The sequence below is a fragment of the Triticum aestivum genome, chromosome 4A, assembly GCF_018294505.1.
Source record: "Triticum aestivum cultivar Chinese Spring chromosome 4A, IWGSC CS RefSeq v2.1, whole genome shotgun sequence".
Classification (NCBI taxonomy): Eukaryota; Viridiplantae; Streptophyta; class Magnoliopsida; order Poales; family Poaceae; genus Triticum; species Triticum aestivum.
The window spans coordinates 220,330,421-220,395,980 of NC_057803.1; the positions used below are offsets into that span (position 1 = coordinate 220,330,421).

General features: G+C 44.1%; 1 long non-coding RNA gene across 1 annotated transcript; it reads left to right on the plus strand.

Annotated features, from left to right (window-relative positions):
- Positions 1-35,575: 35,575 nt before the first annotated feature.
- LOC123081946 (uncharacterized) lies at positions 35,576-37,103 on the plus strand. Its single transcript, XR_006438864.1, has 2 exons — positions 35,576-36,555; positions 36,716-37,103. It is a non-coding gene; the product is annotated as an uncharacterized lncRNA (long non-coding RNA).
- The last annotated feature ends 28,457 nt before the right edge of the window (positions 37,104-65,560 follow it).

Below are 65,560 nucleotides of genomic sequence, written 5' to 3' on the forward strand. Positions count from 1 at the left end.
ATGACCCTCGGGCTCCGGAAACCCAAGGGAAAAAGAGGCTAGGTGGCAAATGGTAAAACCAAGGTTGGGCATTGCTGGAGGAGTTTTATTCAAGGCGAACTGTCAAGGGGTTCCCATTATAACCCAACCGTGTAAGGAACGCAAAAAACCGGGAACATAACACCAATATGACGGAAACTAGGGCGGCAAGAGTGGAACAAAACACTAGGCAAAAGGCCGATCCTTCCACCCTTTACCAAGTATATAGATGCATTAAGATAAACAAGATAATATGGTGATATACTAACAATAAGCAATGTTCCAACAAGGAACGATCTCCAAACTTCACCTGCAACTAGCAACGCTATAAGAGGGGCTGAGCAAAGAGGTAACATAGCCAAACAACGGTTTGCTAGGACATGGTGGGTTAGAGGTTTGACATGGAAATATGGGAGGCATGATAAGCAAGTGGTAGGTATCATAGCATAGGCATAGCAAAAGAGCAACCATCTAGCAAGCAAAGATAGAAGTGATTTCGAGGGTATGGTCATCTTGAATGCAAAGTTGTCAAAGTTGACTTGATCCTCGTAAGCGAACTCAACGGGCTCCTCATTCATGAACTCATATCCTGGCTCTACCCACACAAGAACAACAAGCAAACGGAACACAATCAACCATGTGCAAAGCTCAAGCAATATGATGCAAACATGGTATGATATGCGGGATGCGATATGGGATGCATATGCAAGATTTTACAAGGAATGATTGAACCTTGCCTCAACTTGGAAATCCAAGAGTTCCACTGGAAAGGTGAGGTGATTTCGGTTGAAATCGATATAAAGATCACCGGAATCGGATGCACGGTTTGGAAATGGCAAGCAAAACAAATATGGCACCGGTCTGCGATAATCAGCAAGTGAGCAACTAATGCATCAAGATAAATATGATACAGCACCCAAATATGACAACAAAATACATGGCAGGGATCCACTCATGATGCTTGACAAAAGATGAACACTGAGCTACGGCAAATTCATCCATTAACAGGTTCAAACAAGCATGGCAAAAGAGCAAATGATAACATGTTTCAGACTTGGTGAAATTAACACAAGTCTGGAATTTATCATCAGGAAGCACACTTTAGAGCATGAAAACTACATGCTACATGAACTTAACATGGTAGAGAAAGGCATGGCATGAAGCTACTCAAAGCACTTAACAAAAGTCCCTTAGTGACCTTGAGCCAAAAGGGATCATAAAATACAATTGCAAGCATGTGAACATGGCAAAAACATAAACAGATACAGACTTGGTGAAAAACTGGAGCATGCAAAATAGTTAACGAGTAGGCATGTTTACGAGCTCGATGCACTCAGTACAGAGCATGGCATGACAAACCAAGCATAAACCCATCAAGAATACATAGCATGGAAGCTAGACATGGCAAGAATAACATCATAGCATGGGCGGATCAATAGCAACATCCTCGGGAAAATCGCTAAACATGTCAACAATCTGCCAGGATCATTTTATAGCAAAAGTAGAGCTCGATTGACTCAAGCTAGGGTGCTCCATAAATGCAAACAAAGACATGGATGGATAGAGCACCACAATGTTAACAAAACATCCTTACTGATCATCCTCAAAAGAGGCACATATCACTAGGAAACAACATGAACATGTGGCATAACAACAAAATCAGGACAAGGACTTTGTGAAATTCTAAGTCCCTGAAATCAGCATCAACGATTACGCTACTTTGCAAGCTTGTGCTAGTCACCACAATTATCACAAAAATACATGGCAAACACCCCTGTAAAGATGACATGGCATATAACAAAACACATGTAGAACACAGGATCATAGCATGCACACATTAATCATGGGAAAATGACAAAAGGCTATTTGCCGAAACAGATCTGACAAATTCATCACATAGCCCTCTTCCAATAGCATTTAGGGCATCAAGATGAGCTCAAATGGAAATGATGCAATGATATGAAATGATTTACTCGTCGAGACGAACATTTTGATATGCTACATGCACGAATCGGAGCTACGGATGCAGAGTTATGGCATGTCAAAGTATGCATAAAATTACTGGGAGAGAGGGAGAAAGTCAACCGAGATCTAGGGTTTCACTGTAGTCCGGATCGAGATCTGGGGTACTGTAGTTGCCGGAGAGTCGCCAGAATCTTCAAGCTCGCCGGAGAGGGAGGTTGGATCCAGCCAGCCGAGGCGCTCTGGTGGCCGGAGACGGAGGTGGGCGGCACGCGCGACGAGGGGCGACGAGGGACGCAGCTATCGGCGTCGGGCGGCGAGGGTGCCGCGGTGGAGCGGCGAGGTTGGTGGCGGCGGACAGCGAGGTCGGTGGCGGCGAATGGTGATGAGGGTTGCAGGCGGCGGCGTGCGGGCGAGTCGTCGTCGGGCGCGGGGAGGATGAAGGCGGGCGGTGGCGGAGTGCGGATGGGCCTCGGGGGTCGGCGATGGGCTTCCCGGGCCCTGGCGGCGCGGCGAACTGGGGACCGGGCGGTGGCCAATCGCGATGCGACACGTGGCGGTGGCGGTGGATTTGGACGTGTCCGGCCGAACGAAAAATTGTTCGGCGGCGCGTAGAAAGGGAGGGGACTAGGGTTTCGTCCGGATTTCGGGGAAGGGATCTATATATAGAGGTAGAGGGAGCTAGGAAGCTCCAAATGGAGTGCGGTTTTCGGCCACGCGATTGTGATCGAACGCTCTAGACGATGGAGGTGGTTTAGGTGGGTTTTGGGCCAAATTGGAAGGGTGTTGGGCTGCAACACACGCGAGGCCTTTTCGGTCCCTCGTTTAACCGTTGGAGTATCAAATGAAGTCCAAATGGCAGGAAACTTGACATGCGGTCTACCGGTAGTAAACCAAGGCCCCATGACAAGTCTCGGCCCAATCTGGAAATGTTTAACCCCCACACACGAAAAGAGGTAGAAAGGACCACCGGAGGACATAGGAGCGCCGGAATGCAAAACGGACAACGGGGAAAATGCTCGGATGCATGAGACGAACATGTATGCAAATGCAATGCACATGATGACATGATGTGAGATGCATGACAAAGACAACAACACACGGAGACAGAAACCCGACAATGATGAAAATAAAATAACTTAGCGCCGGAAACAGCAAGAGTTGGGATACATATAAGGTAAATTACATCCAGGGTGTTACATGAAGATTGCGAGGCAAGTTTCCAGGAGCTGAAGAAACGTTTGACTACAGCCCCAGTGCTGACCCTGCCAGATATACGTAAGGATTTCCAAGTGTATTGCGACGCCTCTCGCCTAGGACTTGGAAGTGTTCTTATGCAGGACGGAAGAGTTATTTCGTATGCCTCATGACAACTAAAACCACACGAGTTGAATTATGCCACACATGATTTGGAGCTAGCAGCCGTAGTGCATGCGTTGAAGACTTAGAGACATTACCTTATTGGAAACCATTGTGATGTGTACACAGATCATAAGAGTTTGAAGTACATTTTCACACAGAAGGAACTGAACCTTAGGCAGAGGAGATGGTTGGAGCTCATAAAGGATTATGACATGAAGCTTCACTATCATCCAGGAAAGGCCAATGTCGTAGCAGACGCTTTGAGCCGGAAGAGTTATGCTAATACCCTAGAGAGCACGGGATTGCCGAAGGAGTTAGCAGAGGATCTCCGGGAACTTCAATTGGAGATTGTTCCTAGAGGTTTTGTTGCAACAATGGAGGTTCAGTCTACATTGTTGGGAAAGATTCGAGAAGCTCAAAAGGATGACAAAAAGATTGCGGAGATAAAAGAGAGAATGAGCGAAGGAAAGGCCAAAGGTTTTCGTGAGGATGAGCACGACACCTTATGGTTTGAGGACCGTGTTTATGTGCCCAATAACACAGAGATCAGGAAATTAATACTTCAGGAGGCTCATGACTCACCATACTCGATACACCCCGGAAACACCAAGATGTATTTGGATTTGAAGGAACGTTTCTGGTGGACAAGGATGAAGAAGGATATCGCCGAGTATGTAGCCATATGTGATGTATGTCAGAGAGTGAAGGCAGAGCATCAAAAGCCAGTAGGATTGCTATAGCCTATGCCGATACCCGAATGGAAGTGGGATAAACTTGGCATGGATTTTATCACCGGATTACCAAGGACCAAATCAGGTTATGATTCTATATGGGTAGTAGTTGACCACTTGACAAAGTGGAACACTTTATCCTAGTGAAAACAACTTATACCAGTGCAAAGTTGGCCAAGATATATATGACCAGGATGTCTGCATGGAGTTCTAAGGACCATCCTATCAGATAGAGGAACACAGTTTACCTCAAAGTTTTGGCATCAGCTGCACCAGACTTTGGGAACGAGATTGGAGTTCAGTACAACATTTCACCCGCAAACAGATGGACATACCGAGAGAGTCAACCAGATTCTGGAGGACATGTTGAGGGCCTGTGCGCTAGATTATGGATCTAGTTGGGATGAAAATCTGCCTTATACAGATTTCTCATACAACAATAGTTACCAAGCCATTCTGAAGATGGCACCGTTCGAAGCCCAGTATGGATGAAGGTGCAGAACACCGTTGATGTGGGATGAAGTTGGAGACCGACAGTTGTTTGGACCAGACTTGATCAAAGAGTCTGAGGACAAGGTTAAACTGATTCAAGATCGATTGAAGATAGCTCAGTCTAGACAAAAGAGTTATGCAGATTCGAAACTCAAGGAGGTAACCTATGAAATTGGAGACAGAGCATATCTGCGAGTATCACCTTTGCAAGGAGTGAAACGTTTTGGAGTTAAGGGAAAGTTAGCCCCGAGATTTGTAGGACCGTATCGTGTTTTGGAACGGATGGGAGAAGTTGCCTACAAGTTGGAGTTACCTGAAGGACTGTCAGGAGTTCACTATGTGTTTCATGTTTCCCAGTTGAAGAAGTGCCATGCTGAGATGGCCGATATACCACTAAGAGATATCGTACCCTTGGAGGCAATTCAGTTGGACAATGATTTGACTTATGAGGAGAAGCCAGTCAAGATTTTGGTGTTTGCCAGTCAAGTCACCCGCAGCAAGGTTATCAAGTTTTGCAAAGTTCAGTGGAGCCACCATACCGAGGATGAAGCCACCTGGGAACGAGAGGATGATCTTCGCAAAGACCACCCACACCTATTTTCTAGCCAACCCGAATCTCGAGGGCTAGATTCATCTTAAGGGGGGTAGGCTTGTAACATCCCAAATTTTCAATTTGGAATGTTATACATAGATCATTCTTGCATATCATATTTCATTGCATTTCATCTTGCGATCCTCGAAATCCTAAGCAACTCAAGGACCCTCGGAGAGAGTTGGGGATTTCCCCGGTTTTCAAATTTGATTTTTATCAAATATTGAAACGAGGTTTTTGGTTTTAATTATTTTTCCCTCAAAAAATATTTCATATTAAAGTATATGAGAGGAGATAATATGACTTCTCCAAAATAACTGAAATATTGTAGGAAAAATAATAAAATCAAATATTTGTTTTTATTGGATTTTACTGCAATTTTTGCATTAGAAAAATTGCACATTTTCAAAATTGCATTTTAGGGCCAAGAAAATGTTCATCTCGTTCTAAATATTTTATTTAGACGGTGAAAATTTGTTCTGGCATTTTTATATTTTTATTTTATTTTCTAGGATTTTCTTTCTGTTTGGCGGAATTGTTTTAAAAAAATGTTCGGGTGCCGACTGGGCCGAAACCCAGCCGGGCCGGCCCATCTTCCCCGCCGCCTCGTCCCGCGCCAGGATAGCGCTGCAGCCGCCGCCGACTCGGACGGAGTCCGAGCAGGACTCCACCTCCCCGCTGCCTTGCCCCTCCCCCAAGCCACCTCCCCTCCCCTCTTTAAATACCCAAGCCCCCCGCCACCACCACCCACCCCGCCGCCCGTAGCCGCGCCGCCGCCTCTACCGCGCCTCGCCGCCGCCGCTGCAAGCCGCCGCCGCCGCTCCCGCGCCGCGCCGCCTCACCCCGCCGCCGCTCCGGCGTCTTGCCGGACTCGACGAGGTAGCCGTTCGCCGTCGGGTTTTTTTAAAAAGAAATAGTTTCGTTTTTTTTTTGAAAAACCAAGCTCATTTTTTTAGATCGGTTCACCGGTTTTTCCCGGTTCTTCTCTTTAGTGGACGTTCGTCCGTACATTCGTTTTAACGAACGGTTTTCGCTCGTTTGTTACAGCCAACGAACGCTCGTTCCTTCGCCTATTTGTCAGCTTTCTTTTATCGGATTTTTCCGCGATTATTTCTGATTGCGATTTCTGATCCGATTTCCGTTTCAGTTTATCTTTTCGCTCATTTATCGGAATCGGGCGATTCAAGCGCCTAGATCTTCGTCTCGAGACCCTCTTTCTATTTGATCAACTTAAACAAGATTTTGCTACTTTAAAATTTGACCTTAGTCCAGATTAGTAAACGAATCTTGTTTCTTTCGTTGTTTGAGTTTCGTTGCTTCATTTGATTGGATTCTTTTTGCAACCGGAGTTCTTAAGTTGAACTTTCTGGTAGATCTTCTTATTTGAGATTTACCAGTGCTTCTTTGTTTGATTGCTTATGTATGCTATTCTTTGTTTGCGATAGAATTCCCGGAGTGTGAAGCGTGTTATTTGGAGTCCCTAGGTTTCGCGGATCATCAGCAAGGCAAGTAACACTTTGATCAAACCCCTTTATCACCCAGTTTTTATACATAAGTTCCAATCCTCAAACATTGCATGATTAGGATGCCATTAACATGTGGGTTGGGAAGTAGTTGATGAGGTAGAACCTATTGCCCTGCTATATTCAAACCTTGGGAGTTACTTATACGAATTGCTTATATTGCTATGCTATGCTCGTAGACATGGTTTGGGTGAGTGAAATCCATGACAGATGTGAGATTGTTAATTAATGCTTTAACTTAAGGTGGCAACTTGAATGCACATCTAGGTGGATTGAGGCACCTGCAGAACCCAGTGTTGCCTGTATTTTTGGAAATCCCGGGGTTCCGTGTGATTTTCCTATGGACCGCCACCCAGGCTCAAAGGGAACTGAGATGATTCATGCTAGAAACTTCCGTGTGCAGCCACCAGCTATTATGGGCTCTAGCATAGTTGAGTAAGTTACGTGAAGCTCTTGAAGAGGTGGATCAGTAGGTAGTGGTTTGTAGGTTTTGAATGGTCTACCCGGAGTAGAGAGTTAATGTTCCTGAAAGACTGTGTCTCGGTCATCTGTTTCTCAAACACCATGTAGTGCGAGAAATCCAACGGAGACGATCGAGTCTTGTGGGGAAAAGTGCACAAACCTCTACAAAGTGTACAAACTAATCATGGTTAGCCGTGTCCCCGGTTATGGACATCTTGAGTATCTAGTACTTCGAATATCTTAAGTATCTCATCACTTTTTAACTTAATATTGTTGGGTTGATAATTACTTTAATTGGGATTGAGTTGGAGGAACCTTCTCAATGATGTTTCAACTACCATGATAGTTAAATTAAAATCTATACCTTTGTTGTAGGTAAAATTTGGCTTTTCGCAAAAACTATAACCATAGACCTTTCCACCAGCCCAATATGCATGTAGTGATAGCATTATTTTGTTCTTGCTCTACTGTGTTACTTTGCCAGCATATTCCATGTGCTGACCCATTTTCGGGCTGCAATGTATTATGTTGCAGACTTTTCACACAAGGAGTAAGGTTCGTTAGGTCGTTGTTGTGCAGCTTAGCTATGTCGTTGGAGTTGATGGACTCACTTTATCTTCCAAGCCTTCTGTTGTTATCGTATTAGATGGCCTTAAGCCATATTTATTGTAATAAGTTCTCTTTGGAGACATTCGATGTAATAAGTGTGTGATTGCTACTCTGTTATAAATCCTCGAGTACTGTCGGGGATATACCCTGCGGTTTTACCCGGCCGGAAGTATGACCCAGCCGGACTTGGCGCTTCATCGTAACCTGCCGGATGATTGGCGACTCAAAGGTCTGGCGGTTCACTGGTGTGACGACTCACGAGCCTGGTGACTAATGATGGCCCCGACGGCCGGTCAGACGGATGACAAGGGCCCAAGGCCCAGTAGGCCGACTCATGTTATTGTGGGCCGGCTTAAGACGAAAGGCATGAGGAATATTTCCTTTACAAGGAAGCAAAACCCCTACTTGTATCTGACTTGTAATAGAGAATAAGTTAGTTATAATCTGACTAGGACTCTACATGTAAGCTGCCTCTCCAAACTTATATAAGGAGGGGCAGGGCTCCCCAAAGGGAGGGAAGCAACAAGAAACAATCTCTAGGGCTAGACACGAAGGGGGAGGCGGTTTATGCGGCGACTCTCTTGTGATGATAATGAGACCTAGCCACAAACAACATGTAGGGCTATTACCGGATGATGTTTCCCGGGGCCCGAAGCTGTCTAAATCCTTGTCTTGTGCGTTGATCCTCCTTGCATCTCTCATCCCGATCAACCCCTCTCAAGCTACCACAAAGATGCGCTGGCCTCACGACTAAGTCCTCACACTAGGACATCTATCGTGACAATTCCACGAAAGTTGGCGCCCACCGTGGGGTGCGCGCACTGTGGTGTTGAGTTCTTGGAGGGATATTTTCTAGGGTTCGAGAAGTTCGCAATTTTTCCGGTTTAAACCGGCGTAGAAAATTCACATCAGCTACAAGTTCATCAGTCAAGATTGATGAAGTGTTCTGAAGTGGCGGGTGTGAGATGAAGACTATTTTAGGGTTACACCTGTGTGCTACGGCGCTACATAAGCTGTCGCGATCTACAGAGGCTACGTCAGTTGCAGTGTCTCATCGAAACCGACTACAACCCGGACGAAGTGTCAAAACCGCCTGGGTTGACCTGCCACGTCTTTGTTTTGAGCTGCTTGCCGCATGATGAGCCGCTTCTGCTTCGGCCTAGAGCTGCTGTCCCCGCGGCCAGTCGGAAGTCAGGCCGCCACTACTGTCCTTGAGCCTGGCTGTCGCTGCCTGTCAAGCGCTGTTGCTGTTCCTTGTTTCTGAGTCATCGTGGCTGCTATTATATTACCATCAAAATCAAAGTCCTGGGCGTACGCCGTATCTCTCCAGCCTAAAAAGACATCGCATGGGGAGTTGTCGCAGAAGTTGTCTCACATGGAATATTCAAAAAGAGATCAAGGAATTACTTGTAAGAAGAATCCAGTGCTAAAGCATCCAAATCAGTTTTTTTGACTCTTTTTCAATGGACATCTCCACTGACGGCAGCTACTAATACATGAAGCACCGTAGTGCTACTACATGACCAACACGGAGAACAAGAATTGATTTCTACTCCACGTGATACCCAGACTTTTTTGGGACAACTTGAGATGTGGATGTACGTAGAGTAAACCGACAAGAGGAGGATTCGGTCAACTTCGTCATGGCCGCCTGCAGCTTGGACTCGGACAGGTGCCGTGTGTTGACAGCACACGACCCGGAGTCAGATCTGACACGAGCTCAGTTTTTACGATCGAGCCGCCCTTGCGGTCTGCTTCGGCCATCTGCTTATGTGAGGAAAGAAAGAAAGGAAAAGGGCCTGGTTGGAGTGTGAGCCAGTTGAAAAAGTTATCTACAGGTGCTACTTACGGATAATCAGTCGTCCGAACAAAATCAGATGAGGCGTTATACTGCGGGTATGGAGCGCACTGGCAATGTTCTTGTACCGGCATTTCGTCCATGCCATACTGCCTGGTGAACGAACGTGTGCAAGTCGCCATCCCTATGACCCGGTTTTCATCAACTAACCGGGACCGTGCCCGTGATTGACTCGTCGTCCGCACGGCTTACTGCGCTTGTGATTGATTTTTCCGTCTACACCGTCTGCAATGCCGCGGCTGACTGTACCTACCGGCTGATTTTTATGGTCACCTTGTTATGACAACTGGATCGACCTCCGACAAAAGCCATGTGCCATTTACCTTATTTTTAAGCACATATTAATTCATCTGAGCAAAGCTACTTTGCCCCGTTGTCTTTTATATGCAGGAAAATTATCCATCACAAAGTGGTATTATACCGCGGAGATGGAGACACGCCAAACATTATTTGGCACATGTGGTTGTCCTTACTCAACAGATTCCCGCACCGGCTTACAAATACCGCGGCCAACTCTCTCATCTGCACTGGCTTACAACACGGCTGTCGACTCATCTGTTGTTCGGGCGAATCCGGTGACATCCCTCTAAGACAATTTTTTATGCCGTTATATCACGGATGCACGTTCGGCTGTGCGCACAGTTTCACGGACATGTGTGTTGCGGTCTGTTTTGCATCAACACGTCGGCCGACTTGCCCGTCCGCACCGCCTTACAATGCCACCGACGACTCGCCCGTCCGCTCTCCCGGACGGTTCACGCGTCCGCTCCGACTTACAACGAGGAGGACAACTTGCTTGTCCACACCGGCTTACAACACTGCGGCCGACTCATCTGTTTGCTCCCACGGCCGACTCGGACGTGATTGATTTCAGCTTCACCATGGTGATCGTCAAACTCTGCGGTGAAAATTACTGACCTGATGCATCAGGTGAAATCCATCCAGTATATTTTATATTATATATTGCTTTCTTTAAAAGAACAATTACTATGGCTTGCAAGTTCTCTAGTGTAGGACAAGTTATATCACTGAGATGTTGAATGACTCATACCAGTTTATATCACGGTCAAATATGGAGAGTCTCAAGCCAACTCCTCGAGTAGTCTTAAGACTCGAGGGCTACAATGACATGACTCGGGAACTCCGGGTCATTGGAGGGAATGATAACATGGTTCCGGAGGACACAACCATATTGATGAAAATTTAAAGGCCGTCAGAAAATTGTTGGTTCAAAATAAAGACTGCAGTTTAAAACCCGATTCAAGAGACATCTCTCTCCCGCAAAGATTTGAAGCTCTCAAATCTGGTTCAAACATCCGGCTCAAGGTAAATTTGTCTCTTACAAAACTTTTAAGCTCTCAAATCTGGTTCAAACATCCGGCTCAAGGACAATCTGCCTCCCACAAATTTTGAAGTTTTTCAAATCCAGTTTAAAGTTCTGGTTCAAAAAGAATTTATCTCTCGCAAGATTCAAGTTCTCAGAAAAATTAAAGGTTACCAAAGAGAACTTGCTGCCATGATGCGCGGTTCAAACATGGGTATCCTGCCTTACGGCGTACCTTATTATGGTCACAAGGGGGCTTCCTGTTCAAACATAGGTCGTATTCAAACCAAAGACAACATAGCTGTCGGTACCCTCTTGATCGGCACACTGCCAAACTCACTAGGGGGCTTCTTGATCGTATTCGAATCATAGCTTAACCCCTTTTGGGTCCGACTTGGATCATATTAAAATTAGGGTCGTTAAAAACCTCTCACGGTCATTTGGGGGCTTCCTGTTCAAACATAGGTCGTATTCGAACCAAAGAGAACATAGCTGTCGGTACCCTCTTCATCGGCGCAACGGCAAAGCCCCTGGGGGCTACATGATCGTATTTGAATCCTAGCTTAACCCCTTTGGAACGGTTTACTGATCGTATTCGAATTAGAAAACCTCGATTTTTATTTGGTTCAAGTTTTTGCAAACAATCTTTGGTTTTGTCTTGAGACTTTTTTGTTCAGATCTAAGTATAAGTATGGTTTCGTTTAAACCGGGCTTGGCTTTGGATGATAAGTCGCCAGCATGTGACAATCATCATATATTTGGAAGTATTAGCTTCTAAGGATTGGGTTATCACCCTTACTGCATAGGTCATGTAAACTGGCAGTACAAATTCAATATCACAATGGTTATATGTGGGATATTATGACCCGCCCTGCGGTAAACCGCCAAGGGATCTTGTGTTCTACTTGTGTGCAGGATAAGACTACATTTGGGTGGTTACCCGTCCTCGCTTTTGACGTTAAGTCGCCAGCGCATATGTTGTTTAAACTCTATGCAGGATTTACACAGCTATGACTTACATAATTGATTAAGTTCCAACCCATCATCAAAGATTGAAATTGATGTCTCAAAAGGGTTATCAATTCTTGATTTTCTCAAAGGCTATAAGCCGCCAGGTTATAAAAATTATGGCTTACAATGGAGGCGTATTAAATCGTCATCGGCCAAGAGCCACCGGGTATTTAAACTCCGGGTTTACTTATCAACAGATGAGGTTTTCAAAGTCGCTTTAGCGCAATGGCTACTATATTATCAATGGATATGATTTATTCTACAATTGAAGGAATAGTCCCGAGTTGCTGCATGCTTATGACCCGACACTTGGTGGCTACATTATTCAAATTGAGATTACATCAAATATGCAAGTCTCATGTCGCTGCAAGCATGCACCATGACACTTGGGGGCTAATGCAAAGTCATTTTTACTAGCCTTATTGAAGACTCGATTCATCACATCGTAATGAGTCGGACCTTGGGGGCTACCAATTGCTCCTGTTAAAATTCAAGGTACACAAGGCTTATTCCATTATATTGAAGGATCCACTGCTCAGTTGGTAAAGCACAAAGCTCTTAACCTTGTGGACGTGGGTTCAAGCCCCATGATGGGGGTTACATCATATGATATTATTTTCAATATAAAGTCCCAGCTCAATATTATCTTACTGACCGGCGCTTGGGGGCTACACGTTGTTGTTCAAGTCTATATGATCATATTTATAAAGTCCCTGCTCATTATTGCATAATGACCCGGCCCTTGGGGGCTACACTGGTTGAAGTTTTTATGAGTATAAGGCAATTACAAGTCCCAGGTTGCTGCAAGCATGATAACCCGACACTTGGGGGCTACATATAGGGAATATTCAGTCTTTACTAGTTACAAAGATGAACAACATGGATTTCTTCAAAGTGGCAGTATTTATATTGAAGCAAGTCTTAAGTCATCACTTTGTTTTCTGCTCAAGACTTGGGGGCTACAGGTATATGTATATAAGGGAGAAAAATCTTCAAATTCTCAGTTTTGAGTAAACCAGATTGACCCAGCGTCACCAATAACTATGACCCGATGTTGATAACAATTATGACCCGGTGCTATCAATATTTACAAACCGGATATTTTGGCAATGATAAACCAGCAAGTTCTACAAGCCGGCTGAAAGTTAGATGAGTATTTCAAGACCAATATTTTTTAAGTCGGTGCTTTGGAAGCCGATTCAAGTGGATTATTTGTTACAATATTTCTCTATATGAGACCAATGTCTGCAAATTGATTCTGAAGCTGGCCTATTGACCCGGATTTCTCAAAGAAAGAAGTATCTGGATTTTTTACATTGACAAAATTGAAACATATCTGGTAAGGGAGATTTGCTATGAGATGATGGACATGTATATATCAACAAGGAAATGACAAGGACTTAAGGATGATCAGGTGCCGGCTTACAAAATATTTAACCCGGAGCACAACCTGTCAAATTTGTTCTTGTGTTTATATTGCAGATCAGTTTAACATGGATAAATCCAAATTAAACTGGGGCTAATGTCGGGGATTTACCCCGCGGTTTTGCCCGGCCGGAAGTATGACCCGGCCGGACTTGGCGCTTCATCGTAACCCGCCGGATGATTGGCGACTTACATGTCTGGCGGTTCACTGGTGTGACGACTCACGAGCCTGGCAACTTAATGATGGCCCCGACGGCGGGTCAGACTGATGACAAGGGCCCAAGGCCCAGTAGGCCGGCTCATGTTATTGTGGGCCGACTTAAGACGGAAGGCATGAGGAATATTTCCTTTACAAGGAAGAAAGACCCGTACTTGTATCTGACTTGTAAAAGAGAATAAGTTAGTTATAATCTGACTAGGACTCTACATGTAAGCTGCCTCTCCAAACTTATATAAGGAGGGGCAGGGCTCCCCAAAGGGAGGGAAGCAACAAGAAACAATCTCTAGGGCTACACACAAAGGGGGAGCCGGTTTATGCGGCGACTCTCTCATGATGATAATGAGACCTAGCCACAAACAGCATGTAGGGCTATTACCGGATGATGTTTCCCGGGGCCCGAAGCTGTCTAAATCCTTGTCTTGTGTGTTGATCTGCCCTGCATCTCTCATCTCTATCAACCCCTCTCAAGCTACCACAAAGATGCGCTTGCCTCATGACTAAGTCCTCACACTAGGACATCTGCTGTGACAATTCCACAACAAGTACTGTGTGTGTCAGCATTACTGATTCAGGGATGACACTGAAGCAGAGAGACTTGGCCGTTTGAGGTCGGGTCGCTACAGCGGTAACATAGCCAAACAACGGTTTGCTAGGAAGGTGGGTTAGAGGCTTGACATGGCAATATGGGAGGCATGATATAACAAGTGGTAGGTAGGGCCACATAGCGATAGAACGAATAACTAGCAAGCAAACATAGAAGTGATATCGAGGGTATGGTTATCTTGCCTGCAATGTTCTCTGAGTTGTCGAAAGCTTGATCCTCGTTAGCATACTCAACAGGTTCCTTGTTCACGTACTCGTCTCGCGGCTCTACCCAAAGCAAGAACACAAGCAATGGAACAACAATCAACCACGGTGCAATGCACAAGCAACATGATGCAATACATGGCATGATATGCAAGATATGATATGCAATGCATATGCGTGCTTCGGAAGGGAAAGAATGATCAAGGCATAAACTTGGTAAACCAAGTATGCCGCTGAAAAGATGAGGTGATTACGGTCAAAATCGACATAAGGATCACCAGAAACGGATGCACGGTTTGCAACTGACAAGCAATACAAGGATGATGCAAATATGTGATTAACAACATGATAACACTTAGAATGCAATAAGAAACTAAGCTACTGCACTCCAACATAGCAACAAAGCATACGGCAGTGATGCACAAGAGATGCTTGACAAAATATGAACAATGAGCTACGGCTATATCACATTAGAATAGGTTCAAACAAGCATGGTAAAAGTGCAAAAGATATCACCTTCATAGACTTCGTGAAAATACTAATATGGCATAAATAGCATCAGGAAGCAAAAGTTTAGATAAAGAAAAAAACATGCTACAGGATCATAACATATCAAACAAAGGAATGACAAGCTAGTACTAAACACATAGAACAAAAATCCCTTACTGAACATGAGCCAAAAAGGCATGGAAAATGTAGCACCCATGCAAACATGGCAAGTTATGTTAACAGTTTCAGACTTAGAAGAAGAACGGAGCATGGCAGAAACAAATTCATGATAGCAAATTTGCAAGCTCATTCCACTCACCACACAGCATGACATGGCATAGCAAGGTAACCAACAGCAAATAGACATGATCAAGATTCTAAGCATGGCAAGAGCAAGTTCAGAGGGTACAAGCATCACTAACAAAACACATGGCAACATTGATTAACATGTTAACAATCTGCCAGGAATAATATTCAGCAAAAGTAGAGCATGTTAATGACATGATAGGTTACGCCATAATTGCAACCAGAGGCACGAATGAACAAAACATAACCATATTTCCAAAACATCATTACTGAAGTATCTTAAAATAATCATGGATCTCATGGTAGCGACAAGTTCACATGGCATCAAAATGACATCAGGAAAAGGACTTAGCAAAATCCTAAGTGCCTGAAAACAGCAACATCACGTAGCCTACTTTGCATGCTTGTGCTAGTCACTACATAGATCAAAAAAATACAAGACTTGCACCCCTTTATATATGGCATGTTGGAGCTAAAACCACATGTAGACATCATTCTTATAGGATGCACACACAAAATGCAAGGAAAAAGACAAATCATCAAGTTATGTTAATAGACAGCAGTTAACATTTTATAGCACTCTTGCAACGAGGATAATGGTATCAATATGGACCATAATATGGCTGCAAATGCCATTAACATGAAGAGCTTAATGAGACAAACATTTCGACATATCATATGCATGAATCATAGTCACGATCACCAAGATGTAGCTTGTCAAAGAGGGCATGAAAATTACACAGAGGAAAAGGGCTTAGTAGAATTTTGGGGTCAGCCTGCTAGATCTAGGGTTCGTGGCACGGAACCCGAGGATTATCGGGATCTCGCCGGAGATGGCAAAACAAGGCGGCCGAAGGTGATGGAAGGACGACGCCGGCGAGGGAGGACCGGCCGGAGCTTGCGCCGGCGAAGGTCGGAGGCAGCGGCGATGAGGCGAGGCGTGGCGCTGCGGGCGGCGCGAGCGGCGCAGCCGGTGGGAGGCGTCGTGAGGCGACCAGGCCGCACGGGCCGGAGGCAGCGGGGCGCGGCGACAAGACACGTGGCGGGCTACGACTGGTTGCGGGCGGCAGCGGGGCGCGATGACAGGACACATGGCGGGCTACGACTGGTTGCGGGTGGCAGCGGGATTTGTCCGGTGGGCGGCGGACATGTCCGGTGGTGTGTAGGGGAATTTTTAGGGTTTGTACCATCGGATTTCGGGGGAGATGGACATATTTATAGGTAGGGGAAGCTAGGAGAGTCCAAATGAGGTGCGGTTTTTGCTCACACGATTGTGATCCAATGACGGAGAACATGGATGTGGTTTAGATAGGTTATTGGCCTGTTTTAGAGGGGTGTTGGGCTGGAACTCCAAAGAGGCTTTTGCGGTTACCCGGTTAACCGTTGGTGCATCAAACGACCTCCAAATGGAACGGAATTTGATAGGCGGTCTACCGGTGATGCACCAAGGCCACTTGTCAAATCTCGGCCCATTCCGAGAACATTTTCCCTCCCGCTCATGAAAAGAGACAAGAGGGGTGCACCGGCTGCAGGTGGGAGTGTCGGATTGCGCAACGGACAACGGGGAAAATCCTCGGATGCATGAGACGGACACGAATGCAAATGAGATGCACATGATGACATGCGATAAAATGCATGACATGAACAAAATGCAAAACAAAGACAAAAACCCAACCACGTAGGGAATATCATATCACATACCTGAAAATGGGAAGAGTCGGAGTTACAAATATGGAAAGTTACATCCGAGGTGTTACAAACGGCCCGTGGTGAAACTGGCCCACATTGAACAGTATATCGCTTTATACCATTAATGGCCCATTATTCCATTGGGCCGTTTCCAGCCCCTGTTATCGTTCGGCCTTCTGTGGGCCTATTTATTCTTGGGCTGATTTGCAGCATTCAATTACTTACGGCCCATTACTTCCTGTTGTGGGCCAAATTCAGCCCATGGTTAAAATCAACCTGTTTGTGGCCCGTTAATCCATTGGTCCATTTTCATAGGGTCGTCAAATAAGGCCCATTGATGACTCGTTATGCCTATCGATAGAATTAAGCCCATTATATTCATCGTCCTATTAACGGCCCATTATGGTCGGCCCATGAACGAACATTTCCACTAAAAGTGATAGTTATCGACTAGAGGGGGTGAATAGGGAATTTTTATGTAAGTCTTCAAAACACGAGGTCTTTGAAGACAATAAATCAAGTTGAACATATATGATATGTAGTGGAAGATAAACTACTATAGACAGACCATAGTCAAGTAAGCAATATACAGAAAGCACGAAGACTAATGGCAGCTAGGTAGAACAGATTGGGAAGGAAGATAATATGAAGCCAAGAAGATAATAGTCTTCACACAGTTAAGTCAAACAGATCAGGCAAGCAAGCAATGACTTCACGAAGACAAACTGAAATGTAAAGAAGGTATGGGACAGGACCAGTAGCTTGGTGAAGACAAGTATTTGGTAGACCAGTTCCAGTTGATGTGACAACTGTTCGTCTAGTTAGAGATGCTAAGATTGAACTCACAAGACTGTGTCTTCACCTTATTCCCCTTGATCTAAGGACACCTAGTCCTCGCCCAATCACTCTGGTAAGTCTTCAAGGTAGACTTCCAAACCTTCACTGACTCCATTCACCGGCGATCTAGAATGACTCATGGATCCTCAGAACATGACGCCTAACCGGCTGGAGGATACATAGTCCTCAAGTGCAACAAGTCTTCAGGTCACGTAGACAGAAAGACTTCAGTGATGCCTAACAATCTTCTAGACTTGGGTGTCTTGGGTTTTGTCCTCGCAAGGATCTCTCTCTCAAAGGCTTTGGAGGTGGGTTGCTCTCAAATGACAAAACCCTGCACTAACTCTGAGCTGCCACCAAATTATGGTGTAGGGGGTGGGCTATTTATAGCCAGGAGGCAACCCGACATGATGTGTCCGAAATGACCCTTGGTCACTAAGGAACCGACATGTGTCGAACAGTCGGATTTCAAACACATGCGACAGCTTGGCTTGGGCTACAATCAAAGCCGACTCATCCAACTCTGGATAAGATTTTCTCTCATTGTCTTCACTCGAAGACATACGATTTGAGTGAGCATCACGTCAGTCTTCTGACTTTGTTCACTTGGACCCCACTTAATAGTTCGGTGGTTCCTATGTGTCAAGAAAGAAGAAATGAAACTACGAAAGAAACTATGTCTTCGCACTCCATAGACTTCAAGTGAATGTCTTCACACGTCATTATCTTCAATGTGAATGTCTTCACGAACCACCATTGTCTTCAATGTCTTCATACATTTTTAGGGGTCATCTCTAGTAGGTAAACCGAATCGATGAGGGTCTACTACCTGTATTATCCTACAATTCTCACAAACACATTAGTCCCTCAACCACGTTTGTCGTCAATACTCCAAAACCATCTAGGGGTGGCACTAGATGCACTTACAATCTCCCCCTTTTTGGTGATTGATGACAAACTGGTTGAAGTTTTCAACTAGAATAAAATTATGTGACAGTTAAAGTACGTGGTCATTGCTTCATAAGTTGAAAGAGGCTCCCCCGGAAGATGTGCATATAATTGTTTTGCCTTTGAATAAAAATGCACATGGCAAGTTTTGCTTTGTGGAGATTTTCTTCATCTCATGAAGACAATCATCATGCATACACAAATGTAATGAAGATAATGAAATGCATAATGAGAAATGGGCGTCTTTAGAATGACTTCATGAAGGATTTATCATCACATCAAACGGTAGCAGCAAAGGTGGCAGACGACCATCAAGTTTTAAGTGTTACAACTCAAAAGCCAATAGTTCAAGAACAAGAGTTGTAAAAACTTAGCAAATATAAGCAGCCAACCCACATGGACCTGCTTGAAGCACTACAAAAAAAAAGACACATCCGTGACATTTTGGGCCGAACAAAATTTTTGTCATACATATGACACTTCTATGATGATAATTGTGACAAAACTCGGTATCATCATAGATGTGGTGGGCTCCTACTTCTATGACAAAAAATGGGCTTTTCGTCCTGGGCGGGACGGAGACGCAGCTGCATGACATTCTTTGGGCCGTCCATGACGGAAAAAACCATGGTAGAAGCGAGGGGGAGGAAAATTTCGGGGAGTTCCCGGTTACGGTGGGAGGTCGGGGGCCGAGCAATGCGCGTTTCTCTCATACACGTATGCGCATGTGTGCGAGACGTTGGCTCTAACTGAACCCGAGCGAGGCGTTGGGCTCTAACTAAACCCGAGCGATTGCACTGCAGGCTACGCGTTACTGAAACCGAGCGGTCGATCGATGGCTGTTAACTGTACCTGATCGAGCGATTCCTTCGCTACTACTGCTAACTGAAGTCGATCGATGCTGCCTCTGGAATGAACAGTGAGCGTTGCGGGGGGTTTGGATGAACAGTGAGCGGTGGCGTTGCCTCTGGATGAACAGGACCCCGTGGTGTGGTGGAGGGCTGGATGGACAGTAGACGGTGGAGGGGTGCCCGTGGAGGGGTGGTTGAATAGGACCCCGTGGTGTGGAGAGCTGGATGAACAGTGGACGGTGGAGGGGTGCCCGTGGAGGGGTGGTTGAATAGTAGCCGGTGGAGTAGCGCGCGGTGGAGGTTGGATGAACAGGAGCCCGTGGAGGCTGGAGGAGGTCAACGGTAGCCCGTGGAGGCTGGAGGAGGTCGACGGTGGAGATGAACAGTATCCCGTGGAGTCCGGTTTTGTGGTACGCCACACCCCTCCTGATGAACAGGATCCCCATTTTGACCGTAGGAGGTCCGTTTCGTCCGTTTTGCGGTAGGCCACACCCCTCCCGATCAACAAGACCCCCGTTTCCACCGTAGGAGGTCAGTTTCCTCTAGTTTGCGGTACACCAGACCCCTCTCGATCAACAGGACCCCGTTCCGAACGTAGGAGGTCTGTTTGCTCTGTTGTGCGGTATGCCAGGCCTCGTTTCCATTGCCTGTTCCGTCCAAGCCCTCCCGATGAACACGACCACACATTCTATTCCGACCCAGCCGGTTGGCTCCCACGCGTTTTGTTGCCTCCTGATGAACACGACGCATTCCGTTGCCTCCCCATGAACACGGCGCATTCGGTTGCCTCCCCATGAACACGACGACGATGTTGTTTTTCCGTTCTGACCCAACCTTGTACACGAGCCCTGGATGTACGTATGCGTGAGTAAGCATTCGAGACCCCGTCTGTATGTACACATACGTGGCCGTATTTTCTTTCTTGCACCCTGGCGGCTGTACGTACGTGTACATGCTACGTGCGCGCCTCTACTACGACACGTACGCGCCTCTACTACGACACGTGCGCGCCTCTACATCCACCAGTATATATGTACGTACACGTTCGCGACCAGATTGACAATGCTACGTACGCTTCGACCAGGTGGGTCCCAACTGTCAGGCACTTCCTTGCCTGCGAAGATATAGCTGGTGGATCCCAGCTGTCAGGGGGGTGAATCATTTTTTTGCCCGAACGCACTTCCTTGCATGCGAAGTTGTAGCTGGTGGGTCCTAGAAGTCAGGGGAAACGTTTTTTCGTGAAATACAGTGGCCCATAAAGTGGGTCCCAGCTGTCAGGTGGAGGAATAATTATTTTCCACCTAATAAGGAGGCACTTCCTTACTGCGGCCGTGGACCCAACTGTCAGCCTCTTCACGTACAGTCCACGTTCGATGGAAGTCGTTCCTTGACCACGTTGACCACACCGTGCCGAGCGCACCAGGGCGGTGGACAACGGCGAGGCCTAGGAAGGGGATGACGGGGAGCCAGGGAAGACGTGGCAGTGGAAGCCCGCGCGGAGAGGAGTACGAGGGTTCACTGGTTCGGCTGCGGTGTGAGGCTGCCGTTGCCGCAAGGCCTGTCCAACAGTGGGAATAGTAGGGGGCGGTGAGGCCTCCGCGGCAGCACAGCCGGCCATGGGAGGCAGGAGCATGCGGCACGACCGGCGCTGCTTTGGGCGGCTGGAGCAAGATGACCAGAGGTTGAAGAAGCACTACGGCCGTTGGATGGACATCATACGGTCACTGGAGCTAGAATTGTTCATATTGACTAAAGTTGACAAAGGCCCCCGTCCTAGTCAACTTAGTAGGCCCACAAGTCAGCCTCCCACCATGGTGGGTCCCAGCTAGCAGGGGGTATTCATTTTTTGTGCGTAATAAGGAGGCACTTCCATTGGGTCCGAGCTGACAGCAGGGGGAACGTTTTTTTTTGCGAAATACGCTGGCCCATCCGATGGGTCCCATCAGCCAGGGGGGAAACATTTTTTCCGCGAAATAAGGTGGCCCGTCCGGTGGGTCCCTACTGTCAGGTGGAGGAATAATTATTTTGCGTGTAATAAGGAGGCACTTCCTTGCGGCCGCCTGGACCCAGCTGTCAGCCTCTCCACGTACAGTACTCTTCCGATGGAAGTCGGTCATTGACCATGTTGACCACGCCGCGCCGAGAGCACCAGGGCGGTGGTCTGGACGACGGCGAGGCCTAGGAAGGGGACGATGCAGAGTCGGGGAAGACGCAGCAATGGAAGCCCGCGCGGAGAGGAGTGTATCTAGACATATTTAAGTTTTAGATACATCTCTTTTTATCCATTTTGATGACAAGTATTTTCAAACGAAGGGAGTAGAAAATAGAGTTGGTGATGATGGTGTGCGTGCCATCCTGCAATATAGGCCGTCAGATTTATATCTAGCGAATAGGAAAGAAACTATGGCAATTTTGCAAAAATATACACACACGTCTCTCCATGTTCGCAAATAAGGCCTTCCCTCCTTCAACCTTTTCTCTCACAAGATAAACTACTCATACAAATGCATCTTGAGGTGTCCATGGAATCGAAGAGAGGGATGATGTGTGTGTGTGTGCGCGCGCGATCGATAAAGAGTGCCATCGAATTTGTGTGTGCCCACGTCAAAGATATAGAGTGGCTAGCCTACTGGAACGTGAGATGGGACATGTGTAGTTTGTCTCTGTGGCATGGATACCTACCTGCAGCGCTCATTTATCGGTGTGTGGTGGGGGAAGAGGGAGGCTCAATTAACTATAGAGGTACAATGGCTGGTATATGTGTGGAGGAGGAGAGAGGCCTACCTCATGTATTAAGGAGATCGATCTGCCTCATGTATTAAGGGAGATTGATCGACATCCATGCATATGTGTAGGAGAGGAATAAGGTTGGGAGAGAGATAGAGCTAGAGTGTTGGAGGGGGTGGTAGTGGAGTTGCTTCTAACAAATGGTGGGATAGGCTTGCTAGACAAACAGAGGTCACACCCGCAATATCAATAAGAGAGGAGATGGCTGCTTGTTGTCTATGCACGTGAGTGTGAGAGACGGGTCAGGAGGCATGCACGAATGATGAGGGGGGATGATATGGCTGTGGTAAGCAGATGTAACTACATAGGAAGATCAATCGCCCTTTGTTAGAGAAAGGAGAGACATAACTTGTGAGGTATGTCGATCGATGGGGGGGGGTAGTTAAAGTCGATCTAGGTATATGTTGGGAGATCGATGGGTATACATGCATGTGTGTCTTAGAAGCAAATGAGGCACGAGGAGAAGGATAGAGAGAGAGGGATGCATGTAGGAGGTGGTACGAGAGGCATACTATATCGAGGCGGAGGAGTGTGCGAGTACGAGAACGATGAAAAGAGTGGTGGGAGTGAGGCATGGACGGTGACAAGATAAGAGGGCAAGCTTGTGTTTGTGCTAGGCACACCTGGCTAGAGAGGCATATCAACCGATGTGTGCCGTAAAGAAGGAGTTGGGGGGCCTACACACACCGTGGGTGAACGACCTAAAGTGAAAAGACGAATTTGCGCGATGGAGCTAGAGAATGCTGAGGGAGGGTGAGAGGGATGCGTGCGTGTGCATGCACAAGAGAAAGTTAGCGCTAGCTACAAAGATAAGAGCGTTGTGTGGGTGTAAAAGATGAATAGAGATCATATATACTTCATTATAAAAAGCGAATTCAGATATTTGAAGAATTTATCATAGTGTTTCAAACTGACGCATGTGTGAATATATATAACGGTGATACAGATGGTGTGGTTATGAACATGGTATACTACATTTAATATATTTCATCTCTACTCTTATAAAAAATGGAGTTGTTGATGATGGTGTGCCTGCCATCCTACATTATAGGCCGTCTGATTTATATCTGCCGGATAGCAAGGAAACTATGATGGTTGAAGTTGGCAACAATCATGATTGTAGATTCTTATTGAAATAGAGAAATGAATTCAAATTTAGTTCGAATTGCAGCGGTAGTATAGACATTTGGAATGCACTAAAATGTTGGTATGAGTAGGTTACATGCATTATACAGCAAGCGAAAAAATTTAATCAGGCATAACATGGATTCATACTCCCTCCTTCCATCTATATAGGGTGTTATGAGATTTTTAAGACCGCCTTTGACTATTGACAAGATTAATAGTACATGACATGAACAATGTGAAAATTATATCATTGAAAGAATCTTTCACAAACGAATTTAATGGTGTGCTTTGTGTAAGTTGCATGTCATATATCATTGCTCTAATATTTTGTCAAAGTTGGCATCAAAAAATGCATTAGGCCCTATATAGATGGAAGGAGGGAGTAGCTTTGAATAGCATTTGGCCAAAGAGAGGGCCTAATGTGTTTTTCGTCCCGTTTTACTGTTCACCCTACATTTTGGACAAGTGCGTCCCTAAGTCATGCTTCACCCCCTGCCATCGCCCCATTTCGCCATTTGAAATCCCAGGCCGCCATAACCTCTCCGCTCCAGCCGCGAAACCCCACCCTCCTCCATCCGCCATGTCACCGCTGCCCAGCCGGAGCCTCTTCCCTGACAACGTCGTCCACTGCAACAGCTCGACGTCCCTCGTCCACCTCCCCGGATGAGGATCCGTCGTCCATCTCGCCGTCCTGCCGGTTCAGCCGCCCTGTCCTCCACCTCCAAGGAGCTGCTCCGACGATCGCCTCGTCTATCGAGATTGCTGCATCCCCACAGCACCGCCTTAACCTGCTCCACCAGAACCGCAGCATCCTCACCGACTCCTCAGACAAAGCCGAGGCCTACTCGGCGCCACCAAAGAGGTTGTACACCCATCACGTTGCACCTTCTCCTTAACTCGATCTCCCGGTGCTGACGGTGCTCCATCCCGCACCCCCATGGAGCGGCTACCTTGAAGCCGGCGCCGTGGGCGACATCTCCACGGTGGCTCTCCCCCAGTGCGAGGCCCCTACGGTGGCGGCGTCCATACCAGCCGGATCTGCTCCTACTGCTCTAGCTCTCGCTCGATCGCTCACTCGCCCAGCTGTTGTTGCTGCTATGCTCCGATTAAGCCACACTTCAGTCGACTGAATCGACTTTTGGGTCAGTCGATTTTCAGGGGTTGGGGGCTCGCCGCAGTTAAGGAAGAACCACCCGCAGCGGGGACGGGGGCTCGCCGGAGAGGTACCCCACTGTCTATCTTAGGGTTCAGGGTGGGGGCGGGGGGCCTAGAGGGCTGGCCGGGGCGGCGGTGGCGAGTTGTTTCGGGGCGGCGAGGTGGCGCTGGGGCCGGAAGTTCGGCCGGTGGTGGCTGGCGGCTCAGGGGGGTGCAGGTTGAAGATGAACTGCAGGCCCTCCCTAAACTACATGTCAAGTGCCTCTCTGCTACCATTGCGTTCAGTTTCGACGGTAGCATTCAGATTCCACACTAAATTTCAGTTTCGATTGTTAAGTTTAGAGTCAACAGTTTTTACCTCATCTGTTGTAGTCAGGTGGTTTTTGGTGATGTTAATTTTACATCCATTTTACATCATCTATTGGAGATGCTATTAGAATCCCACTTGAGATTGACGATGTATGTCTTGTGCTGCTTCAGCCTTGACGTCTTATGGCTCACCGGAGCTGCTCCAACGACAGAATGATCCATCACAACAGAGCAGTGCCCTGGACGCCATCTACATATTCCTCAGATCTTCCTCCACACCCCCGACAACCACCTCTGCCTCAACTGCTTCAGCGACCAACCCAATGATGCCGAGGTCGACACGGCTACAGCAAAGAGGTTGTACACTTGTTGCATCACTTATTACTATACATTCACATCGATCCATTAGGGCTATTTTGGTTCTACGGAAAAACGTCAATCCACTGGTTGTTACCATCACTCTAAATTTGTGCATGCTCTCCTTACATAATCTCACCATATTTTTCGTACGCATGTCAGATATTGTACACAGTCATGCTGAACATGTAGAGAAAAAGATAAGAGTTTTGCGCGGCAATACAATGTCATGCAAACATCGCTCCATGGTGGGTTCAATGGCAAACCCTCCCCACCCCTCTCCAGATTGTAATCCAGAGGAAGATATCTGTTCTGAGGCGGATTCAGATGCTGCTGACCACTCTTATTTACCCCCCAAGGTGTTTGCTCTACCTTGGCATGATGATGTTAGTCATATCATGCATATGTTGCCTTGCAGTGCCTACTTTTGACATCATATATGTCATCTGCTTAGTTTAGACAAGTTCTGTAATGCCACCTGTTTAGTTTCTATATCATATATGGGAATTATGCACTCTCATGTATTTTAGCTAGCCATAATATATGTGAAATGTGCAATGCCATCCTGTTTAACCAGGCATCATATATTTGAATGATATCTTGCCCATCCTTTTCTTCATTACATTTCCATTTGTCGACAATGTTTGTACATTAAACTACTCTTCCTGTGAATCAGCCATTTGGGTGGGAGATGGAAAAATCTGGAGTGAAAACAAGGCCTTCAGAGCAGACAGTGCTACCTATCGAAGCAGATCTCTTGTTGGGTCCCGATAGCTCCTCAGAGATGGATTCAGAGACAGATGACCAGTCCTATTCCCCCACTGAGGTGTATGCTCTAACTTGGCACGGTTATATTGCTCATATCATGCATACGGTGTCTTGCATTACATAGTTTAGACATCATATACACAATATTCAACACCATGTTCTTAGTTCAGACATCATATCGAATGCCATGTGTTTAGCATATAAATCACATATGTGAATTAAATGATGCGATCCTTATTACTTAGATAACATGTAGGTGAATTATGTCATGCGATCCTGTTTAGTTATTCATCATATCTTTGAATTATGTTATGCTATGCTATCCAGTTTAGATAGACATCATATATGTGAAACTATGTCATGATATCCATTTTAGTTAAACAATATACATGTCAACTATTTCATGCCCTCTTTTTTCCACACTATCTATTGCATCTGTCTCTCATACAATGTCTGTACATTCAACTATGTTTCCTGTTTATCAGCCATTTGAATTGGAGCGGGTGATGCCAGTATCTAGCGGACTAAAAACACGGTCTTCAAATAAAACAGTGCTACCTCTTCGTGGAGATAGCACCCCGGTTGTACATGCACAAGAACCAGACCTACCACACATAACCCAAACTCTCGCAGATTGTACCCCTACTGCGATGGACAGAGAACCAGCTTCACCCAATCTAACCCCAACCCCAGCCGATAGTAACCCAGTTCCTGTTGACACAGCACCATCTCCACCACAAAGCTCCCAAACAAGAGCAGTTAGTAAGGCAGCTCAAGTGCCCAAAGGGCCAATACTATCACGGCGAACCCCAACTCCACCAGTTAGTACGCCTATTCCTGTGGAGGAAGCACAACCAGCTAGTCATAGTTTAGCATCTATCGCATTTGATGTTGTTAAATCGTATGTGCGTATCTTCCCATCTTGGAAATATTATACTGAAGATGAAGGAAAATGCCAGTTACAGGTGTTTATCCAGGAGTTATGTGTAAGTAATGTTATTCATGGCAATTACTTTGCTTCGTCCCATACATCCTACCTCCATGATGGTTATAATACAGAAAATTTTCCCAATTTTCTCTATAGAGAAGGACCGATTTGGAAACTCAGGATGAGGTAACCTGTGCTAATACCTCTGCTATCTTCAAGAATGCTTGGTGGCAGTATCGGAATTACCTGAAGAAAACGTACTTCACCGGCAAAGAAACTCATCAAATTCCCTTATGTTCTCCTGAGACACATTTACTGGACGATGACTGGGAACGCCTTGTTCTGTACTGGTCCCGAACCAAGAATGTGGTAAGGTCTATGAGCTCATTTTCTATTTTTAAGTATTATATTATTGTGTCTTACTGTACTCTGTTCATGTAGAACAAGTGCCTAAACCTGAAGAACAACTATTCTAATTTAAGATTCCATTGCTATCATAGTTCAAAAAAGCGCTAGGCATTAATTGTGCATTTTGCCACCGCCATGCGCTTTACTGACCAAATCGCATGCTTATGCACAATTATGCACATATTATGCGTAGTTATGCGCAATGTGTTTTGCCAACGCATAGAGCCTAGGCACGCTTAAATGCTCTCTTAGGCGCGCCTTTTTTAACTATGATTGATTTGCTCTTCTATCACTGTATTTACTCATACAAACTTATTTTTAAATTGAAGGATCCAATCGAAACTCCAATGGCACAGCAGGTATTTTCACGCATGTTTCTTCAACAGGTTTGCTCTTATCAATAGCTCTGTTGATTTCAATTTCAATTGTGTATACAGTTGACTTTCATATCATGCACATTACTAGCATCACAACAGAGCCAATAGTGTTGTTGTACATGTAGACCCGTGGTACCCATCTGAAATCTTGTTGTGCCGTGTAGTTTCCCACGCTTTGTATTCTTTCACTGCTGCTTTGTCTTGAACTGATATGATTTGAACCGTGTCTCTATTTTGATTTGGCAAGACAATGCAGTGACCATACGACATAGATATATGTGTGTTTGATGCTTTTATTATGTACTAGTACTTGGCAATAGAAGACTTGGTAGTTTAATCCTGTCCACCTTACTAATGAACTGGTTCACCGAAATGAGTTTCATATACTAGTACATGCTAAACTTATTATGTGTCTGTTTGTTTCTTCTTTTAGAATGCTGATAGAATATTGGGGAAGAGTGCCTTATTAAGCAATGGTAAAGGAAGTAATGCAGATAAGGTTCAGGGTAGTGACACATCCTTGTTGGTCTCCAACAAAGTGGATAAAACAGCTAAGGAAGACTATCTTGAAGACAGCGAGACAACCCCAAAGTCCTGTCTTGGTTTAGTGTTCGAGTTACTGGCCACTACCGCTTGCACAAGCTATTCAAACTCACTGTCTGAATCAGTTCAATTTCTTGAGTCTCAACAACAAGCTGAAAGACATCGATCAGCTGTGTTGCGACAGGAAGCGGAAGGACTACGGAAGTCCCTGGAGCATTCAGATGCATACTTTCTGGTGCAACAACAAGCGTTGGAGGATTTTAGTGCCAAACAGGACAAAGCTAATCATCTTGCTAAGCTTATTGCCAGCATGGTGGATACCCAGGATAACGTTTCTTGAGCTCTTATGAAGTTATTTCAGTTATGCTCTTGTTTTGCTGCCACGTTTATTTGCACTGGTGGCCAATTTTGACGGCTAGTGTATGTAATGTGCTGCCTTGTTCCCTATATTTGCACTGGTGGCGAACTTTGATGCCCAGTGGATGTAATATATGTAATAGCGGTAATAGGCTAGCGTTAATTGCTTGCTTATATATTTCCTTATTGTCTTGTTTAGTTGTTTGCTTGTAGTCACTGCAGTTCTATTTCTGTTTTTTTCTAGTGGCCACAATAGCCTATTTTTGGTAACTAGGCCAAAATAATCATGGCAACACACGGACTGTTGTAACCATGGGCCTCCTGCAGGCCGTATGATCCATGGACCTTCGTCCGGCCGTAGGATCCATCGGCCTTCTATACGGGCCTTAGGGTCCATGGGCCTTCTATGGGCCGTAGGGTCCATGGGCCTTCTATGGGCCGTACGATACATGGGCCTTCTACGGGCCGTACTATCCATGGGCCTCATACGGGCCGTAGGATCCATGGGCCTTCTACGGGGCGTATCATCATTTCCCCAATCATGGGCCATACTATTCGTGGACCATAACGGGCCGTTAATCGGTTGTATTTGATAACTCTATGAAAACAGCCCAACATTTTTTTACATGAAAACAGACCAACATATTAACGGTCTGCAAATGGGCCGACTGTAACGACGGGCTGAATTTGGCCCACAAGCAGAGAATGACAGTAACGGGCCGTATGTAACCGAATGCTGCAAATGAGCCCAAGAATCAATGGGCCCTGAGAAGGCCGAAAGATAACTTGGGCTGGAAACGGCCCAATGGAATAATGGCCGTTAATGGGTATAAAGTGATACACTATTCATTACGGGCCAGTTTCACCACGGGCCGTTAATGGGCCAGGAGTTACAAAGGTCCTCATATGGGCCGAAAGAATTCATGGGCCACACATGTGCCGGAAGTTAAAACAGGCTGAATCATATTGGACGGCCCAGATGACGCTACTGGGCCTAATTCGGATAGGGCGTAACAGGCCCTGGGTTAGCGGGTTGTAAATGGGCTATATGCGAACATGCCGTTAACAGGCTTTCCATGGGCCGGCCCGCCACCTTTTGACCAAGTCAAACGGGCCGGCCTTTTCACAAGAATGGGCCTCTGTTAGGCCGTGCCACGTGTCGCCATATCATAGGCGCCTTCGGTCCAATGAGCGGATGACATCTGTCCTAACGGTGAGCCGACACGTGTTTCCTCCAACCAATTGGTCGGGGCTATTAACGGGTTATCGGATCCAAAACCTGACCCGATAGCTTAACGGCATTCCGTTACGGTGGATGCCACGTGTTGGTCACCCTTGACGAAAGCACTTCTGTGACGCGCGATTTATCGTCATGGAAGTAGACACTTCCGTGATGATAATTTTGGTAATGTCATGGAACACTTCTACGACAGCACAGGTATGACTATCTTTATTCTGTCATAAAATCATCATGGATGTACATGCATGACAAAAAACGTGACCTACTGTGACAAACACGTATCATCACGGAAGTGTATTTTTTGTAGTGAAGACTATCAACTCATATGCTTCTTCCCCTTTTGTCAGGAAGGACCAAAAAGGTTTGGAGACATAGAGTGTCTACTCGTGCCCAGACGGTGTTGGTGAAGATGTTGGGGCAGCCGGGTCGATGTTCGAGTTTGGCGGTGCAGAGGGGCCTGTGCAGAATCTTGGTGCGGTGAAGCCATCACTTGTGAAGTGGTGTCGTCCTCTTCATCAATGACTCTCACAACAATAGTTGGAGCCGAAGATGAATACTCAGAATCTTCAAGGGAAGGAGTTGGATGCCAACTTGCTGATTGTGGAGGCCTGGAGTCAAACTTGAAGCGCTCTATGAAGCCATCTGCTTGAAGATCATCTTAAGAACAGAGCATTGTGACGCTCTTCCAAGAACGCCGACATGCTTCATGTGCAACAGAAGAGTTCTTGGTTGTAAGGTTGCGAATGCGATTGATATCAACAAGAAGACTCTGCATCTGGCACTTCAGCCAGTCATGATGTCTATCCTACTTTTGATGAAGTGACACAAGAAGCTCTCTGTCATTCAGGACACGACCACACTTCTGAGGCCTTTGAGCTACCGTGTTGGCTATTGCATCAGTGTTGGCACGATGCGGTAGCCGAAGCTGACCAGCAAGAGGACTAGCAGGAGCCAGAGGATTAGGCACATGAACTCCTTCAATAGGTAGAGTGAAGCTTTGGATGGCAGCATTACCTTCACGAATAGGCTCCTTTGTAGGCTCTGGTATATGGCTTCATGTGACATATCAAATTCAGGCAGAAATACAACATGGTTGCGCGCTGAAGCTTGATTGTTGATTGTAGAGTGAAGCTTAATCAGCCGCATGACCCATGGATCATAGAATTTGAGGCCAAACAAATCAATTCCTAAAGAAGCTAGATGATGGATGAAGAAGTCTTGAGTGTTGATTCTGATGCCATTGATGATATAGAAGACCAATGTCTTCATGGTGCCCTCAATCTTGGCGTGAGGAGAATGACCCTTTATTGACCACAGAGTATGCCTCAAAATGTGATATATAGTGCGGGGCAGGTACTCGAGGTCTTGGACATAGAATTCCTTGGGGTAGTCAGCATCAACAGGCAAACGCTTCATCATACTGAGCATTTGACTCATGTTGGGATCAGGCTTCTGGAAGATACTCTGCAGTTCTTGCACATTGCGCGGACAACCTGGCTCATACAGATCACCGGGAGTGGGCAGGGAAGTGTGCTTGATGATGTCTTGAGCTTTGGCTTCATGATGAACATCACCTGACATCCACTCAAGGATCCATGTCTTTGGATCCCTATTGTAGCCGAATATATGGAGAGTGGCAAAGAATTGCCACAGTAACTCTTCATTCTAGTGCTCCTTATCGACGAAAAATGGGATTAGACCAACTTCACAAAAGCAATCAAGAGCCTCTTCAAGGCATGGCAGCCCAGCAATGGCATCACAATCCAGACGCTCGTGGGGAAAGATCCGGCCCTGGTTCTATAGAATGCATGAGTAGTAGCTGCGTTGCTGGTGCCTCCAGAACCTATGAGAGGAGATCTTGGGCAACTTGTATGGATTCTTGGCTTTGTCGAAGAAGGTATTGTGCTCTCTAAAGCTCAAGACACTGAAGGCACCCTGAATTGTAATAGCACTTGGAAGTTGGGCTTCGACCTCTGTGTTTGAGGCGTTTTCTCAACATGGTAATATTATTGGGGACCATGAGCGACTGGAGGCGTCATAATTGGCCACTTGATGTTGATGATCTCACCTTCATGATTTAATGCCCTAGCCATCGTGTGTGAACAGGTGGAGCAGTAGCAACATTCGAGGTGGATGGCTGCACATTGTTTTCAAGGGCTTCAGGTTGCACATTATCTTCAGCCATGACAATGTCATTGGCTTTCGTGGCTGTGGCATTAGAATCATCAGGTGCAGGTGCTTAAGTGACTTGGACAACTTGCGGGTCAAGCACAATCACATCTTGAACAACTGGATCAACGATAGGGGGAATAGCTTCATGATCTTCTTCTTTGTCATTAGCTGATGCAGCCAGAATATCTTCAGCCTCTTTGGCTTTGGACTCATGAGCAGAAACTGAATGGATGGCTTCAGGAAACACTTGTGTGCAAATGAGCTCGTGGCGTGCACATCCTCCTCAGGAATACACGACATGGAGACCATGGGCCCAGGGCCTCTACGCAGCCTTCGAAAAGATGGCGACGCTGTTGGTGAAGGAGTGTTCTTCTACATGTCATCTGGAGTCTCTTGTGGAGTCTCAAGCACTAGAGTGGTGACATGAGCGGGTGGAGTATGAGGAATAACTTCATGCAACAGGGAGTTGGGGTCTTTCTCTTCCCAGAATTCATCTTGTGTGATTGGCGTCGTGGGACCGCCAATGCTTATCTGTCACTGCTCGTGGGAGCAGGTGATGATACCGGGTTGGGCATGATCTGAGGGAACTAAGGAAGAACTACATCATCTTCAACATTGTCTTCATAACCAATGTCTTCAACTGCGATGGGGTCAGCATCTAGAATATATTCAGACACATGAGCTTTTGTGGTAGCAGGCTCATGCACAACGAGACGACGCTCATTGTTGGTGGAAGCAGGCAGGGAAACAGAAATGGGTTCAACGATTAATGGTTCTTGGGGAGCAGCATGTTCTTTACGAGAAGACTTTGAAGACTTTGTCGTCAGCTTCTTCTTGGAGGGAGCAACATCAGAAGCATCATGATGTTTGCGCTTCTTGGCTTCAGCTTTAGCCTGCTTCGTCTTCTTCTGCTCAGAAGCCACTGAAGGGACCTTTGGCTTCGAGCTAGTCATACTAGCAGAGAAGACAATGCTTGGTATTTCCTGCCTTGGGGCTTCTGGTTCGGCAGCAGGAGGCTTCTTTTTCTTGGCAGCCAGCCTGGGTCAATGCTTGGACGCCCAAGAGCCCTTCTCTTCACAGGCTCATTGTGAGCTTGTACACATTTCTCTACATAGTACTTCATGCGTTCACGTGAGCCCTTGGCTTCATCACGTTTCTTTTGGAACTCAGCCTTGAGGTCAATCATCATTTGCTTGAAGTTTTGCACTTCACTGACACTGAGCTTGGCCATATGCTTCTTGAAGAGGGCCTTCTCATGGTCTATCTTGTTCTTCAGCTCAACAATCTTTCCAGCGATAGCAAGCTCCTTGGCTATGCATCCCTGTAATGTGACGCTAATGTCAATCGACAACTGCAAATCATCAATGTTGAGATAAGTGTCATCAAACCATTTATCGATGAAGTTGTTGAGAATATCAGCATCAAAGAGAGGCAATCTTTGAAGATTTCGGCCTCCTGCCTACTCTTGATAAGCATTTCCAGAGCATCATCAGCAAGATCTTCATCACTGGATAGATCTATAACATTCTCTTCATCACGCAGGATGCTAGCTGGAGTGAGGTCATGCCCATAAATCTTCTTGGGCTTCTTGGACTTCTTGGAGATGCAAGACAAGTCCTTTGACTGCACACTGGATTCAGGAGGTGCAGATTGCAATGGATTCACACTTGAAGCCTTTGGAGCAGCAGCAGATTTTGAAGCCTTAGACTTTTTCTTTGGCTTTGGGGTCTCTGGAACATCCTCATGTTCCTCTTCACCAGCCAGTGCTTCTACAGTGGCCCTTTGAGCAGCGATGTGGGAGAGAAGCCCATCAAAGCTATGGAAGGGACCAATGAGATTCTATTCAGCTTCACGACTGCCATCTGGCCTTGGAGCAGCTCGACCAGGGTTGAAGTCAATCCCCAGGTCCTTCTTGTTCTGGACTGCAGATTCTATTCAAACAGTTCGTCTTAGCGATACCATCGAAGACTAGATGGGTCGGGATTTTCAGGCTACGGTCCTATGACCATGCAAGGATAGAAGGCTTTGGCAATGGCTCGGCCTTGGTCTAGGGAATAAGCTTCCTGTACACAATATCAGCCCATGGTGGCCTCACAACATTCTTCTTAGCATACTCATGAGTAACAAAGTGATATTGAAACCATTCCTGTGCCCAATATCTTTGAATCCATTGGACTCGAGTCTTGTGTTCACCATAGATCTATTCAGGGTCAAATTTGTATTGTTCAAAGAGATCTGGGGCAGGTACAAAGTAGTGTTGTCCCGACGCTGGCTTCCACCCTTCTTTGCAGATTTTCTGCCAGCCATTGGATTCAGAATGAAGGACTTCACAACTATGTTTGGCTTCAATCTACTTGTCAGATACGAGCTGGCTTCAGGTGATTCAATGTGATGCTGTAAGAACTCTGCAAATGAATGCATACTATGAGAACCAAGGGATTCTCCCACGGACATGTACATGTGACAACATTAGAGATACGAGGGAAGGGGAATAGGTCATATGCATTCTCAAAAGATTTTGAAGATAAATCAGTTTGAAGACATTGACCTCATAGTGCGAAGACATTCACTTATCGATGTGAGTTGGTTCTTGATTTATACGAATCCACGAATAAGTACAAGCGAGGAATCTAACTAGTTGTGAAGCATAAGTGAACATACCTGCAAGTTATGAGATTCATGAAAGGAAAGATCCAGATTTGGAAGTGTAGAAATAACTTTCAGAAGATGTGGACAGTTCAATGGATCAAATAAATGGTAAAAAGTGAGTTCTTATTTACCGCACGACGAACTGCTAGACAAGAAGGAGAGAGGCCGAGCAGTCCAATCTCACGCGCCCTAACAGAAGACACCTACAGTGGCGGCGGAAGGAAGATGTCTGTGGCCGGCGTGTAGACGACGACAGAGAAGTCGATGCAACTAAGCTCTTCGTCTCCAGCGATGACAAATGCTAGCGGTGGCGCTAGGGTTTGAGTGTGACGACGAGGGGGGAAGAGATAATGACCGCGAGGGGAGAAGTATTTATAAGGAGGAGGGGTGGTGCAGTGCAATTACGCAGGTGCTCCTGGCGGTTCACATCTGAAGGACACGTGGCAGACATGCAACTTATTGAAGGTTGAGTCATGACCCCATGCGCGTCTGGTTTGTCGGGTGGTCGTTCCGGCTTCTCTAGTATTCAAGCAAAAAGGATAGAGATAACAAAAATAGTTTAAAATGTGTATCTCTGTGTCTTTAACTGACAAGGACGCAATGAAGACTTTTGACGCGTGTCAATAGAATGGATATGACGAGACAAAGAGAGTTTGAGGGATAAGCACAGAAAAGAGATAGGGTTCAATCACATTCACTTAGCGCAGAAAATGAAAACTTGAAGACATATCTATAAGTGAATGTTGTAGAGGATAGAACACACACAAACATATAAATATATATAGGACAAAACTATTCTAACCCTGAGATTAGAATAACTATTTGGATCACAATGCTCTATACAGGAGCAGGCGATGATGTTCCCGAGCTCCACACAACAACAAAAAACGAACCCACCCTGAACCCCACTCTCCCCACCTCCCGTGACCAACCTGCTTGATCCCCATCCCCAGCCTCCTTGGGCCGGCGGGCAAACTCGCCCCGTACGGTGAACCCCGCCGCCGGGTGCCACCCACCCACCGTAGTGCGCCCCATCAACCCCCACCGCCGTGGGTTGCCCATCGACAACGCCTCACCTAGTCAACCCCACCACCGTGCACTTCCCAACCATCACGCCGCGCACCGCCATCCACACTGCCGCGCGCCACCCGCAATCCCCGCCTCCATGACTCCTCCTTTGTCGTCCCGTTCTGCGGTATCAAATTTCGGCAGCAATCCCGTTGAACAGCTTGGATCCATGGCGTCAGCGAGCAACTGCACCCCCACAGTCGCGCGACACCCTAGCAGGTGTAGGTGGGCGAGAGGGACGAAGAAGTGGCAAAGGAGCTCCAGCTCGATCTGCTCGGCTGTCGGCGGAGGAGCGGAGCACCCCTCGCGCAGGTCTAGCTTGATTCTTATCGTCCGCCATCGTGCGTTCAGAGGCCTCCCGCGCTCGAGCTCCTACAGGTGACAGGCATCTCATTCTTGCCGATTTTAGTTGCCGCCACTGAGCTTCTCTGATTCACCACTATTCTTTGTAATTCGCCCATGCCTCTATTTCTCTGGACCAGAAGAAGAGAGAAGTTTATCCTAGCTGAGAGACAGAGTTGAAGCTCAACGTGTATATTAAATAAAAGAAGATTGCAGTGATGATGAGTGCGTGGCTGCCTGTAGTTCTTGTGTTTAATACAAACACTCCCCTTTCCTTCCCTGCAACAATGGACACAAGCATGCAAGGTGCTTCTCCTATTGTGTCTGCTGGAAGAAGTGGAAATCTAATCGGCGTGCAGGTTCTTGGGCAGGTGGGTGTGCTAGTGTAGTTTTTCAGTTGACGATCTAGCTAGCGCACTTTCTTCAGGTTGGCACCGTTCAGTTTGAAAAGGTACGACCGTTCATTTAGTGAATACGCCACAAATTAACTTTGGAAAGTATGCTGTTGAGCACTTCTCTAGCTAGATTTGTTCTTGTTTATGCCCCTCGAAGTAAATGATTCCTCGCAGTCGAACTTTTGAAAGTCTATACTGCATTTTTCGTAACTTTAGTGTAGTGAGAAGATGGGGGCACCAACAACGGACCAGCGGTGACCGGGCCTTCTCTCATCCAGATCCCCGCGGATGTGTGTCATCAATGCCTTGAGCTGGGCCCGCTCAACCTCAGTCTCCAGGACGAATACGGCGCTGCCCAGCAGGAAGGGTAACAAAAAAGTTGCAAAAAATGCGAGTGCAGCTGATTGCCTCCTCTGTGTTGTGATGTACTATGTGTTCTAGTTTTTTTTAAGTTCATGTTGTGAACCCAACTAAGTTTGAGCACAAAAGTTTAAATGGCGACTGGTTTGAATTTTCTCCTATAGCAAAAATCTCGCTTCCCTCCTGTGTACTATGTCCACTTATGTGTTGTTTGTCAATGCTTTTTATCTGATGTTCAGTAGTATCTGTGGGTGCAAAAAAGTTGGTGTTGTGATACATTGGTTCAGTTTCATAGGTCATGCAAGAGAAAATAGAAAAAATGTATTTTCTTCTCCAAAAAGCATCAACGTTGTGGAGTGCTTATCTTCTTGTGTACTTCTATCGATGCTTGTGTTCCATGGAGAGAGAGAGAGGAAATCATTCATGTTTCCTTTCTTTCTATCTACTTCAGAGACATTTTGTTAGAAAAAAGGTTAACGACACATTCTCTTGAGAGATACAATGTTGTTCGGGCTTCAATGCCTATTTACATGAAAGTTCATGTTTCAGAAATTTCTAAGTTCACGTGTACCACATACTGAAGAAATTCATCAGTGAAAAAAAAGGACCACCTAGGCCATTGGCCATTTCACCGACAGCAAAAAATGGCTAAAAATGTCGCGAGACAAAAACAAAACAAAACTTCACAAGATATAACATAGTAAGTTCGTAGAAATGGAAAAAACCATAGTTTTTTGTAAGTTTAACCATTTCTAAAGAACACCTCGAAGTTGAAATTTAAATAATGGGGCGATTCAATGTTTATTTACAAACCCGTGATTTTCCTTGATACTATAGAACAAGCCAAGAAGTTCAAAAAATGGAGCACTTTGAAAAGTTTATAAAAAAATGGTGTTTCTACATTTTACTAAAAAATGGATAAGTTCAAATTTAAATAACATAGAAGTTCAAACTGTTTATTCCAAACCAGGAAGGTCAAATTAAAATAACCGAGCAGTTTTAAAAGTTTGTAAACATGGATTTGCCCTTGTTTTTTAAGATCTAGAAGTTTAAATTTAAACAAGTGATCGGTTCGATGTTTATTACGTAACTAGGACTTTTCCCTTTACTAATGACTAACAGCAAGATGTCCTCATTATAAAAATGAAATTGTTTTGATGTTTATAAAAATCTCAGATTTTCCTCCATACTAAAGATTAAAACCAAGAAGTTCAATTTTAAAAATGAAGTAGTTCAATGCATATTAAAAATTCAGTTTTTTCTTGTTACAAATAATAAAACCAAGAAGTTCAATTTTTTTAAAGTAGAGCAGTTTGATATTTCTTTGAAAAATCATTTTTTTCGGTTACTAAAGAATAAGACCAATAAGTTCTATTCGAAATAATGAAGAAGTTCTATTAAAATAAACCTAGAAGTTCAAATTTAAAAACAGAGCTGATCGATGTCTATCAAAAAGTAGGATTTTTTCCGTTACTAAAAGAAATAAAACCTGGAAGTCCAAATTAAAAAGATGGAGAAATTCGATGACTATAGAAAACTCCGATTTCCCTCATTATTAAAGAATGGAAAACAAGAAGTTCAAAAATTAAATAACAAGAAGTTCAACTTAAAAAATTAGAGCGCTTCTAAATTTCATAAAAAAGATTAAGAAAAAACCAGGAAGTCCGTATTAAAATGATAGAGAAGTTTGATGATTATAGAAAACTCAGATTTCCCTCATTATTCAAGAAAATGGAAACAAGAAGTTCAAAAAAAAAACAAGAAGTTCAAAATTTAAAACTAGAGCGCTTCAAAATTTCATAAAAAAAGTATTAACAAATAAAATTAGGAAGTCCATATTAAAAAGATGGAGAAGTTCGATGATTATAGAAAATTCAGATTTTCCTCGTTATTAAGAATGGAAACAAGGAGTTCAAAAATAAAATAACAAGAAGTTCAACTTTTAAACATAGAGCGCTTCAAAATTCATAAAAAAGGATTAAGAAAATCAGATTGGAAATTCATAAAAAAACTCAGATATTTTCATGTAACCAAGAGAAGTTCAGATTGATAACTGTCAGAAGTTCACATACTATACGGTGTGCCTTTGTATTAAAAAAGAATAAAAAATTAAAGGCTAATTTTGTTGTTGTTATAAGTTCAAGTCCTTCGTCGGAGAAAGTAAAAAAAATTATTGTGAGAGAGGTTTGTATAAAAGGAAAATCATTTGTGTAAAACTAACGAATGGATGAGAAAATTACAATCAAAAATATGTCACAGAAGTTCAACATGAAAACAGTGGGAAGTTCACCAACTACGCTAAATAAATTTCAGATGAAAAACTTTTAAAATCATCGCGAGTTTGACAAAATTATCAACACGGGAAAGTTGTGTGTTTACAACAGCTTTCCACTAGTATATCACTTGCTCAATTCCGCTGAGTGTTTCGGTGAGTGGATGTAGAGCTACGATAAAAAAACACGTGAAAAACAGAGTGAAGTTGAAGTAAACATGCCGAGAAGTTCAAGTTCTTCATGCGGTGCATTTATTAAGAATCTGTTTCGCGATAAAGGCAGAATGAATGATCCCACCATTTTTGAAATTACTTGAAAATGGCTAGGAATCAGAGAAAATCATCATCATGAAATTTTTGCATTTTCCATAGCTTTTCAGTGGTATATTATTTGCCCCATTCCGATAAAAGTTGTAAAAATTACAGCGAAAATACATACGTTTTTAGCCATTTTTAAAATTGACATAAAACCGTAATGAATTGGGAGAAATAATATATACCAAGAAGTTTTGCATTTCCTAAAGTTTTCCAACGCCATATCATTTGTTGTATTTGGACCTAAGGTTAAAAGTTTGGCTCGAAAATACGAACTCGATGGAACTTGTACCGTTTTCTAAATTACTTTTAAACCATTCAAAATTACAAAAAACTTTCAACAAGAGAAAGTAGCGCATTTTCTAAAGCTTACGAACGCCATATCATTTGCCTCAATTGGATTAGTTGTTTATAAATGACATCGAAAATACGAACTCGGCTGTTCGGTTTGTGAAATTTTACGATTTTCTAAATTACTCTTTAACCATAGGGAATTAGAGAAAACTTTCAACATGTGGAAAGAGCGGTTTTACAGCAGCTTTCCAACGCCATATTATTTGCCCCATTTCGATAAATGATTTAGAAATGCGATCGAAAATACGATTCACATTTTTTGTATGATAAAAAAACGGTTTTCAAAACTGCTCTTAAACCGCTTACATTTTGCCAAAAAATTAACTTGGGTCATGATACTGGTGTCCATTGCTTTCCAACGGTATATTGCAAGCCCCATTTGGGCAATGTTGGCGGAAGTTCAACCTAGCACTGAGACAAGTTCAGGTCGAACAACTCAGGCTGTAAAATTGCAAAAAACACAATTTCATCACAACCCGAGTGCAAAATCCGCCAACGAGCGAGATTCCTATTTAAAACCGATATTTAGTAGCTAAAAACATTTCTAGATTGCACTAACATCGTATAGAACATGACTAACCAGAATAATTCACGCGGGGAGACACGATTGCGATGATAGACCGAAGGTCGGGTTCCTACAAAGGGAAGTTCAGGCGTGTAACTCAGAAAGTTCATGTTGTGATCAGAATAATATTCTGAAGCCATGATTAGAATAGTGTTTATATATATACATATATATATATGTGTATATATATACATATGTGTTTATATATATATATATATATATATATATATATATATATGTATATGTATATATATATCAGTGAAGACCAAATTAACATTGCAAAGATAAACCGTGAAGACAAACCAATTATGAAGATAATGCAACATAACGCCAAATGAAAATCTTTAGGAGAAGTTGGTGGTGGCGTTACCCACCATATAGGAAATATTAGACCCAGACACAGTGCACAATTATTGTGGTGCTCCGAAGTCAAATTCCGCATTAATGTGATCACACTAAGAGGGTATGTCTTTATGAATTGAAGATATACGTTATTTCGTGTGTTGTGCACCTAAGTCATCAATATGCATAAGCGTTAGCATGTGTGCCCATTCACAAGACAATCGAGGATTCTAACTGGAGGAAATATGCCCTAGAGGCAATAATAAAGTTGTTATTTATATTTCCTTATATCATAATAAATGTTTATTATTCATGCTTGAATTGTATTAACCGGAAACTTAGTACATGTCTGAACACATAGACAAACTAAGTGTCACTAGTATGCCTCTACTTCACTAGCTCGTTAATCAAAGATGGTTAAGTTTCCTAACCATATGCATGAGTTGTCATTTGATTAACGGGATCACATCATTAAAGAATGATGTGATTGACTTGACCCATCCGTTAGCTTAGAACTATGATTGTTTAGTTTTATTGCTATTGCTTTCATCATGACTTATACATGTTCCTATGACTATGAGATTATGCAACTCCCGAATAGTGGAGGAACACTTAGTGTGCTATCAAACGTCACAACATAACTGGGTGACTATAAAGGTGCTCAAAAGGTGTCTCCGATTGTGTTTGTTGAGTTGGCATAGATCGAGATTAGGATTTGTCACTCCGATTGTCGGAGTGGTATCTCTAGGCCCTCTCGATAATGCACATCACTATAAGCGTTGCAAGTAATGTAACTAATGAGTTAGTTGCGGGATGTTGCATTACCGAACGAGTAAAGAGACTTGCCGGTAACAGCGTTGAACCAGGTATTGAGATACCGATGATCGAATCTCGGGCAAGTAACATACCGATGACAAAGGGAACAACGTATGTTGTTATGCGGTTTGACTGATAAAGATCTTCGTAGAATATGTAGGAGCCAATATGAGCATCCAGGTTCCGCTATTGGTTATTGACCGGGGAAGTGTCTCGGTCATGTCTACATAGTTCTCGAACCCGTAGGATCCGCACGCTTAACGTTCGATGACGATGGGTATTATGAGTTTATGTGTTTGATGTACCGAAGGTAGTTTGGAGTCCCGGATGTGATCACGGACATGACGAGGAGTCTCAAAATGGTCGAGACATAAATATTGATATATTGGATGACTATATTCGGACACCAGAAATGTTCCAGAGAAGTTTTGGATAAAACCGGAGTGTCGGAGGGTTACAGGAACCCCTCGGGGGAACTAATGGGCCTCATGGGCCTTAGTTGAGAGATATAGGGGCGGCTTGGGCAGGCCACGCACCCCCTCCCCCTTGGGTCCGAATTGGACTAGGGAAGGGGGGCGGCGCCCCCCTTTCCTTCTCCCTCTCTCCCTCTTCTTCCTCCCCCTGTCTTCCTTGTTGGAAACCTACTAGGAATAGGATTCCTATTCCTAGTAGAAGTCCCCCTTGCTCCTTTATATATGGGGGCAGGGGGCACCCTAGCACACACAAGTTGATAGTTGTCTTAGCCGTGTATGATGCCCCCCTCCACCATATTCCACCTCGGTCATATCATCATAGTGCTTAGGCGAAGCCCTGCGCCGCTAATTTCATCATCACCGTCATAGCCTAGTGGTGGGAAGGGGCTGATGCTATCCCACCCACCCAGGTTCAAGGCTTGGTACTTGCAATTTGGGTTTGTTGCACCAATTATGCTGTAGGGGGTTCCCTTACAGTGTTTCTATCAAAAAACGCCGTTGTGCTGAGAAACTCTCCCTTGGCCTCAACTGGATCAAGAGTACGAGGGACGTCATCGAGCTGAACTTGTGCTGAACACGGAGGTGCCGTACGTTCAGCGCTGAGATTGGTCGGATCGTGAAGACGTACGACTACATCAACTGTGTTTTCATAACGCTTCCGCTTTCAGTCTAAGAGGGTACGTGGACAACACTCTCCCCTCTCGTTGCTATACATCACCTAGATGGATCTTGCGTGTGCGTAGTGAATTTTTTGAAATTACTGTGTTCCCCAAGAGTGGCATCCGAGCCAGGTCTATGCGTAGATGTTATATGCACGAGTAGAACACGAAGGAGTTGTGGGCGTGGGTATATACGTATTGCTTGCCGTCACTAGTTGATTCTTGATTCAGTGGTATTGTTGGATGAAGTGGCTCAGACTGACAATACGCATAAGCTTACGCGAGACTGGTTCTACCGACGTGCTTCGCACACAGGTGGCTAGTGGGTGTCTGTTTCTCCAACTTTAGTTGAATCAGATTCAATGAACAGGGTTCTTTCTGAAGATCAAAAAGCAATCACTATACCGCGTTGTGGTTTTTTATGTGTAGGTAAGAACGATTCTTGCTAAGCCCGTAGCGGCCACGCAAAACTTCCAACAACAACGTAGAGGATGTCTAACTTGTTTTTGCAAGGCATGTTGTGATGTGATATGGTCAAGATGTGATTATATAAATTGTTGTATCAGATGATCAGGTTTTGTAACACAGTTATCGGCAATTGGCAGGAGCCATATGGTTGTCGCTTTATTGTATGAAATGCAATCACCATGTAATTGCTTTACTTTATCACTAAGTGGTAGCGATAGTTGTAGAAGCAATAGTTGGCGAGATGATGACGATGCTTTGATGGAGATCAAGGTGTCAAGCCGGTGACGATGATGATCAAGACGGCGCTTTGGAGATGGAGATCAAAGGCACAAGATGATGATGGGCATATCATATCACTTATATTTGATTGCATGTGATGTTTATCCTTTATGCATATTATTTTGCTTAGTTCGGTGGTAGCATTACAATATGATCTCTCACTAAATTTCAAGGTACAAGTGTTCTGCCTGAGTATGCACCATTGCTACAGTTCATCGTGCCGAGACACCACGTGATGATTGATAACCCACAAGTATAGGGGATCGCAACAGCTTTCGAGGGTAGAATATTCAACCCAAATTTATTGATTCGACACACGGGGAGCCAGAGAATATTCTCAAGTATTAGCAGCTGAGTTGTCAATTCAACCACACCTGGAAACTTAGTATCTGCAAAAAAGTGTTTAGTAGCAAAGTAATATGATAGTGGTGGTAGCGGCAACAAAAGTAAAGATAGCAAACGTAATGTTTTTGCTATTTTGTAGTGATTGTAACAGTAGCAGTGGGAAAGTAAATAAGCGAGAACCAGTATATGGAAAACTCGTAGGCACCGGATCAGTGATGGATAATTATGTCGGATGCGGTTTATCATGTAACAGTCATAACATAGGGTGACACAGAACTAGCTCCAATTCATCAATGTAATGTAGGCATGTATTCTGTATATAGTCATACGTGCTTATGGAAAAGAACTTGCATGACATCTTTTGTCCTACCCTCCCATGGCAGCGGGGTCCTATTGGAAACTAAGGGATAATAAGGCCTCCTTTTAATAGAGAACCGGAACAAAGCATTAGCACATAGTGAATACATGAACTCCTCAAATTATGGTCATCACCGGGAGTGGTCCCAATTATTGTCACTTCGGGGTTGCCGGATCATAACACATAGTAGGTGACTATAGACTTGCAAGATAGGATCAAGAACTCACATATATTCATGAAAACATAATAGGTTCAGATCTAAAATCATGGCACTCGGGCCCTAGTGACAAGCATTAAGCATAGCAAAGTCATAGCAACATCAATCTCAGAACATAGTGGATACTAGGGATCAAACCCTAACAAAACAAACTCGATTACATGATAAATCTCATCCAACCCATCACCAGCCAGCAAGCCTACGATGGAATTACTCATGCACGATGGTGAGCATCATGAAATTGGTGATGGAGGATGGTTGATGATGACGACGGCGACGAATCCCCCTCTCCGGAGGCCCAAACGGACTCCAAATCAGCCCTCTCCGAAAGCAAATATATAGGGTTGGAGTTGGCGTCGGAGGGCATCCAGGGGGCCCACGAGGTAGGGGGGCGCGCCCTAGGGGGGCGCGCCCCCCACCCTCGTGAGAAGGGTGTGGCCCCCCTGGTCTTCATCTTTGGCGAGGATTTTTTATTATTTTTTCTAAGATGTTCCATGGAGTTTCAGGTCATTCCGAGAATATTTGTTTTCTGCACATAAAACAACACCATGGCAATTCTGCTGAAAACAGCGTCAATCTAGGTTAGTTCCATTCAAATCATACAAGTTAGAGTCCAAAACAAGGGCAAAAGTGTTTGTAAAAGTAGATACGATGGAGACGTATCAACTCCCCCAAGCATAAACCCTTGCTTGTCCTCAAGCAATTCAGTTGACAAACTGAAAGAAAGAAAGAAAAACTTTTACAAACTCTGTTTGCTCTTGTTGTTTTAACTATGTCAAGCCAACATTCAAGTTTTCAGCATAGATCATAACTAACCACATTTGCAATAATTCTCAGGTCTCATGATTACTCATATCAATAGCATAATCAACTATCAAGTCATAATAATAAATCTCGGATGACAACACTTTCTCAAAACAATCATAATATGATATAACAAGATGGTATCTCGCTAGCCCTTTCTGAAACCGCAAAACATAAATGTAGAGCACCTTTAAAGATCAAGGACTGACTAGACATTGTAATTCATGGTAAAGGAGATCCAATCATAGTCATACCTAATATAAATTAACAGTGATGAATGCAAATGACAGCTGTGCTCTCTAGCTAGTGCTTTTTAATAAGAGGGTGATGACTCAACATAAAAGTAAATGGATAGGCCCTTCACAGAGGGAAGCAGGGATTTGTAGAGGTGCCAGAGCTCGGTTTTGAAATAGAGATAAATTGTATTTTGAGTGGTATACTTTCATTGTGAACTTCACAACTAAGAGATGGTGATATCTTCCATGCTAAACACATTATAGGCGGTTCCCAAACAGAATGGTAAAGTTTATACTCCCCCTCCACCAACAAGCATCAATCCATGGCTTGCTCGAAACAATGAGTGCCTCCAACATACATCAGGTCCCAGGGGGAGTTTTTTTGCAATTACTTTTGATTTAGTTTGCATAAAGCATGGGACTGGGCATCCTGGTGACCAGCCATTTTCTCATGAGTGAGGAGCGGAGTCCACTCCTCTTGAGAATAACCCGCCTAACACGGAAGATAAAGACAACCTTGGTTGATACATGAGCTATTCGAGCATACAAAACATAATGTTTATTTGAAGGTTTAGAGTTTGGCACATACAAATTTACTTGGGACGGCAGGTAGATACCGCATATAGGAAGGTATAGTGGACTCATCTAGAATAACTTTGGGGTTTAAGGGATTGGGTGCACAAGCAGTATTCCCTCTTAGTACAGGTGAAGGCTAGCAAAAGACTGGGAAGCGACCAACTAGAGAGCGACAACAGCCATGTACATGCATGAAAATTAATAAACATTGGATGCAAGCATGAGTAGGATATAATCCACCATGAACATAAATATCGTGAAGGCTATGTTGATTTTGTTTCAACTACATGCGTGAACATGTGCCAAGTCAAGTCACTTAAATCATTCAAAGGAGGATACCACCCCATCACACCACATCATAATCATCTCAATAGCATGTTGGCACACAAGGTAAATCATTATAACTCATAGCTAATCAAGCATGGCACAAGCAACTATGATCTCTAATTGTCATTGCAAACATGTTTATTCATAATAAGCTGAACCAAGAACGAGGGACTCATCATATTTACAAAAACAAAAGAGGTCGAGTTCATACCTGCTTTTCTCATCTCAGTCAGTCCATCATATATCATCATAATTGCCTTTCACTTGCACGACCGAACGGTGTGAATAATAATAAGAGTGTACGTGCATTGGACTAAGCTGGAATTGGCGAGCGTTCAATAAACTGGAGAAGACAAGGCAATATGGGCTCTGGGCTAATTCAACAAAGATGTATATAAGAGCCACTTCAACAATTTAATTATGGTCTTCTCCTACTGACCCCCAAAGAAAAGAAAAGAAATAAAACTATTTACACGAGAAAGCTCCCAACAAGCAAAAGAAGAACGGGAAATATTTTTGGGTTTTCTTTTTAATTATTACTACTACATCAGAAAAATAACTACTACTAATTTTTTTGTTTTTCTTAAGGTTTAGCAAACACACAAGAAGAAGGCAGGAAAAAGAAAATAAACTAGCATGGATATTACAGTGAAAAAGTATGGGCACTGACATCTAGCAATGAGTGTGTGTGAACATAAATGTAATGTTGGTGAGAAATACGTACTCCCCCAAGCTTAGGCTTTTGGCCTAAGTTGGTGTATGTCCATGGCTGGCCTGGCGGATATCCATAATAATAGTTGTTGGGGTCGTACTATGATGAGGAGGAATAGTTGGGATCATACTGATGTGCAGCGGTTATCGCCTGCTGACCTGCAGCGTGGAGTCGAGCTGCCTCCGCTCTCCTCTCGTACTCTTCTGCCTCCTCTCTGGTAATAACATATCTTCTTTTTGTCTGTGAATCAAAGAAGGTAGGAGCAGGGAGAGTAATACGGAAAACACGTTGTTTATCAAAAATTAAACGATATAAGAGAGGTGATTGAGGCCACTCGACAAACTGGTGCGAAGCCATAGAGTTATAATCTAAATATGCAGGAGGCAACTCCGTATCACCCTCACGAATGTCTATCTCAAGAAAATGAGCCAGGCGGGTTGCATAAATTCCTCCAAAGAAATCTCCATTATGTCTATTATGATGCAACCTACGAGCTACAATGGCTCCCATATGATAAGATTGGTCTCCTAACACAACACTCCTAAGAATGTTAAGATCAGGGACACACATGTGACATGCTTCATCCTTAGCATTTATGCATCTACCGATGAAGAGAGCAAAATAATGTATAGCAAGAAAGTGAATGCTCCCTATGGTAGCCTGCGTTATATCTCTAGATTCCCCCATAGTTATACTAGCAAGAAAGTTTCTAAATTCAGATTTAGGGGGATCCCTAACACTACCCCATGATGGAAGTTTGCAAGCAGAAGTGAAATCCTCTAAGTCCATGGTATCAGATTTGTCATAGAGATCAAACATGATTGAAGGAGAATTACGCGAAGATGAATACTCAAACATCCTCACAAATGAACTTGTGAGATCATGATACTGGGGGCATTTGTTAGCCTCAAAATCCTCAAGATCGGCATTGCGCAAATATGCTTTGAATTCTTCTTTGATTCCCGCACGGTCCATAAAATTTTCCGACGGCCATTCACAAGGCCGTACTGGAGCGTCTCTTGGTGGATCCTCGTCAGCATCGCGCATAGCAATCCTGGGCCCTTGCTTCTTAGAGGAACCACCTTGGAACATCTTCATAAGAATATTGTTTTTCTTTGCAAAATTCTGAAATTTTTAGTAACTTCAAACAAAAGTGAACCAACTTCAATAAAACTGATAGCAACTACTCCTACAAGTGCCTAGAGCCTATATCAAGCATTAGAACTACTTGGAACCATATAAATTTGACATGCAGGCTCAAGAATATGGTCACCTATGCAGCACAAATTTGCAAAGAATAAAGCACTAGAACAAAAACTAATTGGACCAATGGAGGAGTCACATACCAAGGAACAATCTCCCCAAGCAGTTTTGCGAGAGGTGCTTTGAGCAAGGAGATCGAAAATCACAGCAAAAGTGGCTGGAACTCGTGCTTGAGTTGGTTTTTCGGGTTTGTGTGAGACAGAGGAAGAAGATGGGTGCTGGGATAAGTGGAGGAGGGCCACCATGGGCCCACGAGGCAGGGGGCGCGCCCTAGGGAGGGGGGCATGCCCACCACCCTCGTGGCCAGGTGGCAGCTCCTCCCGCGGTAATTTTTGCACAGTAAATCCTCAAACATTCCCGAAAAAATCATATTAAATTGGCATGTCATTCTGAGGACTTATTTTCGGGATATTTTTATATTGCACGGATAAGTCAGGAAACAGACTGAAAATACTATTTTTACTTTATTTAATATAAATAACAGAAAGTAAAAGTGGGGTACAGAAGGTGGTGCTTCTAGTTTCATCCATCTCATGCTCATCAAAAAGAATCCACTAACAAGGTTGATCAATTCTTGTTAACAAACTCATTCCAATAATCATGAAACCAAAGAAATTTCGAATAACACTAAGTTACCTCAACGGGGATATGCACATCCCCAATAATAAGAATATCATATTTCTTCTTGACAGTAGGAATAGGAAATTCAAAACCTCCAAATATAATCGATGGAATTTTTCCAATAGAGTTGATACTATGAACTTGAGGTTGTTTCCTCGGAAAGTGTATTGTATGCTCATTACCATTAACATGAAAAGTGGCATTGCCTTTGTTGCAATCAATAACAGCCCCTGCAGTATTAAGAAAAGGTCTTCCAAGAATAATAGACATACTATCATCCTCGGGAATATCGAGTATAACAAAGTCCGTTAAAATAGTAATGTTTTCAACCACAACAGGCACATCCTCACAGATACCGCCAGGTATAGCAGTTGATTTATCAGCCATTTGCAAAGATATTTCAGTAGGTGTCAGCTTATTCAAGTCACGATATAAAGAGAGAGGCATAACACTAACACCGGCTCCAATATCACATAAAGCAGTTTTAATATAATTTCTTTTAATGGAGCAAGGTATAGTAGGTACTCCGGGGTCTCCAAGTTTCTTTGGTATTCCACCCTTAAAAGTATAATTAGCAAGCATGGTGGAAATTTCAGCTTCCGGTATCTTTCTTTTATTAGTAATGATATCCTTCATATATTTAGCATAAGGATTTGTTTTGAGCACATCAGTTAATCTCATACGCAAAAAGATAGGCCTAATCATTTCAGCAAAGCGCTCAAAATCCTCATCATCTTTTTTCTTGGATGGTTTCGGAGGAAAAGGCATAGGTTTCTGTACCCAAGGTTCCCTTTCTTTACCATGTTTCCTAGCAACAAAGTCTCTTTTATCATAACGTTGATTCTTTAATTGTGGGTTATCAAGATCAATAGCAGGTTCAATTTCTACATCATTGTCATTACTAGGTTGAGCATCATCATGAACATCAACAACAACAACAACAACAACAACAACAACAAAGCCTTTAGTCCCAAACAAGTTGGGGTAGGCTAGAGGTGAAACCCATAAGATCTCGCAACCAACTCATGGCTCTGGCACATGGATAGCAAGCTTCCACGCACCCCTGTCCATAGCTAGCTCTTTGTCGATACTCCAATCCTTCAGGTCTCTCTTAACGGACTCCTCCCATGTCAAAATCGGTCGACCCCGCCCTCTCTTGACATTCTCCGCACGCTTTAGCCGTCCGCTATGCACTGGAGCTTCTGGAGGCCTGCGCTGAATATGCCCAAACCATCTCAAACGATGTTGGACAAGCTTCTCCTCAATTGGTGCTACCCCAACTCTATCTCGTATATCATCATTCTGGACTCGATCCTTCCTCGTGTGGCCACACATCCATCTCAACATACGCATCTCTGCCACACCTAACTGTTGAACATGTCGCCTTTTAGTTGGCCAACACTCCGCGCCATACAACATTTCGAAGGGGAGCCTTGGCGCAGTGGTAAAGCTGCTGCCTTGTGACCGTGAGGTCATGGGTTCAAGTCCTGGAAACAGCCTCTTACAGAAATGTAGGGAAAGGCTTCGTACTATAGACCCAAAGTGGTCGGACCCTTCCCTGGACCCTGCGCAAGCGGGAGCTACATGCACCAGGTTGCCCTTTGAACTCCGCCTATGTTGTCTCAACATAGCCGGTCCCAAGCCCGGGTAAAGGAGGAGGGTTGTGATAGGCTTGGCAAGCCAACGTAAAAACTCAGCCACTCTTATGGAGATGAAACCCAAAAGCATCATCATGAACATCATTATCAATATTTTCATTAGGTTCATGTTCATTACCAGATTGTGTTTCAGCATCAGACATAGAAATATCATTTGGATTATCAGGTGATTCAGCAATAGGTTCACTAGAAGTTTGCATAGTTCTATCATTTTTCTTCTTCTTCTTTTTAGAAGAACTAGGGACATCACTATTATTTCTTTGAGAATCTTGCTCGATTCTCTTAGGATGGCCTTCAGGATACAGAGGTTCTTGAGTCATTCTACCAGTTCTAGTAGCCACTCTAACAGCATAATCATTTTTCTTACTATTCATTTCATCAAGCACTTCTTTTTGAGCCTTAAGTACTTGTTCTACTTGAGTGGTAACCATAGAAGCATGTTTGCTAACAAGTTTAGGTTCACCTTTAATATTAGCCATATAATCACCCAAGCGTCTAATCATATAAGCATTTTCTTCTAATTGTCTACCAAAATAAGCATTGAAGTCGTCTTGCTTAAACATAAAGTTATCAAACTCATCCAAGCACTGACTAGCAATTTTAGTAGGAGGGACTTCAGCTTTATCATATCTATAGAGAGAATTTACCTTTACTACCTGTGCCGGGATATCGGGATCAGGAGGTTCTTCAGTAAATAAAGAATTAAGATCATATGTTTCTTCAATAGGCGGTGAATTAAGACCATGTATTTCTTCAATAGGAGGTAAATTCTTAACGTCTTCAGCTTTAATACCTTTTTCCTTCATAGATTTCTTTGCCTCTTTCATATCTTCGGGACTGAGAAATAGAACACCTCTCTTCTTCGGAGTTGGTTTAGGAATATGTTCAGTAATTGGAGCAGGAGTTGGCTCAGGAGCTGGATCAGGAGGTGCCCAATTATTTTCATTTGTCAACATATTATTCAATAGAATTTCAGCTTCATTCGGTGTTCTTTCCCTGAAAAGAGAACCAACACAACTATCCAGGTAATCTCTGGAAGCATCGGTTAGTCCATTATAAAAGATATCAAGTATTTCTGGTTTCCTAAGAGGATGATCAGGCAAAGCATTAAGTAACTTGAGAAGCCTCCCCCAAACTTGTGGGAGACTCTCTTCTTTAATTTGCACAAAGTTGTATATTTCCCTTAAAGCAGCTTGTTTCTTATGAGCAGGGAAATATTTAGCAGAGAAGTAATAAATCATATTCTGGGGACTACGCACACAACCAGGATCAAGAGAATTAAACCATATCTTAGCATTACCCTTTAATGAGAATGGAAATATTTCGAGTATATAAAAGTAACGCGATCTCTCATCATTAGTGAATAGGGCAACTATATCATTTAACTTAGTAAGATGTGCCACAACAGTTTCAGATTCATAGCCATAAAACGGATCAGATTCAACCAAAGTAATTATATCAGGATCAACAGAGAATTCATAATCCTTATCAGGAACACATATAGGTGAAGTAGCAAAAGCAGGATCGGGTTTCATTTTATCTCTAAGTGATTCTTTGTTCCATTTAATTAATAACCTCTTAAGCTCATATCTATCCTTGCAAGCTAAAATAGCGGCAGAAGATTCCATATCAAAAAGATAGCCCTCAGGAATAACAGGCATATTTTCATCATCACTATCATCATCGTATTCAGATTCAATAATTTATTTTTCTCTAGCCGTAGCAATTTGTTCATCAAGAAATTCACCAAGGGGCACAGTAGTATCAGGCATAGAAGCAGTTTCATCATAAGTATCATGCATAGCAGAAGTGGCATCATCAATAACATGCAACATATTAGAACGAATAGCAGAAGCAGGTGTAGGTGTCGCAAACTTACTCATAACAGAAGGTGAATCAAGTGCAGAGCTAGATGGCAGTTCCTTACCTCCCCTCGTAGTTGAGGGATAGATCTTGGTTTTTGGATCTCTCAAGTTCTTCATAGTGTCCAGCAGATATAAATCCCAAGTGACTCAAAGAATAGAGCTATGCTCCCCGGCAACGGCGCCAGAAATTAGTCTTGATAACCCACAAGTATAGGGGATCGCAACAACTTTCGAGGGTAGAGTATTCAACCCAAATTTATTGAATCGACACAAGGGGAGACAGAGAATATTCTCAAGTATTAGCAGCTGAGTTGTCAATTCAACCACACCTGGAAACTTAGTATCTGCAGCAAAGTGTTTAGTAGCAAAGTAATATGATAGTGGTGGTAGCGGCAACAAAAGTAAAGATAGCAAAAGTAATGTTTTTGGTATTTTGTAGTGATTGTAACAGTAGCAGCGAGAAAGTAAATAAGCGAGAACCAGTATATGGAAAACTCGTAGGCACTTGATCAGTGATGGATAATTATGCCGGATGCGGTTCATCATGTAACAGTCATAACATAGGGTGACACAGAACTAGCTCCAATTCATGTAATGTAGGCATGTATTCCGTATATAGTCATACGTTCTTATGGAAAAGAACTTGCATGACATCTTTTGTCCTACCCTCCCGTGGCAGCGGGGTCCTATTGGAAATTAAGGAATATTAAGGCCTCCTTTTAATAGAGAACCGGAACAAAGCATTAGCACATAGTGAATACATGAACTCCTCAAACTATGGTCATCACCGGGAGTGGTCCCGATTATTGTCACTTCAGGGTTGCCGGATCATAACACATAGTAGGTGACTATAGACTTGCAAGATAGGATCAAGAACGCACATATATTCATGAAAACATAATAGGTTCATCTCTTAAATCATGGCACTCGGGCCCTAGTGACAAGCATTAAGCATAGCAAAGTCATAGCAACATCAATCTCAGAACATAGTGGATACTAGGGATCAAACCCTAACAAAACTAACTCTATTACATGATAAATCTCATCCAACCCATCACCGGCCAGCAAGCCTACGATGGAATTACTCACGCACGACGGTGAGCATCATGAAATTGGTGATGGAGGATGGTTGATGATGACAACGGCGACGAATCCCCCTCTTCGGAGCCCCGAACGGACTCCTGATCAGCCCTCCCAAGAGGTTTTAGGGCTTGGCGGCGGCTCTGTATCATAAAACGCGATGATTTCTTCTCTCCGATTTTTCTCTCTCCGAAAGCAAATATATAGAGTTGGAGTTGGCATCGGAGGGCATCTAGGGGGCCCACGAGGTAGGGGGCGCGCCCTGGGGGGGGGGGCGCCCCCACCCTCATGAGAAGGGTGTGGGCCCCCTAGTCTTCATCTTTGGCGAGGATTTTTTATTATTTTTTCTAAGATGTTCCGTGGAGTTTCAGGTCATTCCGAGAATATTTGTTTTCTGCACATAAAACAACACCATGGCAATTCTGCTGAAAACAACGTCAGTCCGGGTTAGTTCCATTCAAATCATACAAGTTAGAGTCCAAAACAAGGGCAAACGTGTTTGGAAAAGTAGATACGACGGAGACGTATCAATGATCGGGTGTGATAAGCTCTACGTTCACATACAATGGGTACAAGCCAGTTTTGCACACGCAAAATACTCGGGTTAAACTTGACGAGGCTGGCATATGCAGATATGGCCTCAGAACACTGAGACCGAAAGGTCGAGCGTGAATCATATAGTAGATATGATCAACATAGTGATGTTCACCATTAAAAACTACTCCATCTCACGTGATGATCGGACATGGTTTAGTTGATATGGATCACATGATCACTTAGACGATTAGAGGGATGTATATCTAAGTGGGAGTTCTTAAGTAATATGATTAATTGAACTTTAATTTATCATGAACTTAGTACCTGATAGTATTTTGCATGTCTATGTTGTTGTAGATAGATGGCCCATGCTGTTGTTTCGTTGAATTTTAATGTGTTCCTAGAGAAAGCTAAGTTGGAAGATGATGGTACCAATTACATGGACTGGGTCCATAACTTGAGGATTATCCTCATTGCTGCACAGAAGAATTACGTCCTGGAAGCACCGCTGGGTGACAAGCATGCTGCAGATGCTGCTGACAATGTTAAGAACATCTGGCAGAGCAAAGCTGATGACTACTCGATAGTTCAGTGTGCCATGCTTTATGGCTTAGAACCGGCACTTGAACGACGTTTTGAACGTCATGGAGCATATGAGATGTTCCAGGAGTTGAAGTTAATATTTCAACGAAATGCCCGGATTGAGAGATATGAAGTATCCAATAAGTTCTACAGCTGCAAGGAGGAGAAGAGTTCTGTCAGTGAACATATACTCAGAATGTCTGGGTACCACAACCACTTGACTCAACTGGGAGTTAATCTTCCTGATGATAGTGTCATTGACAGAGTTCTTCAATCACTGCCACCAAGCTACAAGAGCTTCGTGATGAACTCTACTAAGCAAGGGATGGATAAGACAATTCCCGATCTCTTCGCAATGCTAAAGGCTATGGAGGTAGAAATCAAGAAGGAGCATCAAGTGTTGATGGTCAACAAGACCACCAGTTTCGAGAATAAGGGCACAGGGAACAAGGGGAACTTCAAGAAGAACAGCAAGCAAGTTGTTGCTCAAGTGAAGAAGCCCAAGTCTGGACCTAAGCCTAAGACTAAGTGCTTCTACTGCAAAGGGACTTCTCACTGGAAGCGGAACTGCCGCAAGTATTTGGCGGATAAGAACGATGGCAAAGTGAAAGGTATATTTGATATACATGTTATTGATGTGTACCTTACTAATGCTCGCAGTAGTGCCTGGGTATTTGATACTGGTTCTGTTGCTAATATTTGCAACTCAAAACAGGGGCTACAGATTAAGCGAAGATTGGCTAAGGACGAGGTGACGATGCGCGTGGGAAATGGTTCCAAAGTCGATGTGATCGCCGTCGGCACACTACCTCTACATCTACCTTCGGGATTAGTTTTAGACATGAACAGTTGTTATTTGGTGCCAGCGTTAAGCATGAACATTATATCTGGAGCTTGTTTGATGCGAGACGGTTATTCATTTAAACCAGAGAATAATGGTTGTTCTATTTATATGAGTAATATCTTTTATGGTCATGCACCCTTGATGAGTGGTCTATTTTTACTAAATCTCGATAGTAGTGATACACATATTCATAGTATAGAAGCTAAAAGATATAGGTTTAATAATGATAGTGCAACTTATTTGTGGCATTCCATTTAGGTTATATTGGTGTAAAGCGCATGAAGAAACTCCATATTGATGGACTTTTGGAATCACTTGATGCTTGCGAACCATGCCTCATGGGCAAGATGACTAAAACTTCGTTCTCTGGAACAATGGAACGAAGAACAAACTTATTGGAAATAATACATACTGATGTATGCGGTCCGATGAGTGTTGATGCTCATGGCGGGTATGATTATTTTCTAACCTTCACTGATGATTTGAGAAGATATGGGTATATCTACTTGATGAAACACAAGTATGAAACGTTTGAAAAGTTAAAAGAATTTCAGAGTGAAGTGGAAAATCATCGTAACAAGAAAATTAAGTTTATACGATCTAATCGTGGAGGTGAGTATTTGAGTTATGAGTTTGGTCTTCATTTGAAACAATGCGGAATAGTTCGCAACTCACGCCACCTGGAACACCACAGCGTAATGGTGTGTCTGAACGTCATAACCGCACTTTATTAGATATGGTGCAATCTATGATGTCTCTTATTGATTTACCGCTGTCGTTTTGGGGTTATGCTTTAGAGACGGCTGCATTCATGTTAAATAGGGCACCATCGAAATCCGTTGAGACGACACCTTATGAAATGTGGTTTGGTAAGAAACCCAAGTTGTCGTTTCTTGAAGTTTGGGGCTGCGATGCTTATGTGAAAAAGCTTCAACCTGATAAGCTCGAACCCAAATCGGAGAAATGTGTCTTCATAAGATACCCAAAGGAGACTATTGGGTACACCTTCTATCACAGATCCGAAGGAAAGATATTCATTGCTAAGAATGGATCCTTTCTAGAGAAGGAGTTTCTCTCGAAAGAAGTGAGTGGGAGGAAAGTAGAACTTGATGAGGTAATTATACATGCTCCCTTATTGGAAAGTAGTTCATCACAGAAATCAGTTCCAGTGATTCCTACACCTGTAAGTGAGGAAGCTAATGATGATGATCATGAAACTTCTGATCAAGTTACTATCGAACCTTGTAGGTCAACCAGAGTAAGATCTGCACCAGAGTGGTGCGGTAATCCTATGTTGGAGGTCATCTTACTTGACCATGACGAACCTACGAACTATGAGGAAGCGACGATGAGACTAGATTCCGCAAAATGTCTTGAGGCCATGAAATCTGAGATAGGATCCATGTATGAGAACAAAGTGTGGACTTTGGTTGACTTGCCCGATGATTGGCAAGCCATAGAGAATAGATGGCTCTTCAAGAAGAAGACTGACGCTGACGCTAATGTTACTGTCTACAAAGCTCAACTAGTTGCAAAAAGTTTTCGACAAGTTCAAGGAGTTGACTACAATGAGACCTTCTCACCCGTAGCGATGCTTAAGTCCATCCGAATCATGTTAGCAATTGCCGCATTTTATGATTATGAAATTTGGCAAATGGATGTCAAAACTGCATTCCTTAATGGATATCTTAAAGAAGAGTTGTATATGATGCAACCAGAAGGTTTTATTGATCCAAAAGGATCTAAAAAAGTGTGCAAGCTCCAGCGATCCATTTATGGACTGGTGCAAGCCTCTCGAAGTTGGAATATACGCTTTGATAGTGTGATCAAAGCTTATGGTTTTATACAGACTTTGGAGAAGCCTGTATTTACATAAAAGTGAGTGGGAGATCTGTAGCATTTCTGATATTATATGTGGATGACATATTGTTAATTGGAAATGATACTGCATTTCTGAATAGCATAAAAGGAAACTTGAATAAGAATTTTTCAATGAAAGACCTCGGTGAAGCTGCTTATATATTGGGCATCAAGATCTATAGAGATAGATCAAGACGCTTAATTGGACTTTCACAAAGCACATACCTTGATAAAGTTTTGAAGAAGTTCAAAATGCATCAAGCAAAGAAAGGGTTCTTGCCTGTGTTACAACGTGTGAAGTTGAGTCAGACTCAATGCCTGACCACTGCAGAAGATAGAGAGAAAATGAAAGTCATTCCCTATGCTTAAGCCATAGGTTCTATCATGTATGCAATGATGTGTACCATACCTTATGGGTGCCTTGCTATTAGTTTAGCAGGGAGGTACCAAAGTAATCCAGGAGTGGATCACTGGACAGCTGTCAAGAACATCCAGAAATACCTGAAAAGGACTAAGGATATGTTTCTCCTTTATGCAGGTGACAAAGAGCTCGTCATAAACGGTTACATCGATGCAAGCTTTGATACTGATCCGGATGACTCTAAGTCACAAACCAGATACGTATTTTTATTGAATGGTGGAGCTGTCAGTTGGTGCAGTTCCATGCAGAGCATCGTGGCGGGATCTACGTGTGAAGCATAGTACATAGCTGCTTCGAAAGCAGCAAATGAAGGAGTCTGGATGAAGGATTTCATATCCGATCTAGGTGTCATACCTAGTGCATCGGGTCCAATGAAAATCTTTTGTGACAATACTAGTGCAATTTCCTTGGCGAAGGAATCCCGATTTCACAAGAGAACCAAGTACATCAAGAGACGCTTCAATTCCATTCGCGATCAAGTCAAGGAGGGAGACATAGAGATTTGCAAGATACATACGGATCTGAATGTTGCAGACCCGTTGACTAAGCCTTTCTCACGAGCAAAACATGATCGGCACCAAGACTCCATGGGTGTTACAATCATTACTATGTAATCTAGATTATTGACAAGTGGGAGACTGAAGGAAATATGCCCTAGAGGCAATAATAAAGTTGTTATTTATATTTCCTTATATCATGATAAATGTTTAATATTCATGCTAGAATTGTATTAACCGGAAACTTAGTACATGTGTGAATACATAGATAAACTAAGTGTCACTAGTATGCCTCTACTTGACTAGCTCGTTAATAAAGATGGTTAAGTTTCCTAACCATAGATATGAGTTGTCATTTGATTAACGGGATCACATCATTAGAGAATGATGTGATTGACTTGACCCATCCGTTAGCTTAGCACTATGAACATTTAGTTTTATGCAACTGCCAAATACTGGAGGAACACTTAGTGTGCTATCAAACATGACAACGTAACTGGGTTACTATAAAGATGCTCTACAGGTGTCTCCGATGGTGTTTCTTGAGTTGGCATAGATCGAGATTAGGATTTGTCACTCCGATTGTCGGAGAGGTATCTCTGGGCCCTCTCGATAATGCACATCACTATAAGCCTTGCAAGCAATGTAACTAATGAGTTAGTTGCGGGATGTTGCATTACGAAATGAGTAAAGACACTTGCCGGTAACGAGATTGAACTTGGTATTGAGATACCGACGATCGAATCTCGGGCAAGTAACATACCGATGAAAAAGGGAACACCGTATGTTGTTATGCGGTTTGACCGATAAAGATTTTCGTAGAATATGTAGGAGCCAATATGAGCATCCATGTTCCGCTATTGGTTATTGATCGGAGAAGTGTCTCGGTCATGTCTACATTGTTCTCGAACCCATAGGGTCCACATGCTTAACGTTCGATGATGATCGGTATTATGATTTTGTGTGTTTTGATGTACCGAAGGTAGTTCGGAGTCCCATATGTGATCATTTACATGACAAGGAGTCTAGAAATGGTCGAGACATAAAGATTGATATATTATACGAGTATATTCGGACACAGGAAATGTTTCTGAGAAGTTTAGGGTAAAACCGGAGTGCCTGAGGGTTACCGGAACCCCCGGGGGAACTAATGGGCCTCATGGGCCTTAGTGGAGAGAGAGAGGGGCGGCTAGGGCAGGCCATGCACCCCCTCCCCCTTGGGTCTGAATTGGACTAGGGAAGGGGGGCGGCGCCCCCCTTTCCTTCTCCATCTCCCCCTCTCCTTCCTTCCCCCTCTCTTGCTTGTTGGAAACCTACTAGAAATAGGATTCCTATTCCTAGTAGGAATCGTACTTGGGGCGTGCCCCTATAGGGCCGGTCGGCCTCCCCCTTGCTCCTTTATATACGGGGGCAGGGGGGCACCCTAGCACACACAAGTTGATAGTTGTCTTAGCCGTGTGCGGTGCCCCCCCTCCACCATATTCCCCTCGGTCATATCGTCGTATTGCTTAGGCAAAGCCCTGTGCCAGTAATTTCATCATCACCGTCATCACGCCGTCGTGCTGACGAAACTCTCCCTCGGCCTCAACTGGATCAATAGTACATGGGACGTCATCGAGCTGAACGTGTGCTGAACACGGAGGTGCCGTACGTTTGGTGCTGAGATCAGTCGGATCGTGAAGACGTACGACTACATCAACCGTGTCGTAATAATGCTTCCGCTTTCGGTCTACGAGGGTACGTGGACAACACTCTCCCCTCTCGTTGCTATACATCACCTAGATGGATCTTGCGTGTGCGTAGGATTTTTTTTTAAATTACTGCATTCCCCAACACTAAGATATTTAGCTCACACCGCAGCTTGCAGAAGCTTTTCTCATCCAAGGGCTTCGTGAAGATATCTGTCAATTTCTCTTCAGTGTTGACATGAATGATATCAATGTCTTCCTTCATAACATGATCTCTGAGAAAGTGATGATGGATCTGAATGTGCTTTGTCTTCGAGTGCTGAACTGGATTGTTAGCAATCTTGATGGCGCTTTCATTATCGCAGTAAAGGGGCACATGCTTCATGTTGATGCCATAATCCTTGAGGGTTTGCTTCATCCAGAGAAGCTGAGCACAACCAGATCCAGCAGCAATGTATTCAGATTCAGCAGTGGACAATGATACACAGTTTTGCTTCTTTGAAGACCAACAGACAAGAGATCGTCCAAGAAAATGACATGTACCTAATGTGGATTTGAGATCGACCTTGTCACCAGCATAATCAGCATCTGAGAATACAACTAGATCAAACTCTAAGCCCTTTGGATACCATAATCCTAGTGTTGGGGTGTGAGCCAAATATCGAAGTATTCACTTCACGGCGAGGTGATGCGATTCCTTTGGTGCCGCTTGGAATCAGGCACACATGCAAACGCTAAACATTATATTTGGCCTAGATGCACATAAGTACAATAAAGAACCAATCATGGAGTGGTATACCTTTTGATCGAACTCTTTACCATTGTCGTCGGGCCCAATTGGCCTTTGGTTGGCATTGGCGTCGTTTACCCTTTGTAGTCTTGCATTCCAAACTTCTCCAGGCAATCTTGGAGATATTTTTCTTGTGATATGAAGATGCTATTTCTCTGTTGACGGATTTGAAGACCAAGAAAGAATTTCAGCTCTCCCATCATGGACATATGATATTGCTCTTGCATCATATGCCCAAAACTCATCACTATATCTCTTATCAGTGTAGCTGAAGATAATGTCTTCCACATAGATTTGGCATACAAGAAATTCAACATCATATGTCTTCGTGAAGAGAGTGGGATTTAGAGAACCAGGTTTGAAGCCTGTGCTCTTCAGGAAGTCTTTGAGTGTGCCATACCAAGCGCGAGGTGCTTGTTTGAGGTCATACAGTGCCTTGTTGAGTTTGCCTACCATATCAGGACGCTTTGGATCTTCAAAACCAGTGGGTTGAGCTACATACACTTCTTGTTCAATTTTGGCATTGAGGAAGGCACTCTTCACATCCATTTGGTACATAAGAATGTTCTTGTGATTAGCATAGGCAAGCAATATGCGTATGGCTTCAAGCCTAGCGATGTGAGCAAAGGTTTCATCGAAGTCAATTCCTTCCACTTGTGTGTAACCTTGGCAGCGAGACGAGATTTGTTTCTCGCAACTTGACCATGTTCATCTTGCTTGTTGCGATAGATCCATTTGGTGCCAATAATATTGTGCTTGCGAGGATCAGGATGTTTGACTAGCTCCCAGACATTGTTCATCTCAAACTGTTGAAGATCTTCTTGCATAGCTTGAATCCATTCAGGTTCCATGAAGGCTTCATCAACTCTCTTGGGTTCAAATATAGAGAAAAATGCAAAGTGCCCATAGAAATTTGCTAGTTGTGTTGCTCTTGATCGAGTGAGAGGACTAGGTGCATTGACACTATCGATGATCTTCTCAATCTGAACTTCATTGGTAACATGAGGATGAATAGGGCGAAGACTTTGCTCTTGCTGATCACTATCTTCATCTTTAGCATTGGCTTCAGACTAAGCATTGTCTTGACATGTAGTGGGTGCTGGAACAACTATTTCTTCTTCAACCTATTCCTCGGTGGGTATGATTTCTCCAGTACCCATTAGCTGGATAGCTTCACTAGGATAAGCTTCATCTAGCACATTTGGCAGGTCCTCTCTTTGCAAGCCTTAGTCTCATTGAACCGCACATCTATAGTTTCAACCACTTTATAGTCAAAGAGGTTGAAGACTCTGTAGGTGTGCGAATCCTTTCTGTAAGCAAGCATAAATCATTCATGTGCTTTTGGCGCAAATTTAGAAGTATGATGTGGATCCGTGATCCAGCACCAAAGACTTTGAAAATAGCTAATGTTTGGCTTCTTACCAGTCAGGAGTTCATAGGATGTCCTCTTGAAGAAATTATGAAGATAAACACTATTGATGATGTGGCAAGGAGTGTCAATGGCTTCAGGCCAGAACTTTTTTGGAGTCTTGTACTCATCAAGCATCGTATGTGCCATCTCAATGAGGGTTCTGTTCTTGTGCTCCACGACGCCATTCTGCTGAGGTGTGTCTGAAGGAGAGAGCTCATGAGTGATGCCTAGGTATCAAGATAAGTGTTGAGGCCAGTGTTCTTGAATTCTTTGCCATTGTCACTCGTGATGTGCCTGATCTTCATGCCATAATTGGTCATGGCACGATCCGCGAATCGTCTGAAGACATCTTGCACTTCAGTCTTATAGAGAATTATGTGCACCCAGGTGTATCTCGAATAATCATCAAGAATAACGAAGCCATAGAGATGTGCAGTGGTAGTAAGAGTAGAGTAGTGAGTAGGTCCAAATAAGTCGATGTGAAGTAGTTCGAAGGGACGTGATGTAGCCATGATTGTCTTCGAGGGATGCTTGGCCCTAGTCATCTTCCCGGCTTCACAAGCACCACATAGATGTTCTTTCTTGAACTTGACGCCCTCGATGCCAATGATATGCTTCTTCTTCATGAGAGTGTGAAAGTTCCTTATGCCCGCATGTCCTAGCCTTCGATGTTAGAGGCAACACTCTGAAGCCTTTGCTAAAAGACATACGACAAGCTGTGGTCTTGCAGAGAAATCTACCATGTATAGATCACCTCTTCGATAACATTCGAAGACTAGAGATTTGTCAGTTTCCATAAGCACAAGGCAGCGATATTTTTCAAATATCACAATCATGTTCAGATCAAAAAGCATTGAGACATACATTAATTTGTATCCAAGGGATTCAACAAGCATCACTTTCTCCATGTGTTGATCATTGGAGATAGCAACTCTACCTAGGCCCAATACCTTGCTTTTACCAGTGTGAGCGAACATTATGTGGCTTTTAGTAGATGGACGCAGGGTTGAATACATGAGAAAACTTCAACCACCAGTCATGTGGTTAGTGCATCCACTGTCCATTATCCACTCAGTAGCTTTCAGAGTCGTTCTCTATAGTGTAGTTAGCGGGATAGGCTTCACCAAGAGTATTGTAACTACAAGAAACCTATTAATCCATGACAGATTTTGGATGACAATATCAAAAACTGTCATGGATGGTCTGGTACAGCCCCGCAGGCCCGCTGAAAGCCCGTCAAAGCCCGCCTAACCATTCCCGTATAAAATGAGAACCCTAAATGCTCCTCCTCGGCCCCTCCTCTCTCTCCCTCCGCAGCCCCCTCCCTCATCTCCCACATCATGCCGCCACCCACCACCTCTTCGCGTCCGTCCTCCCATAGCTCGCCGCTGGTCCTTGCTCTCCCTCCCCCTCACCTCACAGCTCCGCAACTACCAGATCCGCCGCATCCCCTACCCATCCGTCCCTCTCGCAACACATCTCTCTCCCTGGTGCAAGAACTCACGCCGAGACCAACACCTGAAGATTCCGACGACGTCCGCCACCACGAGCTGTTCTCCAACCCCTTTGTCCTCCAGTCCGGCTAGATCCGTCGCTCCCGATCTCCGACGCTTGCCCGCGACCCCTAGCCATGTCTAGGGTTTCGGCCGGGGCATCATATCCAACGCCGCACATCTTTGGTGGCTCCTCTCCATCCACACAGCGCCTCTCCGGTAGCACCTCTCTGTCCACACCACCCCCTTTGAAATCACCTTGCGGGCTGCGCAGTGATGTCGTCCAACATCCAACGGTGGGCGACCAACCCCTCGGCCGCCATCGGTAACACCTTCTTCTCTACCAAGGTTAGCCGCCCCGTCCAACCCAAATCACACTAACTCGTCTGTGATGCCCCCCGACCCACCTCTCTTGATTTCGTCTGGTCCCCCCGTGCATGCGTGCATGAAGTGTTTGAGAGCCCCGTTGTTTGTGATCTGTTTATGAGTACTTGGCATTCAAGGAGCAGCCTATCGATGAGCAGTAAGTTTCAGGATGAAATATTAGCAGTAGTAGGTTCATTCTATTTGTAGTGAATAACCTTATGAATTCATTCTCTCTATCTTGACAAAAGTTCCAGCTGGAAATTTGTGCTTGAGCTTGATTGACCCACTACTCTGCATTCTGTTTTTGGGTTCAGATTGTGTTGCTGACTCGCCCGATTGATGGCCTTTTCAATGGAGGATGTATTTGAGCGTGGCAGTGAGTAATATACCAAGTTACAATATTACTAATGAGTTTCTTTCCCAATCGCTAGATACCATAGTGCTAATTTCACTTGAAATTTTAAATTCTTTGGTGCCCATTGGTCTAGTCAATCTGTTAATCCCCTTTGTTCCTATATAGATAGTACTTTATGAAGCACGCATATTTCCTAGTGTGGCCATTGCCCTCTCTAACTATACGAGTGTGTTGAGTGTGCGTGCTGACAAGGTGGCGCTAGCTACTATTGAGGGCTCTGGTGCAGCAGCCGGTGTGTTGTGTGTGCGTGCTTCCTCTCTGAATCTTCAACACTAAATTTTCTCTGAATTTCTTCTGTATCTTGTACACTTCAGGGTACAGGTGAGACAAACTGCAGGGTATGAAGTAGAGACAAACCGCTGCACTGTGGTATGTTGTCACATCCTAGTTAGCCATGCATTAGAGTGTTGCATCATGTTTACTCTTTCATCAGAAACCTGAAATGGGGATGACAGAACCCCCAGTCCCCTCTGAAACCAATTAGGGTTTACTAAAAACTTTTTCAATGAACCTGAAATGCCCTTCTAAAATGCCCATCATTTTTTTGTCTTGGTTCAGAACCTCTGCCAAAAGTGATGCACATTTTCCTAGGCCATCTTAGGGTTTTTGAATTAAATCATAAATATTTGAATTTGGGCATTTAAAATTATATAAAATATTTAAATGCTCAAATATCTCCAAACTAAAATGTTTCATGTTGGAAATAATCCAACTATGGACCAGGAGTAGTTTGGTGATTTTAGGAGTTGCCTAAGTATTTTATTTAATTCAACAAAGTTGCAGAAGTATTAAAAAAAACAGAAACGGAAAGAAATGGAAAAACTTACCTGACGCTTGCTTCCGGCCCACCTGCCGGCCCAGCCCAGCGCCGCTCCAGCGAGCTGCTTGCCGGCCAGGCAGGCAGGCAGGTGCCCGACGGCGACCGCAGCGCGCGCCACGCACCTGCTCGCCGCCTCGCCGCTCCCCGCGCCCGGTGACGTCGTGGATCAGCCTCCCTCGCTCCCCCGAACCCCCCAGACACCCCCTCCTCTCTCCAGCTCCTCCCCCTCGCGCTCCCCCGCCATGACCGACGCCACCATCGCCGTGCCTTCGTCGTAGCCGTGCTTCCCGCCGCCCGTGCGTCCTCTCATCGTGTCCAGGAGCTCCGCCGCTGTCCACTCCATCGAGCAAGCCGAGCCCCGAGCGCTCGCAA